This window comes from Lissotriton helveticus, chromosome 4_1, assembly GCF_964261635.1.
Source record: "Lissotriton helveticus chromosome 4_1, aLisHel1.1, whole genome shotgun sequence".
Taxonomy (NCBI): Eukaryota; Metazoa; Chordata; class Amphibia; order Caudata; family Salamandridae; genus Lissotriton; species Lissotriton helveticus.
The window spans coordinates 1,269,676,809-1,269,748,897 of NC_136063.1; positions in this window are offsets into that span (position 1 = coordinate 1,269,676,809).

Below are 72,089 nucleotides of genomic sequence, written 5' to 3' on the forward strand. Positions count from 1 at the left end.
ACTATCAAGCATTTCTTTATGTTGAGGAGGGATGCTGGGAGCGCAGCAACATTAAAAAATACATTAAGTCTCATGGATCATTGAATCCATGACCACAAGAGAGCTACCATACATTTTTAAATCACTTCGAGCTGGAGATCTATAATCTCCAACTTGAGTACAGGTAGTTGGTTCTATAACTGCACTATGTGGCTGGAAAAATGCAAAACAAAAGACTGAAATACGTATTTAGTTAAAAAATATATATATGTTGTGGCAATTCCTATTATTAAACATCACATTGTGTTTATTTAGAATATATACATTTGAGTTAGGTATTTGTGACCTTTTGACAAAGACAAAAGGTTTGCTATATATAAGTTGATTTGCTAATCCCTTGATAAAACTAATAGTCCAGTTGCTTTTTATATTGTGATGTTCTGACCCTTTGACAAAGCCAGTAGGTCTGCATACTTAAAATGTCACCATTTATTGACAAAATCAGCAGGTTTGCCTTCTCTGAAAATGACAACCTTTATGCTGTTACAAGACATAGTCACCTGTGCATGCTCAAGGGCATGCAGCCAAAGACAATGCATGACGGGAGTTGGATGTCAGCGTGGGTTTAGGACAAGGCCTGGCCACAGGGCTGGTCCTGCGCCCATTCCCACTCCACACTTGGCAATGGACATCTTACTTTTTTTTTAAAACATAGAAATTCACTGGAAAAATTCAAAGGTTAACCCCTTCCATGCTGCCGTCGGCCATTGGCCGACGGCAGCACTACCTGCCCAGTGCTGCTGTCGGCCAATGGCCGATGCGGCCCCACCCAATTTGCGGAAATGCCGCACTTCCGCAAAATCGCAGGTGCATGGAACGGGTTAAAGTGAAATTAAAGTTAGGTATTGTAATAATATGTTACTTTATATTTTAAAAAAGATAGAAATTAACTGAAAAAATCAAAGGTTAAAGGAACGTTATAGTTAGGTGAAAATATCAGTTAAAACATGCTGTTTTAAATTAACAAATCCATTAAAATTAATCAAATAACTCTAACTCATGCCCAACTGTAACTATATCTCATGCCCTCACTGTGAGAAGTTGGCCTGGTATATGATGTTCACTATCCTAGTGAGCACCTTGCACCAGTCCAAACAACCCTTATGGTGATGGTTGTAAAGTCAACCTTATAGACATGCTATCCTAGAGGTAGGGTGGACAGAACAGTCTTAGGCTAAAAGACTCTTGAGGGCGTGTAAAGCCAGCTGTTTTACCATATGTAACCCCTTGAATACCAAATGAAAGGACACCACACAGGATATATATAAAATATATATGTATTTATTCACTAACACACTCCTCTGAACTCTTTATGAGATCTGAGGCATAAGCACATAACAAGTTACTCTTAGAAATACTTTAAATAGCACAATTTACAGTTAGGCCCTAGGGGCACGTAAAACCATATACTAAGTAAGTGGTATAAGAACCACGACTCGGGAAAAGGAAAGGCCTAGGGCCTAGAGAATAGCTGGGGCTACGCTATCTGAACCTTAGGTTAGGAGTAGGAGGCCCACAGGCGGCGCGTGCAGTGTCAGCACACTCACGCGAGAGTCAATAGAAAGTCAATAGGAACTTAAAAAGGTAAGTAACGAAGATTTAGGACACTTCCGGTCTAAATAGGAAGATACAACTAACAAAACTAGACACTAGGATAGTCAATCCCTACAGGAGCGCCGAAGTACTCGCGTTACCTCACCCACGGGCTGCGGGTGCATAGGTGTCAAAGTGTGTCGGGTTTTCTCGTTGATTCCTATGGAGCCTTGGAAGAAGATGCTGCAGGCGACCAGGAGGAAGATGTCTGGGTGGATCCAAGGGTGGATCGGAGTTGAAGAAGACCTGAAAGCAGAGGGGACAGAGTCTAGGTCACTAGCCAGTGACCGGGTGGAGCCAGGAAGGAACCAGACGTCGTCGAGGAGCAATCAGGTGCTGTTGTGAAGCTTGTCTTTGTAGCCACGCGGACCAGAAGGCATGGAGGATGACCAGGTGCTGGAGAGGAGCTGTCCCAAGAAGGTTCTCGCAGATGGAGGGGTCGACTTCAAGATCAGAGCCAACAAGCCTAAGCAAAGTCAACCCACGCAGGATATACAAAAGGCTTCTGGTGCAGACCAGGATGGTCTGAGGTACTTCACCTCTTCAGGGAAGCAAGGGCCAGTCTGGAGCAACCAGACCAGCAATGGATTTTCAACAGGATTATCGTCACAGAGCTACTAGCCAACTGGCCAGCAACCGGGACAACGCATCGAGCATAACACAAGCAGAAGGGCCCCACGCAGATCTCGTGGAGTGTGGAGGGCTGGTCATCGGTGCAGGTGGAGCTCGGTGTCGGGGTGTCTCAGTCCCCAGGGCACAGCTTCGAGGATGCCTCAGGAGCTGCGCTGTTAGCAAGTTGAAGACTTTCCACGTTGCCTGGTTCCACGGGTTCCGACGCCTTCAACGGGGCTCAGCTGTGCTGGAGTCGTGCAGTGGAGTCAGAGAGGTCCGTGAGCCGAGGTCTTGTCAGGTTCTGTGCTCGGGTTCCCGCGGGAATGGGGACAAAGCAAGCCGTCGAGTTGCTGGATGGTGCCTGGTTGCCCAGGGTGGTCACTTCTTGGCCACAAGGGAGATTCTTCAGTCTTCAGCTCAGGTGAATGTCGAAGGATCCAGAGTTTCGTTTCAAGTCGATTCCAGGATTAATCTAATCTCCTGGGGTGCAGCTCCTACCTTTATACAACTAAAAGGGGCTTGATTACTTTCTAGGTCCCTCCTATGGGTGGGACCAGGAAGGGGGGTGGTTACACCCCCTTTCCTTTGTCCAGTTTCGCGCCAGAGCTGGGGCTGGAGTGCCCCAGCACCGGTTTGAACTGGACTATGCATGGAGCACCTAGTGTGCCCCAGGCAGTGTCTCATTCTATTCAGCCCTCCCTGTCCCAATACACAAAGTCCTGTCTGGGGTGGTGCTCGCACCTCTCCAGGCAGGAAACCTATTGTCCACACCTCCGTGACTGGAAGGACTCCCAGCAGCAGGAGGTCAGACTTATGTCTGTGGCAGCAGTGTCCATTTTGTGACGCTGGGGCTCTGGTTAACTTTAACCGGGATAGTCAGCAACAACATGTCTTGTCCCTCTGGAAGGGTGGAGTGCTACCCCCGTCGCCAGAATCGGCGAGGGGGTAGCATTCCAAAGCGTATGACACCTTACACGACATGTTTAGATAAAGCCAAACCAAAGATAGCATTCAACCGCGAGGATTATAATGCATTTAAGAGTATATGGTAAGGCGATATCATAGAACAGCTATAAGGACATAGTTACGCAAGCTGCAGACAGGCTCAGCTCATGCTAGAGCACCATCTCACACATAACCAAGCACTCTGCCTCCAGGATTGTTAAGGCCTGCCATAGGAGTGACTTATAGGTTACTGTGTGTCTATATTTAGGAAGAGGTGTGGCGCCGCAGCTAGGGCGACTGACTCCGGAATCTGGGGATCACGGTTCGATCCCTGGCACCGGCGGCAGATTAGCCCAGCACCATGTGACTCTGGGCAATAGCTTGCTTAATCTTTCCGTCGGCCCCCAGCGCCTAGAGACCCTTGCGGGTGAATGTGCGCTTTACAAATGTAGATTTATTATTATTATTATTATTATTATTATTATTATTATTATTATTATTTAAGGGTAGATATAGGAATACTTTACCTAAGCAAGGGGTGATTACACGACCTTGCCCCAGCTGAGTGATCAGCCAGTTTTGTCAGTTTGAGTGGCCAGCCAGACAGGGAGCTCACATCATCTGCTGCCACAAACTTCGCTCGGCTACCACCAACACTCTAAACTCGCTGCTATGGCAAGATATTCAAAACAGGGACACATCTCACGCAAGATCCTACCTGCAGGAAGCCCTGGGGGCCACCCATCTCACTGCGATTTGGGACATGCAACTTGGGCATAACCCATTCAAAAAACTAGTCTGGAAAACTGTCAAAACTCTATCCTTACTAGAGGATAAGGCCAAATTCGCCAAAAGAAAACATGCCTGGATGACAATAAATTCGTATAAATCGCTGACACCACAACCATACTTCAGTCAGGGTTATCCTAAGACCACAAACCTGAAGTTCTTGAAAATACAGACTAGGGGTCTTGCCCTGCAGTGAGCATCTTCCACCATGGCTCAGGAGTAACGGCCACGAGGTTTGTCCGTTTTGCAACAAAGATAAGGGCGACATACACCATCTGACCTGTCTCTGCGAAGAGCTATAGCCAGCCCACCAACAGCTCTTAAAGGACCAGCTCAAGCAGCTAGGGACTTGCACGAGAAGGCAAGCGGTGCTCGCCTGCCTGAACCCTTTGAATACTAAACTAAACTGTGGATATGTTAAGTTCCTTGCAATGATCGAGCAAAAACTGTCAAAACAAAAACTTTCGATCATTGACATAGGCAACAAGTAGGCGGCCTACAGGATTTAAGGGAACACGCTGCCTCGCCCTAAGATAAATGTTCCTGGTCAATCAGACTGGGTTCTTTAGTGCATGCTTATTACTGACGATTACAATGTACACATTTTATGATATTTTAAAGTATTTTTTCTACTGTTTCGTTTTTGCACTGGTTTTAATTAACTATGCTTAATAAACTTAAACTGAAACTGAAACTGAGTGGCCAGCCAGGGGAGGCATAATACATGCTGCAGCCCCTGGTAGGCCTTGGTTACACCTATGCCCTGAGTACCTATGGTACACTTCTATAGGGGCTGATAAGGTGAACCAGTTCCCAATTGTGGATGTACCGGGAGCACCTGGTGTGAATTTCGAGAGAGTGCATCTGGGCTGTGGGTCTGATTAGCAGGCCCACAGCCACATATAAGTCAAAAACCAGTAAAGCAAAAGCAAAAAGTGGGGGTGACCATAGGAAGCAGACCCTACTCTTCTACACAACCCCCCCCCCCAAACTTAGGGACATTAAACTAACCTTGACCAGTTGAGTCTTCATGTTCTAAGTGGAAATATCTGAAGAGTCCATCTGCATGGACCACTTAAGAAGTTTGGGATTTTCACCCTTCTTCTGATTTAACCATAGGAGGGGCTTGTGGTCTGTCTGAATCTTGAAGTGAGTGCCAAACAAGTATGGCCTCAGCTTCTTCAGGGCCCAAACCACAGCAAAGGCCTCCCTCTCTATAGCTGACCAACGTTTCTCTCTAGGGGTCAGCCTTCTGCTTATGAAAGCAATGGGCTGGTCTTGACCATCTATATTCAGTTGAGAAAGTGTAGCTCCCACACCCAATTCAGAAGCATCTGTTTTGACTATGAACTCTTTGGAGTAATCTGGACTTTTCAGAATAGGTGCAGTACACATGGCCTGCTTCAGGTCATCAAATGCCTTTTGACAGCTAACTGTCCACTGAACTTTCTTTGGCATCTTTTTGGAAGTTAAATCATTCAGTGGTGTCACAATGGACCCATAGTTTTTCACAAACTTCCTGTAGTACCCAGACAGGCCCAAAAAATCTCTGACCTGTGTCTGGTTTAGTGTAGTTCCTATATTCCCAATAGGCTCTGCGCATTGGAATAATATAAACAGCAGTGTAGACGTAGGACTGAGGTCGACTAGGTCTCTACTAACTATATTAGACTTAATAAGTTTTGCCAGCTAGCTCAGAGGTCACTAGAAACTTTCTCGAATAAACAAGGATGAGTTTAACTTCCCTGGATAGACAAGAAGGGATTAGCTTCTGCCAACCATAAACATGACAACTTTGCTCCCTCAGAATAAGAGTGTATCTCTAGAGTCTTGTGAAAACAATAGACAGCTATTTTACTCAGTCAATCGTGCATACTTAGTTTCACCAGAGTGCAGAGAAATAGAGAGACGGGCGTTTTCAATAAAAGGTGTTATTTATTGAGCAGTCTTCTTTTTCATGAAAGAGAAATGAATTGCCACAATTGCAATACTTAACATAAAGTAAAGTGTGTACAGTAAAAGGAGTATTATGAAATAATACTGTAAAAGCATTGATATGGTTTCTTAGCCATATGATACTTTAAAATGGATAAAATATATACATACATAAATACATTGACTAACATACTCAACTGGTGCTTCTAATCTACGCCTACCCCGGTGTACCTGACGTAAGCCTAATACGTGGGAAGGAGTAAGTAGAAGTTTAAGTTAAGTTGGTTTTTGCCAAGGAATCTGAATCAGGAATTCTCTCAAGGGTTTAGTCAGCTACGTACCTGGGTAATAGAAAGCAGGAGGTCTGGTATCTCTCTCTCAGGACTCGATATCCCAGCAACCCGCAAGGGCGGCTGAAAACACCAGAGCTGGATTTTCTCGGCTGGAGAAAAAAACAGCGTCTTTCTCAGTGCATCAAAAGGGAGGGGCGGCGTCCGTGGGCTCTCGCATCAGCTGGGCTCTTGCGCAAGTAGATAGCCGCTCTGCTCCAAACCACCGTGTGTTTGCTTAAGGCAACTGTTGGTATATTTATACCTGAAAGGTGCCGGGTTTGACGTAAGGTTGGACATAAGACGTCAATAAAAGATGTCACAAAGAACTGGCCGTTCTTTCAGTGTTCGCAGGAGTTCTATGACAAATCAAAACAAAAGCATGGGGAATTCCCAGGTTGCTGGAGGTTTGGTTTGTTTAAAGAACGCGTTGTACTTTCTAGGAGTCTAGGGGAGTAGCTTTGCCGTATTTGGACTGCATGGGCTATTAATAAATATGGATATGATTCTTATGCCTTTATAAGGATATTATTTATTATAGCCATATAAGGGCATAAATCGGGAATATCGAATTAGGGTCCTAGATAGAAACACAACACCCACTCCACGAATTAATGTCCATCATTACTAAAAACTAAGCAATATTAAACATATCGATGCATGTGTGTTTTCCAACCCACCCCAAAATACATAAATCACATTTGAAATGGTATATGGTAAATACACGAAAATGAGTATTGGTACTGTATGCTTATTAAGCAGTGTCATCATTCAGTTAAATTCATATATATATCAGCTGAATGAAATGCGAAAATTACACATGAAATGGCTCTGAATACAGAAAAGAAGGTCAAGACCATTCCATCACATATTTATACAAATGCTGTACATGTGCTAGAGGCTGAGGTAAAATATTGTCTCTAGAGTTCCTAATATAGAAGCTCTGTTCTCTAAGAATAGTTCTACTTTAAGCAGAGTACTTTGTGCCAGAAAAAGGGTAAATATTTTGGAAGGGAAAAAAACATAATTTCGCTCTCAGGTGGAAAAATAGTTCCAATTGTTTTCAGTAGCTGTGTTTATCAAAACTGAAGGCCGAATTCAGAGTTCAGGGAACGCTGTGTGCTCATTGTTTTAAAAAAGTTATTCTTTCTGTTCAGGAGAGAACATCATATCAGACAGAACTTGCAAAAAATTGGTCTACGACATCAGGTGAAAGTTCGACCAAGTTTGAAAATGCTGTAACAGTGCATGTGTGAGAATGATTGCTATTATCGATGTCAGGATCAGCAATGCTCACAGAAGGTTGTACCTGTTTGGTGCTGCTTTCCTCTTGTACTTCACCGCCACCTACTCATAGTGGTGAACTCTCAACGAATGCTGTCATCAGAATAGGTAGCCGCTGGGGACAACACGATGGATGAGTCGTTACCGGACCTAGCAAGGTATCTGTATCCATTGGTACTGCTGATGGTAGTGTAAGACAGACGTCCAATACGCATTCTTCTCCGCATAGCATACATCGAAGCACAGGTAAGATGCAATCTTGCCAGATTGGTCTGAATGAAAGAAACCAAGTTGTACTTAGATCTCTTAGCCGTGCAAATCCAAGCACTTTAGTGATGCGGTCCCGGTAGCGTATAGCTAGGATCGTTTCTCCCATCGTTGCTGGAGTCTTGTCTGTGGCTTGGCTTGCCATATCGGAGCAGAAGAATCAAAAATAAAATTCCTGCTACGAGTCCCAAAAGAAGAGGCAGGCCGCCAAAAAATGAATGCACAAAATTCGGGATAATGCCCAGAACTGTTTCAAAGGGTGCTAACAGTCCCGAAAAAATCATCTTAAATACATGTGCGATGCCACTGGTATCAGACATGTTTAAGATTTGACCTAACATTTCTACGAAATGCACGGGCCAATTTGTTGATAATAGGGAATGTATCTCTGCTGCTGTCCTTGCAACTTGCAGATCATATGTTTCCTTGGACGAGGTCAAAGGCACAGTTGTCTGTAAAAGAATAGACTTCAGTCTGCTTAAAGTATCAATTCGAATAGAAGAGATATTCAAATAAGGCCATATTGCCGCCTCCATGTCTGGATTGCTGTTTGGATACAATACTTGCATACAGCAAGTGACCATGGAACTAATGCTCACGAGATAGGTTTTTCCTGGCACCATGCCACAACAGCTGTGGTCACTTATTAGAACATAACTGCCGTTGGAAAGCTGTCTGAAAAATGGCTCTATCTGAGTTGTAGGAGTGCCGTGCAGGTGACATGAAAGGTTATTCGAAGACCCTTCGCAGGCTCCATGCAAGTTAACACCTTGACACAGAAGTGTACCACTTAGTGATTTTTTACAATTATTTCCACTAAGAAATACCTCCTTTTTCTTTTCACTATAACATGTGTGTGTATAAGGTAATTTCCATGTTGACTTGATGTATCCTTTACCCAACCTTTCATACTGGCCCGCTGGTATATACTCTTGGCAATATTTAAACTGGAAAGTTGTTATCGGAATTGTAATAATTCCGTGTATTATACATTCAATGACAGGTCTTTCTGACATTGTCAATGGTAATCTCTCAAGTTTTTCAATGCTCAGAATCGTATAGTCTGCTCCTTTTTGTGCCAAATTGATTTGTTTATCAGTAAGGTTAAAGATAGAGAATAATGACGTTGTGTTGATTAAACGCCATGGCACGTAGCCTGAACGCAGATTTTGCAACGTCCAGCCAAGCTGTACAATAGAACGTAATTGAGACTGACCATGTTGTAACATTAGTAAGTCCTGCTCTATTATATCAATAGCAGATGATATGATACTGTCCACTGAATATATTCTGGAGAACAGAGTCGTTAATCCATTGTCCACAACAGAAAGTGATTTTTCCAAATTAATACGATCAATTTCTCGTATTTTTTCTGCTGTTTCAATTTGTGTTTTTTTTCAAGCCTCGTTGTATGCAGCGTATATACCGGCCGCTATGAAATGTTTTTGACGCTGTTTGCGTGGTCCCAGTATGAAATCACGCAAGTCAGCACCGTCTTTAAGTAAATTCAAGTGTTGCTTAATTTCAGCCAGTGTGGATTTCTGTAGCCATTCCCTACACTGTATGTTGTAACTATCCCTGGATGTTGTCTCTGGGAATATCTAGGGTCTGGCCTGGTCTGTTTAAACCCCTGTGTTTTGTTCAGGAATCTATCTTGACAGTTATTTGTGTCTGTGGGCCAGATCAACCATTTTTTCCAATCAGTATGTGTGCTGTTTTGGTGTAAAATATGGGATAAGTCTATCTCCACATCTGTAGTGCTATTACTATCAGGTATGGGCTTCGGAATAGACGGTTTGTTTAAGTCTTTAATCTTGGCTAGGCCAAGACAGGTTGTCTGTTGAATGGTGTCATTCAAGAATATTATTTGTTCTGGGATCATGCAGGCTCTAAATAATGCTTCTAGGCCTTGGACCTGCCATTCTTTTGTACCCCAGATGGTTTTTGTTTCAATGTTGTTTTTCCAAAATTCAAAACCAAATGTAGTCATTTTTTCATAAAATGTTTCAGAATAAATCAATTTAGTATTTGTCAACATTGTTTTCATTCCTGTCTTATTTAACATTTTGAAATAAAACGTTTCTGCATTACTTGTGTTAAACCCTGAGAAGTATGGGAATTTCTCATAAAATGTTTTCGAGCTGCCTTTAGGCGGTGTTGCACAATGTTCCCATTGGTTATAATTAAAAACATTTCTAGGCTGTGCAGATTTATGCAAATAGTGATGACCAAAGTGATTATAGCAGTACATTTCTTCATAATTTGATGAACCCTGTAAATAATCATGTTCTGTAAATTTTGCTGACATTACTAAATCTGACATCATATTATTAATATTTTCAAAGTCCCAATCATCAGAGAAAGTACTTGGTTTTACAAAGTCACTTAATGAAACCTTAAACTGGTGTGGATATTTCAAGAGCTCAATCGGGCCATAAATTTCATAATCCGTTTTGTCCCATGCTACCCCACCGGGTATTGGATTGGCTATGATGTTCACTGATGATAGTTCTCTTTTCTCGATGTGAGATGACTTGTGAGGCTTTAGGACCAAGTTGATGTTCTGACTTGCTGTGTCCATTGTACTGTATTTTCCTTCAATGAATTTTCCCAAACAAAGAACCATGATGAGGCAAAGCAGGAGGAAAAGTACACCTAACACAATCCAAAATTCAATCCATGGAGAAATCAGATAGGTTTCTTTGAGTTGGTGAAAGAGTTCAGTTACTTTGTCTTTGAAAGTTTTTGTTGCTGGCGTTTCTTCATGTTCACTTGGATCATCAGAAAAGTCATCGAAATTGATGAAGTAGCCAGATGCAGTTCTGTCAATTGTTGGAATTGCTTCAGGATTTTCATTTGCTTTAGCATTTTTCTTTGTTTCACTAGCATAGTCTGAGGCTACATCGTTGTAGACTGGTGTTTCTTGACAAACTGTTGCAATTTGGGTTTCAAGAGGCACAAGTTCCATGACTTTGTTGCATAGTCCTTTTTTATTCACTGCAGGTTTATCAAAAGTGATTAGTCTTTCAGTTTGAACCTCTTGGATTGTAGCAAATTTTGGTATTCTGCTATTTCTTGGGAGTCCACTGGGCCTACTACTTATTATTGGCCACATGATTGTGGTGTTACCAGGTCGATGGATACAACTCGGTTCTCCTTTTTACCAGCAAGGGGCGGTAGTACAACTGATCTTGTTCCGCTGACAGCTAAGAAAGGGCTTGCTGGGACAGGTGGTTTTTCTTCAGTGGCTGTTCGCTGTTGTTTTAACTTTATGTTACTCAGGTTTCTTCTTGTTTCATTTAAGTCCTGCAAAACAGCCAAACGGTCTTTGATGTCAAGGCATTTTTCTTCTACCACTGAAGTGTGACTATCAAGATCCTAAATATACATTCTAGTACCGAACAATAGTTCGAACGGAGTGAGACCTTTTAGAGAATTTCTTGGCAGATTATTAAGACTACGTTGGACACTTGTTAAGTGTTTGACCCACCCATCACCCGAACCTAATACCCTCGCCGTTATAGATTGCTTTATGTCATGGTTTTTTCTTTCCACTACCGCGTTTCCCTCAGGATGGAATGGAGAAGAGTACCGCAATGCAATGCCCATGCTGGTCATGGCCTCTTTGTAAGCTCGAGAGCTAAACGCAGGACCCTGGTCAGAATGTAGCATGCCAATTGCGTATATGCCGATAAAGACTCGCAAATCTTTTATAACAGTTCTGGCGTCAGCCGAGTGCTGGTGTCTGCATTTTAAGTGAATCTAGTCTTAATATTTATGGGGACGTATTTCTCCTGCTGGATTTCTGCGTATAGATAGGTTGATGCTTTCTAAAAAAGGGGTCCTGGCAATACTCCGGTCGGTTCATGACTGCGATCTCTGTTGCAGTCTGGACAATCCTTTGCAAGTTTGTAATGTTGCAAGTTCATCCCCGGCCACCAGTATTCTGATTGTAATTCTTTTAGAGATTTCACGATCTCTTGGTGCCTTAGACCCAATCCCATATGTGCGTCTGCTATTAAAAAGACTCTCCGGTTCGTGTTTGGAATTACTCTATCCCCCACTCCAGGGATTTGAGCAAAAGGAACGGAGTTTGCATCAATTATGTATGTATAACTGAGTGGATAGTTCAGAGGTAATGCTGCATAGTCGCCCTTTAAAGACGCTTTTACCGCCAGCATTGTTTCTCCGTCTATGTATTTTTTAGAACGCTTTTTTGTGGCTACGGAAGCCGGTAGGACCGCTTCCGCTGTAGCTCTGGGAGCCAATGAATTCCCTGCAACGTGAACGCCATCACGTTGATGACTCAGTATATGTATCACGTGAGTCTTTCGTAGTTCTTTCTGCAAAAGAACTACTTGTTCCCACAGCTTTTTATGCTTTATTGTGGCACCTGTGTCATCTTTGTAATCGTTTTGAACCCAGTTCTGCAAGTTATTATTGTAAGACTTGACGCAGTAATGCGAATCGCACACTATTAGTGTGGGGAATTCGCGATCGGCATTTTCAAGCGCCATCTTTAAAGATCTTATTTCAGCTCGCTGAGCTGAACAGTTTCTGAGTGGTTCAGTTTTGATAATTAATGGTCTGAATTTACCAAAGCGCCAGCGACCTTTAACAATCGTGCACGCTGCGTTGTAGGATTTTTTCTCGACATCGTAGTATTGTGCAAATCTGTCCATGTAGATTACACATGCGTACTGTTCGAGAGGATATTCTTCTTCATATTCTAGATTTTCTAGTTTTTTCATTTTAGGGTCAAAATAGTATTTCAAGTCTTCTGCAGCAAGAGAATTTTCCCATTGTATCCATTTTGGATCTAATGCCACAGCAGTCAAATTGCGTGGCCTTGTTAATGCCTCATGGGCTGATTCTGCTGTTAAAAGAGTTATCCTTCTTCCTTGGGCTTGGGCTCTTTCTTTTGCTACAGCAGTTTGAACCGCTATTAGAATTTTTTCAGTAGAACTGAATTTCATTTCAGCTTGTGTGTACAAATGTGATTTGTAAGCTATTGGTACCGTTTCTCCCTCATTAGAGGTTAGGTACGTGAATCCACACCTTCCTGGGAAGACTCGGATTACAAGGTTGCGTACGTTTTCGCGAGTTTGTAATTTTGTTTTAGCTAACGTGTCTGTTTGCAATGATCTTAAAATTTCTGTGTGTTTCTGAGTCCAATCGATTGGTTTGAAATCAGGTTTTATTAATTCATAGAGAGGTTTAACTGTCTCTGCATAATTTAGAATGTATGTTCTTCCGAAATTCAGGAAACCTAGTATTGATTGTAAGTTCTTCAGCGTTTTAGGTGCTTGGAGTACAGCACACTTCTCTAAGAAGTTATCTGCTGGGCTTTTGCCTTCACTTGATAATTCATATCCTAAAAATAGGACAGTTAGATGGGCAATTCTTGACTTTTTAAAGATGAATTTGTAACCCTCAGCTGCGAACCCAAGTATTATGGTGTTCACTCTTTTCAAGTGAGTCTCCAGGTCATCATCTGTGAGATAGATGTCATCGACATAAGATAATGCCTCATCATCATATATTTGTAGTAACTCTATTACTCTTGCTGAGAATAATCCTGGGCTATTCTTGAATCCCTGTGGGAGAAAGCGGTTAAATACCTACTTTCAGGTGCAATGTTTTGACAAAAGAATCCATTAGAGATATCTAATGTTGTTTTATATTTTTGCGCACGATGTTATTCATTAGTGCTGCACTGTGTGAGTTTTGTACTGCAAATGTTTTGCAACAGGAGTTTAAGTGTCTATAGTCCAAAACTAGATGATATGAATCGTCTGGCTTGCAGACAGGAAACAAAGGATTGTTCATTTGTGAGGTGCATGCTTCAATCACCCCCTGATATTCAAGTTGATCTAAGATCTCCCTGACTTGTTTTTTAGCTTCTTGTTTAACTGGGTACTGCCTTTGTGCAGTGGATTGACTTTTTAACTGGATTTTATGGTGAGGAGAATTCTCATCCCATCCTACATGATTTTTGTATAATGCAGAAGCTTGGGCCACTGCCCATTTTCTTGCATATATGGATTTTTTATGAATTGGAATATGATTTGAGAAGGCAGGCATAATCATTTCTTCGCCATGAGGGCACTCCCTGACGAACTCTGGTGGCCAGTCTTTCTCAGCTAACAGGATGTCATAGCCTTTCGAAAGGTTATCCCAAAAGAGACCTCTTACTTTCCTAGTCTTGTCCCCCTCTATACGCAGTGTTATTTCGTATATTTTATGAGGTTTGCTAACTCTGGTATCTGCAGTTTCCACCTGAATGTATTCATTCGTGTCCACTGACTCCAGAAGATTCATCAAGATCTTGCGGGCTATTGTCACTTCTGCTGCGCTGTCTAGCATTGTCTGGGCCCACTCTCCGTTTTTCAGTTGTGTCCTCAGTATCCTCGGCATGTTTTATTATTTTAATACTAGCTACCTTCTTTCTTGGAAATTGTAATTTTTTACTTTGATGAGCAGTTTCTTTGTCTTTGGACTTGACGTGCTCTTCCTTGTGTTCTGACCATCCTCTTCTTTCCGATTTCTGTGAGGAAGTCTGAAAAGATCGAGAGGGACGTGTATCAATATCTTGATATCTATCAGGTTTTCTCAATTTATCCCTATCTCTAAGGTTGTATCTTTTCTCAGAGGGCTCCCTCTGGGGAGACTTGTTTCCTTGGTCCGGAGATCTTTCTCTCCGTTGAGGAGACCTTCCTCTGGACTGGAATCGTTTTTCTTTGGGAGTGGATTGTTTATTACCATCCCAACTCTTTTTTGGAGTATTTAGATTATTTTTAATAAATGTTTTTTCAGGATTTTCAGTTAGTTGGGGTTTTACTGGTTTCCCACCAGACTATCTCTTCCTAGTTCTTCATAGGATTTTTCTATGATTCTGGCAAGTTCAAAAGGTTGTTCTGCTATATCTGTTTCTTTCAATTTCTGGCGGGTCACCACAGACGCTGCTTCTCCTTTTATGTTGGCTAATAATATAGCCGAGACCTGCTTGAAGTCTTTCAGCAATTTCATACCCAGAGTTAAAGCAGATTCTGGACCGTATTCATTTTGAATCTGTCTTAGCACATCTGGTATTACCGCCATAGACGGAACACCATGTGTTTTTGTGTAAATGGAAGCAAAGACTGTGCCCCAAGTGTCACAGTCCTCCACATGTGGTGCGATCCCCACTGGAAGACAGATAGTCAGAATTCTGTGTTTCTCAGTAGGTGTAGTATCAGGAAATACTGCCTCTATTTGAGTGATTTTTTGTGCTAACCAGAATGGAATTTGTTTCCGTTTTGCGGGTGTTTTACCAAGACATGATTGTATGTTCTGTGGTGTTATTTTGTTTGTGTTCCCCTGATGAGGGGTCAGCTGTGGAATGTTAATTGCTGGTTGGACTGTTGAAGTCCGCATTACATATTGGACCAATTGTCTATGTATTTTAATTAATAGTTTTAGCTGAGCTAAAAGTTCCGGTCTGACATTTTATCAATGTCTGGATGTGGTGTGTAGCTGGCTAGAACCGGCCACGTTGCTCCTGGTCTACCTAGTGGACCGAGCCTTGTGATGTGATTTTTATGTTTTAGTGCGCCTTTAAACCAGAGAAGGTGCTCTTGGTAATTACAACCTCCTCGAAAGGAGTGTTTTCATCCGGTTCCTCTATTTTGTAATAGTGGAATTCTTTTGTTACAGCATTTGCTGCTGGAAAGTGTATCCATGAATAGAATACCTCTGTCTGCCGATATTCATGGGCCTCTACCACGAATATGACTGTACCACCTCGTGATGATAGTCCATTTTCTATAAGTTTAATAGTTATAGTTCTTCTTATATTTGCCGGGATGATAATTGCATCCGGGTCATTCTGTTGGATAGTTGTGTCATCTAACAACAGTTGAGACGCTGTAGCATCTCTTTCTTCGTCACCTTCCGGCATTTTACTGACAGAAAGTTTTTTGTTGCAGATCAAGTTTCAAGGGAAACAAAGATTAGGTGCACAATATTTTGGAACACTGTATCCTTCAACGCTGACTAAACCAAGAACTATACATAGGAATCTCTTCCTACTAAGTTAACCTTTTACCCACTCCAGACATCTTTTGGAGTATTTACAGGAAAAAGGGTCTGTGTGAAAAAGCACGACTGAGTTACTTTAGTGTCTTGCGTTAGATTATCGCCTTATCAAACGTTGGGCGCCATGTAGTGTAGTTCCTATCAGCCTGATTCATGTACGGGCCGTTTTGCGTGGCCCTAATAGCGAATCATAGCGACTCGCTATTGAGGACACGCAAAACGGCATTCATGTAGGAATTGCTAAATCAATAGCGATTCCTACATGTTCTCTATTTGCGAGTAGCAATTTGCTACTCGCAAAAAAAGGAATAACTCCCCATTCATTCCTATGGGCCAAAAGGCCCATAGGAATGAATGGGGAGTATCCCTCATTTGCGAGTAGCAATTTGCTACTCGCAAATCAGATAGTGATTTTAAGGGTGCCAGGGGTGTCCAAAGGACACCCTGTAGCACCCCTAAAATGCACATTTGAACAGGTGTTGCGCACACACATGTCCAAAGGACATGTGTGTGTGCAACATGCAACTTAGAAAAATGCTTTTAAAAGCATTTTTCTGAGTTTTTGCTATTTACCGAGAGGTCTGACCTCTCGGTAAATAGCGGCCCAAAAGTGCTAAATCGCAATTTTTTATTGTGTCATGAATAGCATTTGAGGAATCTCTATTAGAGATTCCTTAAATGCCATTCCTCGCAAATATGCGAATTCTTAAATAGCGATTTTTGCATTTGGGATGATGAATACCATATGCAAAAATCGCACTCGCAAAGGGCCAGATTCTCAGAATCTGGCCCTTTTGCGAGCGCTTTTAGCTACATGAATCAGGCTGTAAATTCCCAATAGGCTCTGCGCTTTGGAATAATATAAACAGCAGTGTAGACATAGGACTGAGGTGGACTAGGTCTCTACTGACTATATTAGACTTAATTAGTTTTGCCAGCTAGCTCAGAGGTCACTAGAAACTTTCTCGCATAAACAAGGAGGAGTTTAACTTCCCTGGATAGACAAGAAGGGATTAGCTTCTGACAACCATAAACATGACAACTTTGCTCCCTCAGAATAAGAGTGTATCTCTAGAGTCGTGTGAAAACAATAGACAGCTATTTTACTCAGTCACTCGTGCATACTTAGTTTCACCAGAGTGCAGAGAAATAGAGAGACGGGCGTTTTCATTAAAAGGTGTCATTTATTGAGCAGTTTTCTTTCTCATGCAAGAGAAATGAATTGCCACAATTGCAATAATTAACATAAAGTAAAGTGCGTACAGTAAAAGGAGTATTATGAAATAATACTGTAAAAGCATTGATATGATTTCTAAGCCATATGATACTTTAAAATGGATAAAATATATACATACATAAATACATTGACTAACGTACTCAACTGGTGCTTCTAATCTATGCCTAACCCGGTGTACCTGACCTAAGCCTAATACGTGGGAAGGAGTAAGTAAGTAGAAGTTTAAGTTATGTTGGTTTTTGCCAAGGAATCTGAATCAGGAATTCTCTCAAGGGTTTAGTCAGCTACGTACCTGGGTAATAGAAAGCAGGAGGTCTGTTATCTCTCTCTCAGGACTCGATATCCCAGCAACCCGCAAGGGCGGCTGGAAACACCGTAGCTGGATTTTCTCGGCTGGAGAAAAAGACAGCGTCTTTCTCAGTGCGTCAAAAGGGAGGGGCGGCATCCGTGGGCTCTCGCATCAGCTGGGCTCTCGCGCAAGTAGATAGCCGCTCTGCTCCAAACCACCGTGTGTTTGCTTAAGGCAACTGTTGGTATATTTATACCTGAAAGTTGCCGGGTTTGACGTAAGGTTGGACATAAGACGTCAATAAAAGATGTCACTAAGAACTGGCCGTTCTTTCAGTGTTCGCAGGAGTTCTAGGACAAATCAAAACAAAAGCATGGGGAATTCCCAGGTTGCTGGAGGTTTGGTTTGTTTAAAAAACGCGTTGTACTTTCTAGGAGTCTAGGGGAGTAGCCTTGCCGTATTTGGACTGCATGGGCTATTACTAAATATGGATATGATTCTCATGCCTTTATAAGGATATTATTTATTATAGCCATATAAGGGCATACATCGGGAATATCGAATTAGGGTCCTAGATAGAAACACAACACTGGGTGATTGGAGGAGTCCAGTCTCTGATGGTCTGGATCTTGCTCTCCAGTGGTTGAACCTGACCCCCACCTACCAGGTGGCCCAGGCACACAACCTTGCTCTGCCCTATCTGGCACTTTGTGGCCTTGATAGTGAGGGCTGCCTTTTGCAGGGCCTCTAAAACATTCCTCAAGTGGACCAGGTGATCCTCCCAGGTGGAGCTAAAGACAGCAATATCATCAAGATAAGCTGCACAATAGTCATCCAGTCCTGTGAGAACTTGATTCACCAGCCTTTGGAAAGTGGCAGGTGCATTCTTCAAACCAAAGGGCATTACCACAAATTGATAATGTCCTCCTGGGGTCGAAAATGCTGTCTTGGCTTTTGCATCCTCAGCTAACCTGATTTGCCAGTAGCCTGCTGTCAGGTCAAATGTGCTCAAGAACTTGGCAGAAGCCAATCTATCAATGAGCTCATCTGCCCTGGGGATGGGGTGGGCATCTGTCCTAGTGACAGCATTGAGACCTCTGTAGTCCACACAAAACCTCATCTCTCTCTTACCATCTTGGGTGTGAGGTTTTGGCACCAGGACTACTGGACTGGCCCAAGGGCTCTCTGAGGGCTCAATAACTCCCAGCTCCAACATCTTTTGGACCTCTGTCCTAATGCAGTCCCTGACATGGTCAGGTTGCCTGTAGATTTTACTCTTGACAGGCAGACTGTCACCAGTGTCCACCTCATGGGTGCACCAGCTTGTCTGACTTGGGGTCAGGGAAAACAGATGTCTGAAGGACTGAAGAACTTGTCTGCAGTCCTGTTGCTGATGTTCAGAGAGACTGTCAGCAAAGACTACACCATCTACTGACCCATCATCAGGGTTCTGAGTAAGCAGGTCTGGGAGAGGGTCACTCTCCTCTTCCTGCCCCTGATCTGTAGCCATGAGCAAGCCCATGTCTGCCCTGTCGACAAATGCTTTTAGTCTGTTGACATGAAGCACCCTGTGGGGGCTTCTGGGAGTCCCAAGGTCCACCAAATAGGTGACATCTCCCTTCTGTTCAACTACTGCATGGGGTCCAGACCATTTGTCCTGGAGTGCTGCTGGGGCCACTGGCTCCAACACCCACACTTTCTGTCCTGGCTGGTACACAGTCAGCACAGCCTTTTGGTCATGCCAAGATTTCTGAAGTTCTTGGCTGGCCTCAAGGTTTTTGGAAGCCTGGGGGGACGGAGCTTGCCGGCAACCAAAATGGCTGAGTAAGCCCGAGGCTCCGCTAAGTGGTTTTGGAATATCCTACATAATCCTGCACTAGCCAGCGGTTCGATAATGGAGGAACGGCCCCCTGCATTGGTGATGATAAGAGGCACACGGAGATACCCACCCGGTATTACTCCGATCCTGTGAACCCGTTGGTGGAGAGTGTGACGAAGGGCGGATGCGGTAGGCCGGACAGCCGGGACCTGGAGTGAGGACACGTGGCAGTACGTGCGGCTGGTTAGCTCCGCCCACCCCGGGAGACGCACAGACTGGTCATCTCGGACCTGGGCGACCGCTGGAGACCCGCCGGCGATGCCAAAAACGAAAGCCCCTTCTGTAATGCGGACGCAGACTTACAGCACATATCTTGCCTGGTTCGAGGGTGAGGCCTGAATGCGAGGTGGCGACGGCCTTCACTGAACTGAGACGCCTTTTCCACGCACGAGACGGATGGGCCCTGGGGCTGCGAAGCGGGGCGCTGGCAGTCTCACAAGCGGAAAAGGCTGGTGATTAGACTTCGCGGTTTGGAGACAAAGCGGGCAGACCAAAAGAGCGGATTGGAAACCCACACTGGTGCGGTGCTGGATTGCTCCGGGAGAATGAGGGGACCATACAGCGGCATAGCGACAGGGAGCTGCTCATCTGGGAGATCGCCCTGAGTAATCGAGATCGTGAGTAGAACGATTGAAGGCTGCGAAGGGGATGCAGCGTAAGACAGCCTGTGAGTCTGTGTTCCTTGGAAAGTTCTAGTAGGAGCATTCGCCTGTGTATCGCAGTTGGCCATATGCATTGTTGAAATTAGCCTGCACGTCGTGGGAGGGAAGATACGCAGTCACCGTGCTGAGTGCCTTTGTGGCGTACAGCGGAGACCTTTGCAGAGCCCAAGGCGCATTTCAGAGGCAGGAGCCAGTACGGGGACGGTGGCGAGTGGCGGAGCGCACCAAGGGGGAGAAGATTATGCACGGCTGGTAGATACATGGACCTAGCACATCGTGGAATCGCAAGAGCCAATCTCAAGCAGTAACGCAGAGAGCCGCATGCAGATGTGAGTGTCTTACAGGATGGGTAGGGGAGATAAGACACAAACGAAGCTCTCCTTCGGGCAATGTCGTGCAAAGTCACAGGAAACCGTGAACGTAGATAAGGATACCATGCAGACAGAGGGCGATGTGGTGGACAGCGCTGACATTAAGGTGATGCTCTTGGCTATGGAGAAGGGCCTACAAACAAGTATGTCTGCCTTGGGCTCCAAGATTGATGCCCTGACTTACAGGATGGACAGGATGGCGGAACAAATTGATAAACATGCAGAGAGGCTAGACATGTCTGAAAGGAGATTGGCGGAGGTTGAAGAAGCGCAAATGGAACTAGACACAGACCACAAGAAGGTTGAAAAGCTGATGCAAGCCCTGAAGGACAAGACTGAGGACTTGGAGGCCCGTTCCCAGCGCTGTAACCTTAGAATCACGGGCATTCCTGAGACGACGCAGACGGGCAACATGGAGAGATTAGTTGAAAAACAGTTGACCACCCTGTTGGGGGAAGAGTCATTCTCTCAAGTCTTTGTCGTGGAGAGGGCTCATCGCTCCCTGGGTCCGCGCCCGCGTCCGGGTACCCCACCTCGCCCCATAATAGCTAAACTTCTCAATTACAGGGACAGAGATAACGCGCTGCGTCTGGCCAGAGAGAAGAAGACTCTACAGTATGAGGGCTCGGACATTTCGCTATACCCAGACTTCACTGCCAGGGTGCAGGAGGCTCGTAAGCACTTTGCTCCCTATAAGAGACAACTCAAGGAACTGGGTCTGAACTACGCGATGCTGTATCCAGCAAAATTGAGAGTTAATAGGCAGGGCCATTCACACCTGTTCACGGACCCCCGGGCCTTGCAAAAAGCCCTGAAGGACTGGGGGAGGGACCATCGCAAAGGCACTACTGAGCGGCGAGGAGAAGCAGAAGAGAGTAGTCATCTCGATGATCAGGAGTGAATGGTCTAGGACACTTTGACATTTGTAGAGGTGAGGTGTGGGGTTGGCGATACCCGGGAAGTTGAACAAACAGGGCCGGGTGTACAAGCTGGGTCCTGACTGATCTAAGGGGCCTGTCGCGCAGGGAGGGATTACCTAATTTAGCATGGATAAGCCAAGTGACTATGGGTGACACTTGGCCTGAGGGGCATTTCAGAGGTGCCAGACTTTGATGACTGTTATGAGACACTAAGATGGCCACAATGACTTCTTTGAGGCGGGGAGATTTCCAGGATATGAAGCCAGTGCAACCTTTCTAAGTAGAGGTTGCAGCGTGGCTGTTAAGCCCCCTATGGGTTAGCTGGTGCAAGACATAAACCACGGCGGGAGAACAGCGGGGCGACAGCGACTTAGCGCTACCTGGCGCTGATTGCTGGTGGCATGGCAACCTCGGCCCCCGCGCACAATGCTCTCAATTGACTTGTTGGAGTCGACTAAGTTGAGGGACGGGACTGAGGTTGGGTGGGGAGGACTAGGTTTCGGCAAGGCCAGGTTGGGGGGGGTCTGCTGTGGGAGGAGGGCGGGATGGTTTTGTTGTTGTCATTTGCATGAGGGGGGAGGGAGGGACTGTTCTTACACTGTTTACGCAAACTGCCTGCCCAGGTTCTGGATGGTTACCTAATATTTGAGCTGCACAAGTATGACACAGATGGTTGATACACCTGACTTGACTACCGGTGATTCGCCTGTTCTGATCCGCGCCCTCACGTGGAATGTGCGCGGCCTTAACGATTACTGCAAGTTTAGGAAGGTGCTGAGCTATCTGCAGCGACATCAGGTGACGCACCTACCACTTAATAGTAGAATGTTGCTTAGTAGGGGCTAGCGGGCAATATAACGGCTGCGGGATTCACATCTCACTCTAGGGGCGTGCTGACCTGGGTCAACCCAAAATCGAAATTAACACTGAAACTGCTGAAAGCTGATCCCGAAGGGCGCTTTGTGATTTCACGTTGCGTGGGACTGGGGCACGAACTGTTGATTATCAATGTATATGGCCCGAATTATGACTCCCCGGATTTTTTTTCGACAAGTGGCCTCAGTTACACGCTCTTACACTGCTGCGCACATATTGTGGGGGGTAGACCTAAATTTGGTGCTTGACCCAGCGCTTGATAGTTCTGCAGGCCCGCAGCGTAAGCCCACAGCCGCAGCGCAGGCGCTACAATTAGAGATTACCACTTTAGACTTAGAAGATGTATGGAGAATTAGGCACAAGGTCCAGGGTGGTTACACTCACTCCTCGGCCTACCATGACATACACACCAGAATTGATTACTCGCTGGCGTCTTCATCCATTGCGTCCCGGATCAGAGCCTGCACGGTCGTTCCTCGAATGTTGTAGGATTACTCCTCTCTTCTGCTGGTATTGGAGTCTATTAAGAAATTGATTCCCCCGTTTACATGGCGCTTTCCACCTCACTCACTGCTTGACCCGTTGTTTAGGGGAGAACTGGCGGAGGAGATTGACGTCTTTTTTCAGGCAAACATAGGTTCAGTGGACAACTTTCACACGGTGTGGGAGTCCTTTAAAGTATACATTCGGGGTATAGTGATGTCAAAACATTTGAGTGTTCTTAAATCCATAAGGCAGAGGCTGTTATCATTAGAGAAACAGCTGGCGTCCCTAGAGAAGAGACAACGGGACTCGCCTGATGTAACGGTAGCTGACGAAATTTAAACCCTGATCACTGAATATAACGAAGAAGCGGACAGAGAAGTTCAACACATGGGGAAATATGCTACTGCACGCACGTATGGGGAGGGTGAATGGCCCAGCTCGCTCTTAGCTAGAATAATAAAAGGCAACAGAGGGAAGTCTCTGATCTTGGAGTTAAAGGCTTCAGACGGACGAACCGTAACCGAAGAGTCTGAAATTGTCGATGAATTTAGGGCTACTACTCTGCTCTCTACTCCTCTAGAGGTGGGGATACCACTGACGAAGCTGCTGACTATTTAGAACACATAGACCTGCCAATGTTGACCAACACGCACCGTGAATTCCTGATGCAGCCCATAGAGAAGGACGAAATAATTGAGGCTCTGACGGGCATGCGCTCTGGTAGCGCACTAGGTGCCGATGGTCTCACGGTAGGCTTTTATAAAGCCTTTCAAAACAAACTGATTCCTCACTTAGCTAAGCTGTTTGATGACATATGTGTGGATGGCGTAATGCCCCCATCGATGAGGGAAGCTCTCATTGTTACCATACTCAAACCAGGGAAAGAACCGAACGAGTGTAGCTCATACAGGCCGCTTTCTCTAATAAATGTAGACGCCAAGATATACGCTAAGGTGTTGGTGACCCATCTTGCCCTCCTGGCCCCTGGGCTGGTCGCGCCGGAGCAGGCAGGTTTCATCCCTGGCAGAAACTTGACGTACAACATACGGACTGTGCTGGGTACTATACAACATGTTAAGCAAGACAAGAAGGCTGTGGCGGTTTTCCTGGATATGGAGAAGGCCTTCGATTCTGTAGAGTGGCCGTTCATGACCCAGATGCTGCGGCGACTGGGCGTAGGTGAGCCGTTTCTCCAAATGCTTGGGGCCCTGTACCACAGTCCGATGGCACGAATACGGTTGGGCGATCGGGTGTCTGACTCCTTCCAGATAAGCAGGGGAACACGGCAGGGATGCCCCCTGTCGCCGCTGCTCTATGCACTGGTGGCTGAGCCACTTGAATGTGCCTTGCGTGAATATCATGGCCACGAAGGTATCAACTTCTCGACCTACAAGATTGTAGTCTCGACGTACGCAGGCGACACACTGATGTATGTTCGCGAACCAGAGCGCAACCTGTCCTCAATACTTAGAGAAGTGGTCCGGTTTGGGGCACTATCGGGCTTGAAGATTAACTGGTCGAAGTCAGTTGCCTTCCCGCTCACTCCGGTGACGGGGCAGTTCGAAATGGAATTCCCATTACTGTGGTCTATAGATCCGGTTCGGTATTTAGGAGTGAGGATACACGCGGACCCCGAGATCCTCCTCAGAGAAAACTACGGGGCCGCCTACAGCAAGCTGGAGGATGACGTAGATGCCTGGTGCAAGCTCCCGCTTTCCCTCATGGGACGCATAGCCATCATGAAAATGGTGGTCCTACCAAGATTCCTCTTTCTGTTTAGTGCTATCCCGATGGTGTTATCAAAGGCCTTCTTTCAGACTATGACACAGCTTATGGTTAAGCTTGCGTGGGCTGGCAAACAACCCCGAGTGCGATGGGCTCTCCTGACACTGCCATATAGTGTGGGCAGGCTGGGAGCTCCGGACCTAGAACTTTATTACAGAGTGGCGCAGGCAGCTCACCTCTACACCTGGATACATGGAGACACGCTCATACCACATCTCCGTGTGGAACAGCTAATCGCCGAGCCACTGCCTCTTCCGGCCATGGTTTGCAGACCGGCGGACCGCAGGACAGGAATACTGGACTCTGTGACAGCCACGAACCATGCTTGGCACTCCCTGTTACAGGCACAGGGGGGAGTACTGCTCTACTCGCCTAGAATGCCAATAGACTGGGCAATCTGGCTTCAGCCGCTGAGAGAGCGCAGTGTAACTCAGGCGTTGCACAGCTTGGGCATCAACAAGATGGGCGATCTCTTCTTGGACGGTGCAGTCAAAACGTGGGAACAGGTGGTGCTGGGTAATGTCGATATCTTGTTGCTGCAACGCTTTCAGTATCACAGAGTCCGCAGCGCCCTTTTGGACTGGGCCCTGACCTGACGGAACCGCCGGAAGTTCCGTAACTCACATATGTTATCAAAGCGGAGTCTCCTTGCAAGCTCATAACCAATCTATTTAAGACGGAGCAACAGCTCATGAAAGCCAGGACGGCCTGGCAAAAGGATTTGCAGGTCACTATTGATGATGACATGTGGCGGTATTGCTGCACGAACACAAAGAAGATATCACTAAATGGTAAGCACAGACTGATCAACTTCAAGTTTCTCCAGAGTGTCTATTACACTCCAGAGGGGCTACACAGATATGGCCTCCGGCAAACGGCCAAATGTGAAAGGTGCCATATGCAGATTGCTGATTTTTTGCACCTCGCATGGACTTGCCATGGGGTACGTAATTACTGGGACGGCGTTTATGCTGAGTTAAATGGAATTCTAGGTCTTGATCTGTCGCCAGACCCGGCACTGGCGCTTATGGGCTGTTCCAAAACACTGCCGGTGGCAGTGAGACGCCTTACAGATATGGGAATGTTAATTGCTTGGCGAGTGCTGGCACTCTGTTGGATGAGGGGGCCTCTTCCCACAGTGAAGCGATGGGCACATGATATCCTGTACGCAATCTGAGCATTATAGTGAGCTATTACCGCCGACCAGTCGACCAAAGAACTTTTGGGGTCTTTATCAAGCACGCCTGAGAACAGGGGATTCGGAAGCTGCGGGGGAAGAAAGGGCTGACAGAGAGAATGCACGGTCAGGCGCAGCTAGCCCTACAGCAACGGAATAGCATTTGATTCTATGAGGTAGGCATAGAGGGCAGTCATGAGGGGTGGGAGAACAAAGGGAGGATGGCTTATAGCGAACCCGCAATGGCACGACAGCATGATGGCTAGCCCTGAAGATAGGGGGCGTAATGAGAGAACTGCGACATGATATGCGAGGCCAACACACCAGCTGAGGGAGAGAGACACATTTCCCGACGACTGAGGATAGTAGAATGGTCTAGATTTAGGTGTATATAGCAGATAGGGCCCTTGGGCCTGGGGGCGGGATATTTGTGTGCGTAGGGGAAAGGGGGGAGTTCTTTAATAGCTGTATTTTGACATATTGGGACCTGGTTTAGGTTATAGAGCTTATTGAAATAGAAGAGTTGGACAGTGACAGGGTGTCGACCTGTGTATAGCATAGCTCACATACGGAGACACGATGCAACTCTAATTTTGTTTTTCAAAATTTGTTTGAAATGCATCGTGTGCTATAACTGCTTTGCCGCCGGACCCCCGGGTTGTCGGCTGAATGGCTGTGTTATCCTAAATACGATTGACTGGCTATCCTGATCTTTATGGCGGCCGGCCTCCGGGTTGTAGGCCATGAGCTGTGTATGACAGTTACCGTAAACAATAAAGGTCATATTAGATTTTTTTTTTTTTAAAGGTTTTTGGAAGCCTTCTCCATATATTCAGCCATCCTGGAGCGGAGACCAAGTACATAGTCCACTATGTCAAGTGTAGGCTTTTTGAGAGGTAACTCCCATCCTTCCTTCACAAGACATAGGTCCTTTTCTGTGAATCCCTTCCTTGGAAATGCCACATTCATAGGCCTCTTACAGGGTGACCAAACAAAAGCTCAAAAGGGCTGTAGCCAACCCCCTTTTGTGGGACCTCTCTCTAAGCAAACAGAAGGCAGGGTAAAAGGATGTCCCATCTTCGCCTCAGCTTTTCAGGTAACCCTTATATCATCCCTTTGAGGGTCTTTTTGAATCTCTACACAAGCCCATTACACTGTGGGTGATAGGGGTGGTGAACTTATAGTTGACACCACACTCCTTCCACATTGCAGTTAAATATCCTGACATGAAGTTTGCACCTCTGTCAGAGACAACCTCCTTTGGAAACCCCACTCTGGAGACAACCCCAAGTAGGGCCCTTGCGACAACAGGAGCTGTTGTGGTCCTCAGGGGAATAGCTTCTGGATATCTGGTGGCATGATCCACTACCACCAGTATACATCTGTGCCCAGATGCTGTTTGGGGGTCCATTGGTCCTACTATGTCTATCCCCACTCTCTCAAAGGGTATCCCCACCACAGGTAGTGGTATGAGGGGGGCCTTTGTTGTGCCACCTGATTTGCCACTGGCTTGGCAGGTAACACAGGAGCGTCTAAACTCCTTGGTATCTTTTGACATATGGGGCCAGTGAAAGTGAGGGACAAGCCTGTCCCAAGTCTTGTTCTGGCCCAAGTGTCCTGCTAGGGGAATATCATGGGCCAAGGTAAGAAGCAAGCCCCTAAATTGCAGAGGTATAACCAACCTCCTGGAAGCACCAGGCTTGGGGTCTCTAGCCTCTGAATAAAGGAGCTCATCATCCCAATATACTTTATGGGTACCTTGAGCATTCCCAGCAGCCTCAGCAGCAGCCTGCTGTCTGTGGGGTTCAAGAGAGGAACAATCTAATTGAGCCTGCCTCAGGTCTGCCCTTGAGGGTCCACCTGTCCCAAGAAACTCAACCTGATCAGGCTCAAGCTCTTCTAGGACAGTTCCCTCTTGGATCTCAGAATCATCCTCCTGGGAGGGCTGATCCTCAACCTGAGGCAGGGGGGAAGGCACTGCCTTAACCCTCTTGCTCTTTCTCTTGGGTAATGTCTGGTCTATTGTTTCAAGATCCAGCACTTGTTCAGGTAAGCACTTTTTGGGTTGTGACCTGGTCACAGCAAGGACATGTGCTGATATTCCCAGCATTTCTGCATGGGTCCTATACTCCACCTCAGACCAAACTGAGGTTTCAAGATCATTACTTAACAGACACTCTACTGGAAGGTCTGAACTCACAACAACTCTTTTGAGGCCAGTTACCCCTCCCCAGGAGAAGTTAATAACTGCCATACTATGGGAGGTAGTGGCATTGCTAGCGTTGGTCACTAGGTAGGTTTCACCTAGTATGATCTGGTCAGGGTTCACAAAGTTAGGTGTCACCATAGTGACACTGACACATATGTCCCTGTAGGCCTGAGCCATCTTGTCATTAATAAAAGGTGCCTGTCTGTACTTGCTCAGATTACTGAGACTTACAGTAGAGGACATTGCTATGTCCCCATCACAGACATGAACAGCCTGAGTTGGTACTCTGACTAGGCCAGAGTCCACCTCAGTTCCCAGGGTTAACCCTACTACACCCTTTTGCTGGGAACCACCACTAACAGCTGGACTAGGGGGAACGGTTGCCTTAGGGGCAATGGTGGTTGGTGCTGTGCCCTTCTTGGTGCACTCACTAAACCAGTGAGCAACTGACTTACAGTATCCACCCCAGGGCTTCTTTGGACCTTCTTGTTTCTGTTTGTTCTTTTTGGAGCCACCCTCCCCCTGTGCCTTTTGGGGGCCTGGTGAAGACTTCTGTTTTTTTTGTCTCTGCTCGTTACCCTTCTGGTCTGCCTTTTTCTGATCACCCCCTTGGTTCTGGTTTTTCTGCTTGATCCTGGTCGGACCCATTTATCTGCCTTCTTTCCCAATTCTTGGAGAGAGGTCAGATCAGAGTCAATCAGGTACTGATGTAATAGCTGGTTTTGACAGTTGCTAAGGATTTGCTCTCTCATGATCAAATTATACAATCCTGTATAGTCGCTAACTTGACTTCCCAATAACCAGCCTTCCAGAGCCTTAGTGGCACAATCAACAAAATCAGTCCAGTCCTGAGTCTGTGTCTTCTGGGTATCTCTGAACATCAACCTATACTGTTCAGTGGTTAGGCCAAACCCATCAATCAGAGCACTCTTCAGGACAGAGTAGTTGTTAGCATCCCCATCACTAACTGTGAGGAGCTTATCTCTACCTTTTTCAGAAAAGGAGAGCCATTAGATTGCTGCCCACTGACTTAGGGGTACCTGCTGTACTTTGCAGGCCCTCTCCAAAGCAGTAATCCACTTGTGGATGTCATCCCCTGCTTTATAGGGGGGCAAAATCTTGCTTAGGTGTCTACTTTCATAGGACCTATTTTGTCCTTAGGGATATTGCTGCCACCAGTGGGTTCTAACCCACTCTCTCTATGCTCTCTAGCACGAGCAAGCTTCTCTTTGGCCAGGGCAACCTCAAGTTCATGCCTCTCAATCCTAAGAGCAGCTTCTTTCATCTTTGCCTCATGTTCCCTTCTCTGAGGGGAGGTCATTCCTCTCTGAGCAGGGCCATGAGAGCCATTTGAAGCCTGAGAGTAGAGAGAGTCCCTGGAGTGGGATCTCCCTCTTCTCTGCCTCTGGTTAAGCCCACTTGGAGGTCTGTATGAGGGCTGCCCATACTGACTCCCATGTATGCTTAAGTTAGCCTGGCTAAGTCTTCTGACTGGGACCTGGCTGTTTGTCTCAGGATCAGAATCATCTTCTTCTACCCCCTCTTCTTCTTCTGGTACAGGAGTATCAGTATTATCATCAGAAGACGGAAAGACTTCATCTGCACTACCTGTGTCACCTGTCGTAGGTGGCAGTTGAGCATCATACTCTTCTAAGAGCTCAACCAGGAACTTGAGGGTAGGGTATGAACCCTGTTTTAGCCTTCTAGAAGTACACAATTGTCTCAATTCTTGGAAGGCTAAGGCTTCATATCTTGAAGCAGTCCTCAAAGGATCTACTTCTTCAGGCAGAGAACCACTGGGGTTCACTGGATGAGACATGGTTTCTAGTGAGGTGGGGTGTTGCACCTACCTACACTATTTGTTTTCCTACAGAACTTTTCTAGGAGTTGTAGTCAGGGTGTGCTAGGCCCAGGCTCTAAAACAGCTAACTTCGGTAGAACTTAAGTATACTAAGACTTGTTTTTATATGTACCTATAGGTACCTATGTGATCTTTCAAATGATATCTCAAGATTACAAGTGGTAAAACAACAGCAAGCTCTAATCCCAACCGCTGAACACCAATGTGAGAAGTTGGACTGGTATATGATGTACACTATCCTAGTGAGCACCTTGCACCAGTCCAAACAACCCTTATGGTGATGGTTGTAAAGTCAACCTTATAGACCAGCTATCCTAGAAGTAGCGTGGACAGAACAGTCTTAGGCTAAAAGACTCTTGAGGGTGTGTAAAGCCAGCTGTTTTACCATATGTAACCCCTTGAATAACAAATGAAAGGACACCACACAGGATATATATAAAATATATATGTATTTATTCACTAACACACTCCTCTGAACTTTTTATGAGATCAGAGGCATAAGCACATAACAAGTTACTCTTAGAAATACTTTAAATAGCACAATTTACAGTTAGGCCCTAGAGGCGCGTAAAACCATATACTAAGTAAGTGGTATAAGAACCACGACTCGGGAAAAGGAAAGACCTAGGGCCTAGAGAATCGCTGGGGCTACGCTATCTGAACATTAGGTTAGGAGTAGGAGGCCCACAGGCGGCGCGTGCAGTGTCAGTACACTCACGCGAGAGTCAATAGAAAGTCAATAGGAACTTAAAAAGGTAAGTAACGAAGATTTAGGACACTTCCGGTCTAAATAGGAAGATACAACTAACAAAACTAGACACTAGGATAGTCAATCCCTACAGGAGCACCGAAGTACTTGCGTTAACTCACCCACGGGCTGCGGGTGCATAGGTGTCAAAGTGTGTCGGGTTTTCTCGTTGATTCCTATGGAGCCTTGGAAGAAGATTCTGCAGGCGACCAGGAGGAAGATGTCTGGGTGGATCCAAGGGTGGATCGGAGTTGAAGAAGACCTGAAAGCAGAGGGGACAGAGTCTAGGTCACTAGCCACTGACCAGGTGGAACGAGGAAGTAACCAGACGTCGACGAGTAGCAATCAGGTGCTGTCGTGAAGCTTGTCTTTGCAGCCACGCGGACCAGGAGGCGTCGAGGACGACCAGGTGCTGGAGAGGAGCTGTCCCACGAAGGTTCTCGCAGATGGAGGGGTCGACTTCAAGATCAGAGCCAACAAGCCTAAGCAAAGGCAACCCACGCAGGACACACAAAAGGCTTCTGGTGCAGACCAGGAGGGTCTGAGGTACTTCACCTCTTCAGGGAAGCAAGGGCCATTCTGGAGCAACCGGACCAGCGATGGATTTTCAACAGGATCGTCATCACAGGGCTACTAGCCAACTGGCCAGCAACCGGGACAATGCGTCGAGCAGAACACAAGCAGAAGGGCCCCACGCAGATCTCGTGGCGTGTGGAGGGCTGGTCTTCGGTGCAGGTGGAGCTTGGTGTCGGGGTGTCTCAGTCCCCATGGCACAGCTTCGAGGATGCCTCAGGAGCTGTGCTGTTATCAAGTTGAAGACTTTCCAAGTCGAAAACCAGTAAAGCAAAAGCAAAAAGTGGGGGTGACCATAGGAAGCAGACCCTACTCTCCTACACTCACCATGCTCTGCTAATTGTCTCCCATATTACATCACTCCTGATATGTTCTATGACATAGTTGATAACTGCACCCAGGCTCTTTTTCCAACCCCCCGCTGGCAGCCAACCCTGCATCCCGCATGAATTTTGGACGTGCGTAGTATAAGGTTGACTGCAGGGCCCAGTCTATAGCCAAGCCCTGCAACCAATCACTTGTAAGCAGCCAGCCTCATGCCACGTATGGCCTTCTGGCATGCGCCACACGATGTTTGTCTCACAGGTCATGACTACACTCAGGTAGAGTTACTGACTTTTCCAAAATGTTACAACACGAAAATATACAAATTTAACCTATCATCATACGTCTCCAAAAATCACCAATATTCTTTATCTAGTGTACATTTGAATAATTCACATAATGCAATGTTTAATAACAGTGATTATTATAAAAATGTTTAATAAAAGTGTATTAAAAAAGTACCATGTCTGTGAGTCTTTCTTTTGACATAGTTTTTATTATTGCAATTTGTGGGCTGAACATGGTAATACAAAAGACTCAGATGTACTGATATTTTTTTGTTTTTAGAATGTCTCTGAGTTTTTTAAACATTTTTTAGTCAACAAAATGCAAATATTATTTTAACTTAAGGGCCCTTTTCAATGAGGTACTAATACTTTATTAAAATTTAGAACTATAAATTATTAGTTGGAGCTTTTTCAGTGTAACCCCGCGACTAGCAATGTTTACTGATTATGCAGCCTGAGTACTGCTCTTGATGCTCTTTTATTATGGTTTTTAATGATTCTACTGGCTTTATAGTTTTTAAAAAATGTTATGTGCAGTGTATCTATGTAATCTTTTATTGGCAGCATTTGCCGAATAAAGATTATAAAGAAATAGAAAAGTAATTGAGCTGGCCCTGGGGATTACAGGCTCTGATAGGATGGTGTGTGCCCAACTCCCCTTATTCCACAGAATACCCACCAGGGAATGGGGACCCCGGGCCTTCCAGGAGGCTCAGGGAGGGGGCCATGCACCCTTCTCCCAAAAAAGACCCTTTTGTGGCACCCCCGGGCTCTGACCCACTCTGAGGGGTGGTTCTTCATCACTTTTTAAAAAATATTACTGTGGATTTGGGGATCCTCCATGAATTCATGACAAAAGTTTCAAAAACATTGTTGACCCCAAGCCTACGCGTTCGGGGTATCCCTACCATGCCCGCCTATTGTTTATGCTTTTTTCCTTGCTTGGACTTGGGACTGAGTCCCAAGTCTTATGATGGATGCTGCCACATCCTCATAGATGTGATGACAGCCAATCAGATCTCACCATGAGATTTCTCGGCGGGCAGATACTCTGTGGCCTGATATATACCAAGGGTTTGAGCATAAATTGCTCAAAAACTAGTGAACGATTCACACCAAATCACAAAAAGCACTCTATCTGTACCAAGATCTAACTTCTGCCAGAGTTGGTGTAAATCTGTTCACCGGTTTGAGCTGTAGCTGTGTCTAAAGTACGTATAGAAAAATGAATGAGAAAAACGTGTTTTTGCCTGATGAATCACCACAAAGCTTCCCATGCACAAACTAGACAAAAAAGAGCAGTTTTAAAAAAAAGTTGTATGGAGATTCATCAAACAGTGCCAAAGTTATTAGCAACGCATTATTTCAGTTCATCACCTGATCGGTATTAAGACCTTCACTGTTATACTATAAATTGTTGAGGTTGGAATTTTCCTTAGATGCCCTGTTATAACTCTGACATCTGGTTGAGATTTACTGCATCATGTACTTTGTTGTGACTCTCATGTTGGGCCGTGGGTGAAAGTTAACTGCAGTGGTCCGGGCAGTCTGTCTTCACTTTTCATACCGTCGGATGTTGCCCACTGGGGCGGTATAACAGTGAAGGTCTTAATACCGATAAGGTGATGAACTGAAATAAGGAAATGCTTATTATTTGTGTGACAGAAAATTGTCGTTGGAAATACTTATTACTTGGTAACTGTGATTCCCATGCTAAAAAGCCACTCTAAAATGGCGATGAATTTGCAGTGTTGAATGGAGCACTCTCTTGTCCCATGACTCTTTTCATCCTTTTGAATATGTTAAAACTAAGTGAAAGTTTCATGGTCAACGTAGTGACCAATGTTCGTGTGTGCACTGAAACGTGTTGGCGTATTGTCTTTGCCTACACTAGCAGAATAAAAACGTTTGCCTTGCACCGGAGTGCCCTGGAGTCCTTGTTGAGAGGAGGAGCCCTAAAAACTTTATATATGTACATATATATGTACATATTACCTACTGGCGGTCGCCAGTAGGTATATATAGTTAGGACCTAGTTACCATAGGAAATTGCGAACATTCTATTGGGAATAGCTTTGGCCCCGATTGAGGGATCTGCCTGTAATTTCCCTTAAATTTGCCTCGCTGCGCTCCGCTCCTTCCCTGAAAGTTTCGGGGGGATTCGTCAAGCGGGGGCCGAGAAAAAGGGGGGTCCCAAAACGTGTTTTGCCATGTTAATTTCCATAGGGACATTCTGACAAGGCTACAGGTCGAACGGCTGAACGGAATTACACCAGATTTGGCAAAATGGTAGGGACTGGTATGCAGCAGTGCCTTTTGTATGTTTGGTGTAAATCCCTCCAGTAGTTTTTGAGAAAATTGAATGTGAAATTGAGTCCAATGCAATTTTCCATAGGACCTTTAGACACAGCTACAGCCCGAACGGCTGAATGGAATTACTGCAAACTTGGCAAAATGGTAGAGCCTGGTATGCCGAAGTGCCTTTTGTATATTTGGTGAAAATCCCTTCAGTAATTGTTGAGAAAATCGACTTTTTTCAAATTATATATCTATAGGCGGGACACGGTGCGCTCACTGGCTTGCACCGTCCTTGCACTGTCCTTGCACGTGCGCGGACCTTAGCGTGCGCGCGCGGAATTCTGATTGGCTGTTGGACATCTGTCAACATTCCATTCAGTCGAAATGAGGAAGTGTTGTCCGCCATCTTGTTTTTGTTGCAGATGATAGTGGTTGTAAACAGAAGTGTAATAGTTGACAAGGAGGCAGGGTAGAGATTCCTGAGCCCCCTAGGTTTTGTCATGGTGTCTGTAAAGGACCCCGAAGGTTGAAAAAAATTTTATACATTTTTTTACAAAATCGCGGGGTCCACGCACCGTGCGCGGACCGCGGCTCAAAAAGACAAAAAAGAAATACATTAAAATAACAAGTTTCAGTGTTTAGATGTTGGTTGAGTGCAACATTGAGTAATGACTCTTTCACCTTTGGGTTTAGGTAGGTGTTTTGTGGAGCGTTAGTATGGTAATTGGTAGAGAGCATTGGGGGTAGGTTGAAGATTATGTGAGTTTGAATGTGTTGATAATTTGAACCAATTAAAATGTTACTTTGGTTTAGATTTTGTGTGTGATGAAATGTGATTGGCTGGGTATTTGAATATGTAGGAAAAATGAGAGGGAAACACAGCCATTTTGAGATTTTAGTGTTTGAGGTATACTTCTGAGGTGTGAGATTGAGACAGAATTTACTGTACAACAGTTTTCTAGAAGGTGAGTTGTTAATTTGTAAGGAGAACTCTGTTGTTCACTTTAAGTTAATAGGAAAAATGTTTTCTGTTAGTTATTTAATGTTTTTCTGTTATACTTATGGATTGAGTAGGGCAACAACAGATGCAGTGCTTTATATTTCTAATTCTTGCTTGATACTATACACTGTCCAGGGAATCACGGCCATTTTGTGACTATAGTGTCTGAGGTACTTTTGTGTGGACATTTTGGTGTTCAATTTCTGGTGTGAGATTTACACAGTAGTAACTCTTCTTATAGAATTTAATAGTTTTTCTCTGCCCTATCTCACTCTTACCCTGCAACATCTCACTGTCTTTCTCTTTCTTTTAATAGTACACTTACATCAATAACGGTTGAAAATGAAGAGTCATTTGACATCGTTATAGACATTTTTGTGACTGTTATTGAGGATGTTCCTGTTGATGAGAGTAATCCTGAAGGAGAGCTTTATGATGGAGGAGATGGCATGGACAATTTCTGTGATGAATCCTTGGATTCAGATTTAATGGAAGCTTTGGAGTTCATTGAGTTTGAGGATTCTTTTTGGGAGATTTTAAATATTGACATTGCTGATGATGCAATCTTAGACGATCATTTAAATTTTGGAAATTCCCAACAATAAATTTAAATTTAGTAAATAAATATTGTATGAGAATGTATACTTAACTAAATGTAATTTATGAGGTAGTAGCAAACTGATCATTTTCTGTGTTACATAGTAAGTTTACTCATAAATACTTCTGTTTTTCCCCAAAATTTTCTTAAATGTGTATTTGACATCTCTTCTTCATGTCCTGCATCCTTTCTCTCACTGTCTGTCTCTGATGCAGAAGATTGCAACATAAGTAAGTTTAAAGAACAGCAAGTGTGTCTCACCAGAGCAGGAAATCATGCAGTAAGCGCTGTTTCTCTTTCTTTTAATAGTACACTAACATAAAATGATGAATGAAAATGAGGAGCCTACCAACATCTTCTTTGAAATAACAGCAACGTTTATTGAGGCAACTTATTCTGAGGTGTATATTGATCCTGGCCTGGCCCCCACTCCAAAACAGCATGCCAGGAACCTAGGAATTATCATGGACGATGCCTTATCCATGAAGGATCACGTTCGATCCCTTTGTGGCAAGGGCTTTGCCATTCTAAAACTCCTTGCCAGGATATTCCCATGGATACCCCTGGATTGCAGACGCTCAGTCACACAGGCCCTATTGGTCAGTCGCCTGGACTATGGCAATGCGCTATTTGTAGGGATGAACGAACATCTGTTCTCCCACCTACAGGTTTTGCAAAATAGGGCAAACTAGACTCTGCATCGGAATGCTTAAAGAGACTCCATTGGCTACCGATGCGTCAGAGGGCCGCCTTTAAATTGCTTAGCCACGCCCACAGGGCTCTACATAAGACTGGCCCCACAATTCTTCAAGGGAAGATCGAATTTTATGTCCCCACTAAGAACCTGCGCTCATGTCAATCTGCTTTGGCCAAGACCAAACGCATCTACAAAGTTAGAACAGGTGGTCGCTCCTTTTCCTACTTGGCAGCAAAAAGGTGGAATGAGCTCCCCACTGACCTGAGACATACCACAAACTATCTTCAGTTTCGAAAAAAACTGAAAACCCACCTTTTCCCTAAACTTTAGCATCTTAGCATCCGCCATCAGTAGATACTATTTGGTATAAGCGCCGTGATATCCTTTGGGATGAGTGTTGCGCTCTATAAAAACCGCAAATAAATAAAATAAATAAATAAATCCTATAGATGAAACAAATCATGAAGAACATGAAGGAGATTCCATGGCAGATTTTTTTGATGAGACACTATATATGGAATTAATGGAATGTGTAGACGTTGTCGAGTTTGACGAATCATTTTCAGACACTTTGATGGATGAAATTTCTGATGAAGAAATCCTACAAGTTCTTTTAGATTTTGAAAATTCTGATAAATACATTTTAATTTAGTAAAGAAAAATTGTTTTGAAAATTATACTTATTTAAATGTAATTTATGAGGTAGTAGCAAAGTGATACAATTTTGTGTTCTTCATGTCCTGTATCCTTTCTGTCACTGACTGTCTCTGATGCACTAGTTTACAACATAAGTAAGTATATAGAACAGCAAGTGTGTTTCACCAGAGTAGGAACTCATGACCCCCTACGCCAATTCTGACCACACATTGAGAAAGGAAGGAATCATGTGAACAAATCTGTTTCTGCTTTCCTGAAAGACTATAGTATGGATTCAATATACCACAATAACTTGCATTACAACATACAAGGTATCTACAGAGGAGATGATGTCCATTTCCATTTAGTTTTTTTGGTTTTTTTTTAAATTCCAATAGGTCCGCGCACCGTGAGTGCTCGGTAAATGCACGGTGCGCGAACCCTATCGCCGCCATTTTGTGGTTTCAGAAGAGAGTGAAAAATATAACTTAAAAACGTGGGAAGGGGGTAGGGTAGAGTGTCCCTGACCCTTTATGCCTTCTCAGGGGGTCGTTCAAGGACTCCTAAGGTTAAAAATAATGTTTTTTTGTTTTAAAAATAACAGAAAACACGATAGGTCCGCGCACGGGGAGGGCTCGGTGAGTGCTCGGTGCGCGGACCTCGGTAAAAATTAATACAAAAAATAAAGTTAAAAATTATATTTGAGTGTTTACATGTTAGTTGGCTCTAAAAAGAGCCGTTGTGTTCATTGTGGTTTTTTTGGTACCTACAAGTAAGTACCAATGCAGAGTCTGATGTTACAGAGATAGACTCTGTTCCCTTCATCAGTGAAATGTACACCATCTGTCCTATAGATGCCTTGCATGTTGTAACGCAAGTTGTTGTGGTATATACAACCCATTCCATAGTCTCTCATGTATGCAGAAACAGATTTATTTAAATGTTTCCTTGCTTTCTCAATCTGTGGACAAAATTGATTGGACCAATTCCAATTTTGTCTTTGGCATATATTGGAATAGACAAAGGCAGTTAGAGGAAAATGTGACATCAATTGTCCAAAGATGTCCTTCAATAGCATTTCCAGACCAACCCCAGTCAAAGTGCATAAGTCATTTGCACCACAGTGCACAATTATACGGTCAGGATGTGGGAGATGCATGAATGATTTCACCAATGGTATCAATTGGTGACATCTCAATCCTCTTTGGCCAATCCATAAAATATCCACATTTGGTAAATCAAGGTTTACAATTCCTCTGTTTGTTGCATACCTTTTAGACCAGAATACAAAACTGTGTCCTACAAACCATACTGAAGGCATCTTCAAGGCAGGTCTGGTTGTACTCAGATGAGGGCTGTAAATGAAATGGCAGTTGGAAAGCTTGCATTGTAGATAAAAAAGAGGAGGACATTCACTGCACTTGAAGCTTAAGAAATGATTGGTGCTTTCTGAAAATGGAAAAGAGCATATTAGGGTGCATAGTTTTGTTTTTTAAAAGAAGCAATTCTATTGGTTCAGAAAAGGTCATTGAAAGGAACATTGCACATGATTAGCTGTTATTTTGAAAGCTCTAATAACCTTGGTGGATTCATTTGCAACAAAGTATAATGAACTTTTAAACTCTGTTCTTCCTTAGGTGGGAGTTAACATGGTGACAGGTTGAATGAGCACTAGGGGGGTGGGTGAATATTATGTGAGTTTGAAATTGTGGGAATGTAGAACCAATTGAAATGTTAGTTTAGTTTTGAAATAGTGTGGGAAGAGATTTCATTGGTTAAGACCTGAAATATGTGTGAAGAATGAGTGGTAAAGTGTGCCATTTCTGGTTTCAGTGTCTGAGGTGCATTTCAGAGATTCTGCTTAAAAAAATCTGCTGTGTGTTTGACACTGTTCTATATTTTCAAAAGCGATTTTAAAGGTGAGTAATATAGAGAGAATGCTGTTTGTAGTATTGGGAAGCATGACAAGCATATTGGGCTTCATTCCTGTTGTATTTTGAAAATGAGTCAGGTTTCTGCATTGTAGTGTAGTGTTCATTTAAATGGGTTGTGCTCTGTGTGTAAAATGATTTACCATGCTAAATGTTTTATGATAACATGTGTGGCTTAAAGATTTTTTACAAGGATCACAGTGAGTGTCTGTGTGAATTAAGGAATTATTTTTTTACCTTTTTCCATAATGTTAGCTGTGTGTGCTTACAGTTTGTATTTTTTAGTTTATAAGGTAGACTTCTTTTTAAATTGTTTTTTATGCTTGGATTCAATGCTGGTATAGAGATAGTGTAATGGTTTCATTGGACTTGTAAATATGCTCCTTTTTTTAGAAGCACCTTGTGCAACCTTTAACATGGGTGGAAGCAGTGAATGTATGGAGAGGGATAGGAATGGCAGATAGAAAACCATATGAAATGGTGTACGAGATGCATAAAGGATTTCACTAATGGCATCAATTGAGATGGAGTATAAGATAAAGAGGGGCATATTTACAAGCCCCTTGTGCAATGTTTGACATGGGTGCCAGCAGAAAATGCATGCAGAGTAAGAAAATTGGCACACAGACAAGAATATGAAATGCCGTGAGAGATGCTTAAAGGGTTTTTCTAATGGCATAAATTGAGATAGAATATACAAAAAAAATAGGCATATTTACAAGCCCCTTGCGCAATGTTTGACATTAATACTGGTATAGAGATAGTGTAATGGCTTCATTGGCATATTTACAAGCCCCTTGCGCAATGTTTAACATTAATGCTGGTATAGAGATAGTGTAATGGTTTCATTGGCATATTTACAAGCCGCTTGCGCAATGTTTGACATTAATCCTGGTATAGAGATAGTGTAATAGTTTCATTGGCATATTTACAAGCCCCTTGCGCAATGTTTGACATTAATGCTGGTATAGAGATAGTGTAATGTTTTCATTGGCATATTTACAAGCCGCTTGTGCAGTGTTTGACATTAATGCTGGTATAGAGATAGTGTAATGGTTTCATTGGCATATTTACAAGCCTCTTGCGCAATGTATGACATTAATGCTGGTATAGAGATAGTGTAATGGTTTCATTGGCATATTTAAAAGCCCCTTACGCAATGTTTAACATTAATGCTGGTATAGAGATAGTGTAATGGTTTCATTGGCATATTTGCAACCCCCTTGTGCAATGTTTGATATGGGTGCCAGCAGAAAATGCATGCAGAGTAATAAAATTGGCACACAGACAAGAATATGAAATGCTTTGAGAGATCTGTAAAGGATTTTACTAATGGCATAAATTGAGATGGAATATACAAAAAAGAGAGGCATATTTACAAGCCCCTTGCGCAATGTTTGACATGGGTGCTAGCAGAAAATGCATGCAGAGTAATAAAATTGGCACACAGACAAGAATATGAAATGCTTTGAGAGATCTGTAAAGGATTTTACTAATGGCATAAATTGAGATAGAATATACAAAAAAGAGAGGCATATTTACAAGCCCCGTGCGCAATGTTTGACATGGGTGCAAGCAGAAAATGCATGCAGAGTAATACAATTGGCACACAGACAAGAATATGAAATGCCATGAGAGATGCATAAAGGGTTTTACTAATGGCATAAATTGAGATAGAATATACAAAAAAGAGAGGCATATTTACAAGTCCCTTGCGCAAGGTTTGACATGGGTGCAAGCAGAAAATGCATGCAGAGTAATAAAATTGGCACACTGATAAGAATATGAAATGCTGTGAGAGATGCGTAAAGTATTTTACTAATGGCATAAATTGAGATAGAATATACAAAAAAGAGAGGCATATTTACAAGCCCCTTGTGCAATGTTTAACATTAATGCTGGTATAGAGATAGTGCAATGGTTTCATTGGCATATTTACAAACCCCTTGCATAATGCATATTCTTGTCTGTGTGCCAATTGTATTACTCTGCATGCATTTTCTGCTTGCACCCATGTCAAACATTGCGCAAGGGGCTTGTAAATATGCCTCTCTTTTTTGTATATTCTATCTCAATTTATGCCATTAGTAAAAACCTTTACGCATCCTTCAAGGCATTTCATATTCTTGTCTGTGTGCCAATTTTATCACTCTGCATGCATTTACTGCTTGTACCCATGTTAAACATTGTGCAAGGGGCTTGTAAATATGCCCCTCTTTATCTTATATTCCATCTCAATTGATGCCATTAGTGAAATCCTTTATGCATCTTCCACACCCTTTTCATATTGTTTTCTATCTGCTATTCCTATACCTCTCCATATATTCACTGCTTGCACCCATGTTAAAGGTTGCGCAAGGCGCTAGTAAAAAGGAGCATATTTACAAGCCAAATTAAACTATTAGCACTATCTCTGTACCAGCATTGAATTCAAGCATGAGAAACACTTTAAAAAGAAGTGTACCCTGTAAGCTAAAAGATACAAATTGTGAGTACACACAGCTAACATTATGGAAAAAAATGAAAATATAGGGGCATATTACCAACGATTAGCGATATTTAACGCTAACGAGGCTTAGCAACGAATTTTTTAACGCTAAGCTTCGCCGGAAATTATCGCAGAGATAACTTGCTATTAGCAAGGTTTATCTCAGAAGTGATAAAAATCCTCACGCTAACTGCCAAATGAGAGATTATCACTGGAAAACCAACGATAATCTCTCGAAGTTTGGAGTTAGCTTGATGATAGGGGCTCACAAACTTAGCCATGATATCCACCTTCCATAGGATATCATGGCTAAGTCAGGAAAATACCAGGTGTAAAAAAAGCAGTGCTAACCGCAGTTAGCACTGCTTTTTTTTATCACTAACCGGGTTAGCGAAATCCTTGATAATAGGAGAAATGTCGCTTAGCAACATTTCTCCTATTATTTTTCTCTGGAACGCCCCCTTTGCATCTCATTAGAGATGCAAGGGGAAGCGTAGAGAAAAAGGGTGCTAGCATGCGAATTTACGTGTTAGCACCCTGTTGCTGATAGGGAGATAATTTTATCTCCGCTTTCTTGGCTTTTAAAGCAAAAATCCCTTGATAATATGCCCAATAATTCCTTAATTCACATACACACTCAGTGTGTTCCTTGTCAAAAAACTTAAAGCCAGACATTTCAACAAAAAACATTTAGTATGGTAAATCGTTTTAGACACAGAAAGTGAGATGAGACACACACACAAACAGACAGATGGTGTAGGCAGAGATTAAGATGACACACACATATAAACAGAGAGATGGTGGAAGGAGAGAGTGAGATGAGGCATGCAAAGAGGGAGATGGTGCAGGCAGAGAGTGAAATGAGACACACAAAGAGAGATGTGAACTAGTGTTTATATTGTTTAGTTAATGCAATTGCTATGTGCTATGTTGGTAGTGGTCTATAATATGTCATATTTTTCTTTTCAACAGATTGTAAATATCTACAGAGTCATAATAGATTATGCCTACCAAGAACCGCAAAGAAAGACTCTATAAGCAAGCTTTATCAATCAAGAGGACTCAATTAGAAGATTCATCCAGAAGACAATCTTCAGAGAAAAGAAAAAATGTTCCTGGTAATGCACCTGTGCTTCCTGTTGCTTCAGAAGAAGTGCTGGGAGTAGAGCCCTGCTCCTCTGATGATCTTTTTATTACAGCTTTACTCCAATTGTTTGGGTGTATATTCCGGACATGGCATTCCATGCTATAAGTTCCAAAGCTGTACTGTTTCTGTGGATTCCCTCTTGAAAGTACTGTGTGACAGATTTTACATGTGACAAAAGGCGCATTTACCTTTTTCTCTCTTTCTGGGTTTTTAAAAAATGTCTGTACTATGGACTCTCTCTGTGTTCTAAGGGTTTTAGGAACAAACTCTTCTGAAGATGAAGTAGAAGAATCCTCAAGTTCCTTGTGTTCAGAATGCTCTTGTCCAAAGGCTATTAGTTTCTGGCAACGAATGCATTGCATCATCAAATTGTTAAGTTCAGGTTGGATATTTGCAACCATTGATGCTTGCATTGGTGGTGCTGTTGCTTCAGGAGAAGTGCTGGGAGCAGAGCCCTGCTCCTCTGATCTTTTCATTACAGCTTTACTCCAATTGTTTGGTTGTATATTTCGGACATGGTGTTCCATGCTATAAGTTCCAAAGCTGTACTTCTTCTGTGGATTCCCTCTTGAAAGTACTGTGTCACAGATTTTACATGTGACAAAAGGCACATTTACCTTTTTCTATTTTTCTGGGTATTTAAAAAATTTCCGTTCTATGGACTCTCTCTCTGTTCTAGGGGTTTCTCAGGTTCCTGTTGTTCAGCCATTTCAGTAGATTTTTCAAGAGCAAAGTGCTGATGAAAAAAGGTGTTGCTTCCTCGAAAGCCAAAGATGAATGATGAAGATGGGAGGGGTCTTTCAAGAATTAGAGTAGGAAGTATTATAAACCAATAAAATCTTTTGTTATAAGGTCACATGGTTGGAGGTAAGCTTACGGAGTGTTTACGGAGCGTTTACGGAGTGCTCACGTAAGCTTATGTTGCGTTTACGTTTTATTTACGGAGCGCTTACGTCATCTTATGATGTGCTTACGTGGTATGCACCCTTGTGACATTTATAATTGTTTAAATAAAGTTATATATGTTGTTTAAAAGTTTAAAATAAACATGTTCTTTATTATCTCAGTTAATATGTTCCTTTATATTGTATAATGAATATGTAGATATAATGATTTAGCACCCTCGTGATATTTATAATTGTTTAAATAAAGTTATATATGTTGTTTAAAAGTTTAAAATAAACATGTTCTTTATTATCCCAGGTAATGTGTTCCTTTATATTGTTCAATGAATACGTAGATATAACGATTTAAAGTTTATAAAACTTTCGGAGGTAAATAATGAATTCCTGTGTACATGCATATCTGTGCATGTACATTTGTGCCATGTGGCACACATACATGTCGTAAGACCATGTATGTGTGTGACATGGCACACAAGTCAGAATCAGGGGTGCAACAGGCTGTCAAAGTGACAACCTGTCCCCCTTGTCAATTCGGTAATTTTACCGATTCGGTATTTACTGATTCGGTAATTGCCATTGATTCCTATTGGCCTCAAGACTTATAGGAATCAATGGCAATTACCAAATCGGTAAATACCGATTCGGTAAAATGACTGAATTATACAGATTCGGTAATTTCAAAAGAGAAATTACCTACATCTAAATTACCTACTCTTAAATATTGAAGTGGTATGATTTGGTATTTATGAGTAAGTAAATCGAGATTACGTACATCTGGCCCATTGAGTTGTAACATATTTATATACATATGTAACATTTCAGTGCTTTGGAAGTAGTACAGTATACTATAGGTAAACACCTTATAGGTTTATGCTGTACCACATCCTTATAGTTTTGCACTTTGACATTCAGTATGACAAACTTTTACATAGAAATTTAGTTCTTTTTTTAACCAGTAGAGGTAGTTGTAAAAAGAACTGTTTGGTGCGCACCCTTACAAGATTTGTAATTGCTTAAATAAAGTGATATATGTTTTTTAAAAGTTGCTTAAATAAAGTTATATATGTTGTTTAAAAGTTGCTTAACTAAAGTTATATATGTTGTTTAAAAATTTAAATAAACATGTTCTTTATTATTCCAGATAATGTGTACTTTTATATTGTACAATGAATATGTAGATATAACGATAACACTTTCGGGGGTAAATAATGAATTGCTGTGTACATGCACATCTGTGCATGTACATTTGTGCCATTGGCACACATACATGTCGTAAGACCATGTATGTATGTGACATGGCACACAAGTCAGAATCAGGGGTGCAACCAGCTGTCAAAGTGACAACCTGTCCCCCTTGACAATTCGGTAATTTTACCGAATCGGTATTTACTGATTCAGTAATTGCCATTGATTCCTATTGGCCTCAAGGCCCATACGAATCAATGGCAATTACCGAATCGGTAAATACCGATTCGGTAAAATGACTGAATTAAACAGATTCAGTAATTTCAAAAGAGAAATTACCTACATCCCATGTACCTACTCTTAAATATTGAAGTGGTATGATTTGGGACGCGATGTAGGTAGGCATTTACTGGTCGGTAACGGCTGAATTTGGCCGTTACCGGCTGGTAAATGCCTTTTCCTATGTAGGAGGCATTTATTTACAGATTTGGTAATTTTACCGATTCTGTATTTACCAAATCGGTAAAATTACCGAATCCGTAAATACAGACTCGGTAAAAATACCAAATCTGTAAATTCTAATGTAGGTAGCACTGTTGATCGTGCTAGAGGCATCTAAGAATTCATTATTTACCACTCAATACAATTGGGTGGTAAATAAGGAATTCCTGTGTACATGCACATCTGTGCATGTACACCTGTGCCATGTGGCACACATACATTCCTTAAGGGCATGTATGTGTGTCACATTGCACACAAGCCAAAAACAGGGGTGCTACAGGGTGTCAAAGTGACACCCTGTTCCCCCTGGCAGGATTCGGTATTTACTGATTCGGTAATTACCGAATCGGTATTTGCCATTGATTCCTATGGGCTTCAAGGCCCATAGGAATCAATGGCAAATACAGATTCGGTAATTATCGAATCGGTAATTACCGAATTTCACCGAATCGGTAATTAATTCGGTAAAAATACCTGCATCCCCATTGCCAGTTCTTAAATACGGAAATGGTATGATTCGGTATTTAAGAAGTGGTATTCTGGGATTACCTACATCGGGCCCTTGGTATTCATGAGTAGGTAAATCGAGATTACGTACATCTGGCCCATTGAGTTGTAACATATTTATATACATATGTTACATTTCAGTGCTTTGGAAGTAGTACAGTATACTTACTATAGGTAAACACCTTATAGGTTTATGCTGTACCACATCCTTATAGTTTTGCACTTTGACATTCACTATGACAAACTTTTACATACAAACATAGAAATGTAGTTCTTTTTTTAACCAGTAGAGGTAGTTCTAAAAAGAACTGGTTTTTTTTGTTGTTTTTGTTTTGCTTGAAAAACGATGTAAAGAAATAAACTTTTTAAGGCAGATAATTGTTCAACCGGAACAAACTATGAAAAATAAAGAAAAAAATTATGGGATGCACCTGTGCCTCCTGTTTTTTTGCAGGATAACTTGAATGGACTCTTGTCCAAAGGCTATTAGTTTCTGGCAACGAATGCATTGCATCATCAAATCCTTAAGTTCTGGTTGGATAATTGCAATCGTTGATGCTTGCATTGGTGGTGCTGTTGATTGAGAAGAAGTGCTGGGAGCAGAGCCCTGCTCCTCTGATGATCTTTTCATTACAGCTTTACACCAATTGTTTGGGTGTATATTCTTGACATGGCGTTCCATGCTATAAGTTCCAAAGCTGTACTTCTTCTGTGGATCCCCTCTGGAAAGTACTGTGTCACAGATTTTACATGTGACAAAAGGAGCATTTACCTTTTTCTGTCCATCTGGGAATTGAAAACATTTCCAAACTATGGACTCTTTCGGTGATCTAGGGGTTTCAGGAACAAACTCATCTGAAGATGAACTGGAAGAATTCTCAAGTTCCTGGTGTTTAGAATGCTCAGGTTCCGCATGTTCTGAATGCTCAGGTTGCTGCTGTTCAGACATTTCAATAGATTTTTCAGGAGCAAAGTGCTGATGAAAAAAGGTGTTTCTTCCTCGAAAGCCAAAGTAGAATGATGAAGATGGGAGGGGTCTTTCCAGAATTGGAGTAGGAAGTATTATAAACCAATAGAATCTTTTGTTCTGAGGTCACATGGTTGGACGTAAGCTTACGAAGCGTTTACGGAGCATTTACGGAGCACTTACATCTTCTTACGATGCGCTTACGTAGTACGCACCCTCGCGAGCTTTATAATTGCTTTAATAAAGTTATATATGGTCTTTAAAAGTTTAAATTAACATGTTCTTTATTATCCCAGATAATGTGTACCTTTACATTGTGCAATGAATACGTAGATATAACGATTTAAAGTTTATAAAACTTTCGGGGGTAAGAGCTCGAAGCTTTTACGTTGCGCGGACGGAGCTCCTACGTTGCGTGCACGTGCGACACACCCTCGCGAGATTTGTTACTACTTTAAAAAGTAATATACTGTTGTTAAAAGTTTTAAAAAAACATTTTCTACATTAAAGCAAATATTGTCTACCTTTAAAATCAACGTTAAAAACGTAGATATTATGTTTTAGAAATTTTTAAAAATTTGTCGGGGTAAGAGCTCAGAGCGTTTACGGTGTGCTTTCGGAGCGCTCACAGTGCGCGGACCCTGTAATCTTATAAAAAAAAACTTGAAAATAAAAATATATATATTCACTGAAAAAACTATAGGTTTGAAGCCTTACATAGTTAGGTATTAGCAATTAAAAAACCTTGCAAATTCACTGAAAAAACCATAGGTTTCAGGTCATATATAGTTAGGTATTAGCATTTAAAAAACCTTGGAAATTCACTGAAAAAACCATAGGTTTCAGGTCATATATAGTTAGGTATTAGCATTTAAAAAACCATTGAAATTGCTCCGATATAGGTAGTTGGACTAACTATATTTCGCGCACCCGCAATCCACTGCTGATGATGTCACATATTACATCATTCATGACATGGTCAGTGACAGCACTGATGACATCACTGATGACATCTCAAATGACATCACTGATGACATCACTGATGACATCTCAATTGACATCACTGATGACATCATTCATGTGATAATACGATGCACCTCCTCACACTCTAATCTAACCTTTGATACACCCAGTCTTAAATACAAACTACCATTTTTGAAACCATTGACACACCAATACCAGTTACTACATACGCACTCACTGATTCCTAGGTCAATACACACATCCACTCATTCACCCATACAATCACTCAAACATACAGTCACTCATCAATACAATACTATCATATGAACTTATACACCTATAGAGACACTCACACACTGCCACTCATCCATGGAGTTACTCACACACCTAGTCAGTCATGCAAAGAATCAATCACACTCCCATTTCCTCATCTATACAGTTATACACACAACACCTTACTTATTCAAACATATACTAACACATACTTACTCTCTTAAACAATCAATGATACAAGTACACATTGATCCATACAGCCACTTGCATAATCACTGGCTCTCATGTATAGTCATTTATATATACCAACTCTCACATGCACTGTGTTTTACATATGTACTTACTTGGACATGTAGCACTGAGATATACATTCACTCACCAACACACCAATGCACACAGTAAACCGCCCATACAGCTGTTTCCATATGCACTCTTGAACTCATACACCTAGTGAATCAACTGCTCACACATCTATGCACAGAGTCACACACCTCCCAGTCACCCACACACACACTCAGTCTCACATACAAATACTTGGGCAACCAATCAATGACCCATATAGCCACTCATATAGCTACTGATCAACACATACAGGATCTTACACAACAGACATACTGATGCACACATTCAGACAGTTTAGTCACTAACCCATGCATTCAGTAAGATACATTTAATCACTCACTCATACAGTCAGTCATACGCCTACTAAATCCTTCATCCAGACACTTATACATCTACTCATTCTTCAATATGTAAAACATATTTAAACTTTACAGAAACACACAGTCACTGGATGATGTCATCAGTGATGTCATCAGTGATGTCATTTGAGATGTCATCAGTGATGTCACTGACCATGTCATGAATGATGTAATATGTGCCATCATCAGCAGTGGATTGCAGGTGCACGAAATATAGTTAGTCCAACTAACTATATAGGAGCAATTTCAATAGTTTTTTAAATGCAAATACCTAACTATATATGACCTGAAACCTATGTTTTTTTCAGTGAATATATATATATATATATATATATATTGTAGCTCTTGCTTGATCCGAAGTACTAGGAATCACTCGAACTACATCAAAGGCTCCAAGCAACAGCCTTTATTCAAAAGGTATGGAAAACATGCTTCGGCAGGATCCTTTTAGCAGTCACACGCCAGCCTGACGCGTTTCGATAATTCTCCTCAGAGGCTTGTGGCGGATGAAGTGCACTGCCTTACTTCCCGTTTTTCTCCTCTCATGGCGCACACCTGTTTTGGTACTGCGCTGCGGATTATGGGAATTGTAGTGCCGTTTAAATGTGCAATGTTCTGCTGGCTTCGTTTCAAGGCCCTGGATGGGCCCCCGCCTCCGATGTTTTCCTAAATCCTGTGTGATGTAGCTCCGAAAATGGGCTGGCAGGATGACAGTCCACACGGCTCCCAAGTTACCAGGATGGTGCATTCCTGACGGCTCGGCTGCCGTTTTAACATTGTAGCTCTTGCTTGATCCGAAGTACTAGGAATCACTCGAACTACATCAAAGGCTCCAAGCAACAGCCTTTATTCAAAAGGTATGGAAAACATGCTTCGGCAGGATCCTTTTAGCAGTCACACGCCAGCCTGACGCGTTTCGATAATTCTCCTCAGAGGCTTGTGGCGGATGAAGTGCACTGCCTTACTTCCCGTTTTTCTCCTCTCATGGCGCACACCTGTTTTGGTACTGCGCTGCGGATTATGGGAATTGTAGTGCCGTTTAAATGTGCAATGTTCTGCTGGCTTCGTTTCAAGGCCCTGGATGGGCCCCCGCCTCCGATGTTTTCCTAAATCCTGTGTGATGTAGCTCCGAAAATGGGCTGGCAGGATGACAGTCCACACGGCTCCTAAGTTACCAGGATGGTGCATTCCTGACGGCTCGGCTGCCGTTTTAACATTGTAGCTCTTGCTTGATCCGAAGTACTAGGAATCACTCGAACTACATCAAAGGCTCCAAGCAACAGCCTTTATTCAAAAGGTATGGAAAACATGCTTCGGCAGGATCCTTTTAGCAGTCACACGCCAGCCTGACGCGTTTCGATAATTCTCCTCAGAGGCTTGTGGCGGATGAAGTGCACTGCCTTACTTCCCGTTTTTCTCCTCTCATGGAGAGGCGGGCCTCACTCACCGGCCGTGCAAAAGCCGGTAATACATATAAACTCCAGGTAGCACCTCTTGAGTAAGGCCACAGGAAGCATTCTTAAGTTCCGCCGCTCTAAAATGGACCCGTCCTGACGCCGACAAGAACTGCAGAACATGGGAGGAAGCGATGTCTGCGGGAGTTCAGGGCTGCCGCTTTCATGTTGTTCCACATCAACACCCACAAAGCAAGGCAGGCACCATGCTGAAACTTTGCATCAACCCACTGGGGCTTTTATTGTGGATTATTTTGCAAGTGCACACGCACCCACTGTGGAGTATTGGATGTGCAGACTACAACATCCAGAAGGCTGTGCATGCAGCCACGCCCACGGAGGCGGAGGTTGGAACTTATTTTGCCTGCACATCAATGCGTGGATGCACTCGTTTCAAACCGCCACTGAAGAAAGGACGGGAGTCCTGAAACGCGTCTGGCGAGGATAGCTGCTGCTAGTTTCATGATCGTGACCTTCTGGCAGGGTATTGATTAATAAAGTGTTGGAACTTAAGAATGCTTCCTGTGGCTTTACTCAAGAGGTGCTACCTGGAGTTTTTATGTATTACCGGCTTTTGCACGGCCGGTGAGTGAGGCCCGCCGCTCTAAAACGGACCCGTCCTGACGCCGACAAGAGCTGCAGAACATGGGAGGAAGCGATGTCTGCGGGAGTTCAGGGCTGCCGCTTTCATGTTGTTCCACATCAACACCCACAAAGCAAGGCAGGCACCATGCTGAAACTTTGCATCAACCCACTGGGGCTTTTATTGTGGATTATTTTGCGAGTGCACACGCACCCACTGTGGAGTATTGGATGTGCAGACTACAACATCCAGAAGGCTGTGCATGCAGCCACGCCCACGGAGGCGGAGGTTGGAACTTATTTTGCCTGCACATCAATGCGTGGATGCACTCGTTTCAAACCGCCACTGAAGAAAGGACGGGAGTCCTGAAACGCGTCTGGCGAGGATAGCTGCTGCTAGTTTCATGATCGTGACCTGCTGGCAGGGTATTGATTAATAAAGTGTTGGAACTTAAGAATGCTTCCTGTGGCTTTACTCAAGAGGTGCTACCTGGAGTTTTTATGTATTACCGGCTTTTGCACGGCCGGTGAGTGAGGCCCGCCGCTCTAAAACGGACCCGTCCTGACGCCGACAAGAGCTGCAGAACATGGGAGGAAGCGATGTCTGCGGGAGTTCAGGGCTGCCGCTTTCATGTTGTTCCACATCAACACCCACAAAGCAAGGCAGGCACCATGCTGAAACTTTGCATCAACCCACTGGGGCTTTTATTGTGGATTATTTTGCGAGTGCACACGCACCCACTGTGGAGTATTGGATGTGCAGACTACAACATCCAGAAGGCTGTGCATGCAGCCACGCCCACGGAGGCGGAGGTTGGAACTTATTTTGCCTGCACATCAATGCGTGGATGCACTCGTTTCAAACCGCCACTGAAGAAAGGACGGGAGTCCTGAAACGCGTCTGGCGAGGATAGCTGCTGCTAGTTTCATGATCGTGACCTGCTGGCAGGGTATTGATTAATAAAGTGTTGGAACTTAAGAATGCTTCCTGTGGCTTTACTCAAGAGGTGCTACCTGGAGTTTTTATGTATTACCGGCTTTTGCACGGCCGGTGAGTGAGGCCCGCCGCTCTAAAACGGACCCGTCCTGACGCCGACAAGAGCTGCAGAACATGGGAGGAAGCGATGTCTGCGGGAGTTCAGGGCTGCCGCTTTCATGTTGTTCCACATCAACACCCACAAAGCAAAGCAGGCACCATGCTGAAACTTTGCATCAACCCACTGGGTCTTTTATTGTGGATTATTTTGTGAGTGCACACGCACCCACTGTGGAGTATTGGATGTGCAGACTACAACATCCAGAAGGCTGTGCATGCAGCCACGCCCACGGAGGCGGAGGTTGGAACTTATTTTGCCTGCACATCAATGCGTGGATGCACTCGTTTCAAACCGCCACTGAAGAAAGGACGGGAGTCCTGAAACGCGTCTGGCGAGGATAGCTGCTGCTAGTTTCATGATCGTGACCTGCTGGCAGGGTATTGATTAATAAAGTGTTGGAACTTAAGAATGCTTCCTGTGGCTTTACTCAAGAGGTGCTACCTGGAGTTTTTATGTATTACCGGCTTTTGCACGGCCGGTGAGTGAGGCCCGCCGCACTAAAACGGACCCGTGCTGACGCCGACAAGAGCTGCAGAACATGGGAGGAAGCGATGTCTGCGGGAGTTCAGGGCTGCCGCTTTCATGTTGTTCCACATCAACACCCACAAAGCAAGGCAGGCACCATGCTGAAACTTTGCATCAACCCACTGGGGCTTTTATTGTGGATTATTTTGCGAGTGCACACGCACCCACTGTGGAGTATTGGATGTGCAGACTACAACATCCAGAAGGCTGTGCATGCAGCCACGCCCACTGAGGTGGAGGTTGGTACTTATTTTGCCTGCACATCAATGCGTGGATGCACTCGTTTCAAACCGCCACTGAAGAAAGGACGGGAGTCCTGAAACGCGTCTGGCGAGGATAGCTGCTGCTAGTTTCATGATCATGACCTGCTGGCAGGGTATTGATTAATAAAGTGTTGGAACGTAAGAATGCTTCCTGTGGCTTTACTCAAGAGGTGCTACCTGGAGTTTTTATGTATTACCGGCTTTTGCACGGCCGGTGAGTGAGGCCCGCCGCTCTAAAATGGACCCGTCCTGACGCCGACAAGAGCTGCAGAACATGGGAGGAAGCGATGTCTGCGGGAGTTCAGGGCTGCCGCTTTCATGTTGTTCCACATCAACACCCACAAAGCAAGGCAGGCACCATGCTGAAACTTTGCATCAACCCACTGGGGCTTTTATTGTGGATTATTTCACGAGTGCACACGCACCCACTGTGGAGTATTGGATGTGCAGACTACAACATCCAGAAGGCTGTGCATGCAGCCACGCCCACGGAGGCGGAGGTTGGAACTTATTTTGCCTGCACATCAATGCGTGGATGCACTCGTTTCAAACCGCCACTGAAGAAAGGACAGAAGTCCTGAAACGCGTCTGGCGAGGATAGCTGCTGCTAGTTTCATGATCGTGACCTGCTGGCAGGGTATTGATTAATAAAGTGTTGGAACTTAAGAATGCTTCCTGTGGCTTTACTCAAGAGGTGCTACCTGGAGTTTTTATGTATTACCGGCTTTTGCACGGCCGGTGAGTGAGGCCCGCCGCTCTAAAACGGACCCGTCCTGATGCCGACAAGAGCTGCAGAACATGGGAGGAAGCGATGTCTGCGGGAGTTCAGGGCTGCCGCTTTCATGTTGTTCCACATCAACACCCACAAAGCAAGGCAGGCACCATGCTGAAACTTTGCATCAACCCACTGGGGCTTTTATTGTGGATTATTTTGCGAGTGCACACGCACCCACTGTGGAGTATTGGATGTGCAGACTACAACATCCAGAAGGCTGTGCATGCAGCCACGCCCACGGAGGCGGAGGTTGGAACTTATTTTGCCTGCACATCAATGCGTGGATGCACTCGTTTCAAACCGCCACTGAAGAAAGGACGGGAGTCCTGAAACGCATCTGGCGAGGATAGCTGCTGCTAGTTTCATGATCGTGACCTGCTGGCAGGGTATTGATTAATAAAGTGTTGGAACTTAAGAATGCTTCCTGTGGCTTTACTCAAGAGGTGCTACCTGGAGTTTTTATGTATTACCGGCTTTTGCACGGCCGGTGAGTGAGGCCCGCCGCTCTAAAACGGACCCGTCCTGACGCCGACAAGAGCTGCAGAACATGGGAGGAAGCGATGTCTGCGGGAGTTCAGGGCTGCCGCTTTCATGTTGTTCCACATCAACACCCACAAAGCAAGGCAGGCACCATGCTGAAACTTTGCATCAACCCACTGGGGCTTTTATTGTGGATTATTTTGCGAGTGCACACGCACCCACTGTGGAGTATTGGATGTGCAGACCACAACATCCAGAAGGCTGTGCATGCAGCCACGCCCACGGAGGCGGAGGTTGGAACTTATTTTGCCTGCACATCAATGCGTGGATGCACTCGTTTCAAACCGCCACTGAAGAAAGGACGGGAGTCCTGAAACGCGTCTGGCGAGGATAGCTGCTGCTAGTTTCATGATCGTGACCTGCTGGCAGGGTATTGATTAATAAAGTGTTGGAACTTAAGAATGCTTCCTGTGGCTTTACTCAAGAGGTGCTACCTGGAGTTTTTATGTATTACCGGCTTTTGCACGGCCGGTGAGTGAGGCCCGCCGCTCTAAAACGGACCCGTCCTGACGCCGACAAGAGCTGCAGAACATGGGAGGAAGCGATGTCTGCGGGAGTTCAGGGCTGCCGCTTTCATGTTGTTCCACATCAACACCCACAAAGCAAGGCAGGCACCATGCTGAAACTTTACATCAACCCACTGGGGCTTTTATTGTGGATTATTTTGCGAGTGCACACGCACCCACTGTGGAGTATTGGATGTGCAGACTACAACATCCAGAAGGCTGTGCATGCAGCCACGCCCACGGAGGCGGAGGTTGGAACTTATTTTGCCTGCACATCAATGCGTGGATGCACTCGTTTCAAACCGCCACTGAAGAAAGGACGGGAGTCCTGAAACGCGTCTGGCGAGGATAGCTGCTGCTAGTTTCATGATCGTGACCTGCTGGCAGGGTATTGATTAATAAAGTGTTGGAACTTAAGAATGCTTCCTGTGGCTTTACTCAAGAGGTGCTACCTGGAGTTTTTATGTATTACCGGCTTTTGCACGGCCGGTGAGTGAGGCCCGCCGCTCTAAAACGGACCCGTCCTGACGCCGACAAGAGCTGCAGAACATGGGAGGAAGCGATGTCTGCGGGAGTTCAGGGCTGCCGCTTTCATGTTGTTCCACATCAACACCCACAAAGCAAGGCAGGCACCATGCTGAAACTTTGCATCAACCCACTGGGGCTTTTATTGTGGATTATTTTGCGAGTGCACACGCACCCACTGTGGAGTATTGGATGTGCAGACTACAACATCCAGAAGGCTGTGCATGCAGCCACGCCCACGGAGGCGGAGGTTGGAACTTATTTTGCCTGCACATCAATGCGTGGATGCACTCGTTTCAAACCGCCACTGAAGAAAGGACGGGAGTCCTGAAACGCGTCTGGCGAGGATAGCTGCTGCTAGTTTCATGATCGTGACCTGCTGGCAGGGTATTGATTAATAAAGTGTTGGAACTTAAGAATGCTTCCTGTGGCTTTACTCAAGAGGTGCTACCTGGAGTTTTTATGTATTACCGGCTTTTGCACGGCCGGTGAGTGAGGCCCGCCGCTCTAAAACGGACCCGTCCTGACGCCGACAAGAGCTGCAGAACATGGGAGGAAGCGATGTCTGCGGGAGTTCAGGGCTGCCGCTTTCATGTTGTTCCACATCAACACCCACAAAGCAAGGCAGGCACCATGCTGAAACTTTGCATCAACCCACTGGGGCTTTTATTGTGGATTATTTTGCGAGTGCACACGCACCCACTGTGGAGTATTGGATGTGCAGACTACAACATCCAGAAGGCTGTGCATGCAGCCACGCCCACGGAGGCGGAGGTTGGAACTTATTTTGCCTGCACATCAATGCGTGGATGCACTCGTTTCAAACCGCCACTGAAGAAAGGACGGGAGTCCTGAAACGCGTCTGGCGAGGATAGCTGCTGCTAGTTTCATGATCGTGACCTGCTGGCAGGGTATTGATTAATAAAGTGTTGGAACTTAAGAATGCTTCCTGTGGCTTTACTCAAGAGGTGCTACCTGGAGTTTTTATGTATTACCGGCTTTTGCACGGCCGGTGAGTGAGGCCCGCCGCTCTAAAACGGACCCGTCCTGACGCCGACAAGAGCTGCAGAACATGGGAGGAAGCGATGTCTGCGGGAGTTCAGGGCTGCCGCTTTCATGTTGTTCCACATCAACACCCACAAAGCAAGGCAGGCACCATGCTGAAACTTTGCATCAACCCACTGGGGCTTTTATTGTGGATTATTTTGCGAGTGCACACGCACCCACTGTGGAGTATTGGATGTGCAGACTACAACATCCAGAAGGCTGTGCATGCAGCCACGCCCACGGAGGCGGAGGTTGGAACTTATTTTGCCTGCACATCAATGCGTGGATGCACTCGTTTCAAACCGCCACTGAAGAAAGGACGGGAGTCCTGAAACGCGTCTGGCGAGGATAGCTGCTGCTAGTTTCATGATCGTGACCTGCTGGCAGGGTATTGATTAATAAAGTGTTGGAACTTAAGAATGCTTCCTGTGGCTTTACTCAAGAGGTGCTACCTGGAGTTTTTATATATAAATATATATAAATATATATATATATATATATATATATATATATATATATATATATATATATATATATATATATACACACACACAAAAAAGAAGCAGGGAACTCTGGATAGCTCCCATGTTTAGTTGGAGAGCAGCTCCTGTATCGTGCATCCTCAACACGAGCAACACTCTAAATTTTCTCACCTCAAATGTCTGCTTTACTGTCAAAATCTTTAAGCATAGGATTAGCACAATGCCAACCATGCTGAGATAGAAAGGTACAAAGTCTTTTGCCATTTCTACAGCAAAGTTTTTAAGTATAGGATTAGCACAGTGCCATCCATACCGAGCTGTAAAATGAAAAAAGCTTTTTACCACTCCAGGCACAGTTTTACAGCTTTGAATTGATAAAATACCAACCAAGCCAACTGAAATGAATAAAAGCAACCTAACACATGTTTTGCTATTACTTCAGCTCTTTAGAGAGGTTTAGCTTTGTCCATAAACAAGGGAGCACCCAGAATAAGTCAAAACAATACCCTTTCAGGCATAGAGTGATGCATAAATTATGCAAATAAGAAACAGAGAACTCTGGGTAGTTTCCAAGTTCAGGTGGAGAGCAGCTCCTGTAAAGAGCACTCTCAACACCAGTGGCACTCTTATTTGCTCACCTCAAATGTCTGCTTTTCTATCAAAATCTTTGAGCATTGAATTAGCACAGTGCTATTCATGATGAGATAGAAAGGGACAAAGTATTTTGCCATTTCTACAGAAGGTGTTTTTTTACATATTACATATATATATATATTCACTCAAAAAAACAAGATTGCAGGAACATTATGGTTAGAAAAAGAATTTAAAAAATTGAGAAATTCACTGAAAAAAACAAAGGTTACAGGACGTTATAGTTAGGCTTAGATTTCACTCAATGTGATTTGAGATGTCATTAGTGATGTCATCAATAATGTCACTGACCATGTCATGAGTGTTTACATATGTGAGGTCATAAGCAGTGCATTTCGGAATGTAAGTTATAGTTAGCTCAGGTAACTATAACTGCTGAATTTCCATGGTTTTGTATGAGTGAAATCTGAGCCTATCTATAACATGCTTGTAACCTTTGTTTTTTCAGTGAATTTCCATGTTTTTTGTATTACCGCTATGTTTGCCTCATGGCCTGGTGGCACCCAACCAACTGTGGTCGGCCAGCCCCGTATGCACATGGCCTATGGCTGTGTGCAGTGGGGGGGGGGTCATAGGGCCTGACCTCCAGCTAGGCCCTCCGGCCACCTTTGCTGCAGGTGGCAAACCCTCTGTGGATCCCCAACCCGTATTCATTTATTTATTTATTTTATTGTTTCCACTGGTACTGCATTGTAAGCTCCCCCTGTGAAACAATCACAGTACAGCAGTACCATGTGATGAAACTTATGTGGAGGTTCCTGCGGAAGTACTGTGGTACCTCCTGGGAGGGCCAAGCTGGGTCCAATGGGAGTACTGACGTATCCACCTCACAAAACATTTTTGAAAATGTTTTGGGCTCCTTGAGGGGCTCCTCTGGGTCCCCGCCCACAAGTGCCAGATGTTATGGGTTTCCCACCCTTCTCCCTCATTCTGTTTTTTTGTAAGAAATTCAGGTCATGGTCCTGTAATATCAGCCACAAAATATTTATTTTGTATGTGGCCAGCAGTGGCAGCTCCTCCGGTAAGGCGGAAGAGCATCGCCCCACTGCTTTGCAGCCGTGAAATTTAGGAAAAATAAAATGATAAAAACTTGATGTTATCATTTTATTTTTCCCTGCTGCAGCAGCTTTGAGGGAGCAGGGCAGAGTGCCCACCACTCCTCCCCCTGCTCACAGAGCAGGGGGGGGAGTGGTGGGCATACTAAGGGGCATATTTACAAGGATTTAGCACCACTGTAGTGTCAATTTGTTTATGTTAAAGCTGCTTTTATTATATTGCCATATTTACAAGTTGTCACAAAGCTTAGCTAGCTGCATTTTTTAAGCGTTAAAGTACATTTTTCACAGCACCACTTCGCTTAGAGTGACTTACTGAAAATGAAATGCATACAAGTCGTTCCCAGGAAAAAACCTCCACAAAACGCACAACGCGATATATACAAGGACTTCATTGTATGTCGCTAAAATAGAAAAACTACAACTAAGTCACACTAGGTGCAGTTTCTTACCTCTAGGAATTACCTGGTCTTAAAAATGACGCTAACATACTTGTATAGTAAGGAACCTTTCTGCTCTGCCCTGCGTCAAACGAAACTTGCAGGAATGAGCCATACCTATAAGATACAGTGCATTCCTGCCCTTTTCCCCAGCGCAGCGCACAATGGATTGCCATGCCCCAACGAAGGCCCTATGGCACTACGGTGCCAGGGTGCCTGCATTGTGGGCTATTTGATTTTGTGCAGTAAGGGGCACCTTCCTGCACAAAATCAATCAATCAGTGGTTTATATTGTGCAGCTACTCACCCATGAGGGTCTCAAGGCACTGAGGGGGAGGGGGCTGCTGATCTGTCTGGGTGCGCAGGTTCAGTTAAAGAGCCATGTCTTGAGGTCCTTCCTGAGTTGGGTCAATGACGCAGATTGCCTGAGGTGGATGGGCAGGGTGTTCCAGGTCTTGGTTGCGAGGCAGGAAAAGGATGCTCCTCTGGTTCTGGTCTTGTCGATCTGAGGGGTGGAAGCCAGGGTGAGTTGGGCGGAGCAGAGTTGTGTGGCAGGTGTGTGGAATGCGAGGCGGTGGTCCAGATATTCTGGTCCTGCGTAGTGGAGAGCTTTGTAGGCTGTGTGAAAAGTTTGAAGGTGATTCTCCTGTTGGTTGGGAACCAGTGGAGTTGTCAGAGGTGCTGTGTTATGTCACTGCAGCAGGGATGTCGAGGAACAGTCTGGCTGAGGTGTTTTGGATGTTCTGTAGTTTCCCGAGCTGCTCGTGGGTGACGCCGGCATAAAGCGCTTTGCCGGAGTCCAGTCTGCTGGTGGTGAGTGCATGGGTGACCGCCTTTCTGGATTCTGTGGGATTCCATCTAAATGTTTTTCAAAGCATGCAGAGTGTGTGGAAGCAGGATGAGGATACTGCGTTGATTTGGTAGTTCATTGTGAGCAAGGAGTCTAGTATGATGCCAAGGTTGTGTGCATGGTCCATGGCGGTGAGAGGGGTTCCTAGTGCGGCGTGCCACCAGGAGTCATCCCAGGCTGAGGGGGTGGGTCCCAGGATGAGTACTTTGGTCTTGTCCGAGTTGAGCCTGAGGCAGCTATCTTTCATCCAGGTGGCAACTGCCTTCATTCCACTGAGCAAGTTGATTCTGGTGGCTGTGGGTTTGTTGGTGAGCGAGAGGATCAGCTTGGTGTCATCTGCATAGGAGACGATGTTAAGTCTGTGGTTGCGAGGGGGGCCATGTAGACATTGAAGAGGGTTGCGCTCAGGGAGGAGCCCTGGGGCACTCTGCAGCTGACCTCTGTAGGTACTGAGAGGAACGAGGATAGTCTGAGTCACTGTGTTTGGGCAGTTAGGAAGTAGTGGATCCTATCCGGTGCTTTGTTGCGGATGCCAGCATCGTGGAGTGTCATGATTTGGATGCGGTGGGAGACAGTGTCGCAGGCAGCCGAGATGTCCCATGGGATTAGGGCTGTGGTGAGGGCTATGGTTTTGCCCTGGTTGAGGAGGAGCGGATGTCGTCAGTAGCGGCGAAGAGTGAGGTCTCCGTGCTGTGGTTGTTTTGGAAGCTGGATTTGGAGGTTTCCAGGATGTGGTTCTCTTTGATGAACTTGGAGGCGTTGGCTGTTAATGGCCTTCTCGATGAGCTTGGCTGGAAAGGAAAGGAGGGAGATGGGTCTGAAGTTCTAGAGGTCTGTCAGGTCGATTGCAGTTTCTTCGCCAGGGGATTGATCTCAGCATGTTTCCAGTCATTGGGAAAGGTGGTGGTTTCAATGGAGCAGATGACGGTGAGGCGAAGCTGGTGAGCTATGGAGGTGGCTGCTCTATGGAAGATGTGGTATGGGCAGGGATCCGTTGGGGCTCCTGAGTGGATGCTTTTCATAGTCTTGAGTGTGTTGTCTGTGGTGAGTGGAGTCCAGTTGAGCATGATCTGTTGGGTGCAGAATGATTGCGTGTGGTGGTGGCGGGCATAGTGGCAAGGTCTTAGGTGTCACAGCTGTTGTATACTTGCCTGATTTTGTGGTGGAAGAAGGTGCCAAGTTTGTTGCAGAGGTCTAGGGAGGGTGGGATGTCTGTGGTCCCGCTGTTGAGCCTGTCGAAGAGGCCTTTTCTGTTGTGTGCATTGGTGTTGATTCTGTCTGGAAGGCAGTTTTCTTTCTTGGTTTGAGGAGAAGATGGTGTGCGTGGACAGCAGATTTGAAGGTTGCGTGCGTTTCTGGGGTGTTGTTGTTCCTCCATCTCTTCTCAAGTTGTCTGCAGGTGCCTCTTGACACGTGGAGGGTGATAGTGAACAAGCTGGCTTTATTCGAGTGTTGCTTGCCTGGTGTCTTCTTGAGGGGTGCCAGAGTGTCGAAGCAGTTGGAGATCCATTGGTGAAGGTTGTGCGCTGCAGTGTTGGTGTCTGTTGGTGTGGGTGGGCGTCTGTGAGTGGTTGTGCTGAGGAAGTCGGCAAGACATTCTTCTGTGGCCTTGTTCCAGCTCCGATGGAGGGGTGATGAGGGTGGTAGTGTGTGGTGGGCATGGCGAAGGCAAGCTGTACACAGTGGTGGTCAATCAGTCCAGAGGGTTTGGTGGTGTGGCTGCAGGTGAAGTTCCGGCTAGTGGACAAAATGGGGTCGAGCGTGTGTCCGGCTGTGTGGGTTGGTGCAGTGACTAGCTGCTTGAGTGCGATGTTGGCGAGGTTCTCCAGTAGGGATGGGGTGCTCTGGTCATTGGGGTTGTCCTGGTGGAAATTGAGGTCTCAAAGTAGGATGTAATAGGTGCATGCGAGAGCCTAGGGTGTGATGAGGTCTGCGATGGCTTCGGTGAAGGGTGGGCGGGGTTTGCCTCACCCATGTGTTATGTTATGTTATGTTATGTTAAAAATGCTCTTTTATAGTGCACGGCTACCCCTAGGGGTGTCCCGGCGCTTTGACAAAGAGCCCTCACTCTAAAAGAAACATAACACATCGGAGACAGAAAAAAGTAGAAAAAAGTTACTGTGAGAAAAGCCAGGTTTTTAATCCTTTCCTAAAATACATCAGGTCCTCGGCTTTCCTGAGCAAGGCAGGCATATTATTCCAGCCTTGAGAAGCTAGAAGGCGAAAAGAACGTCCTCCGATTCTAGTCCGGCGAATGGGAGGAATCAGGGCTTTGGATAAAGTCGCGGAGCGTAACGTCCTACGAGGCACATAGAAAGCCAAGCGCTTCTGTAGATATTTAGGGCCAATCCGATGAAGGGCCTTGAAGGCAAAGGTAAGCGCCTTGAAGACAATCCTCTTAGCGACTGGGAGCCAGTGCAGTTTTTTTAACAACTCTGTGGCTCCGGCCCTACGCTGGAGACCAAAAATGGCTCTAGCCGCAAAATTTTGCACAATCTGCAGTCGCGTCAGAAGATATTTCGGTAGGCCAAGATAGAGAACATTCGCGTAATCTAAACGCGAGCCTATCAAGGCCTGCACAATGATCTTTCTGTGCTTCAACGACAACAGAGGAAGGAATTTTCGTAACATTTTCATAAGGCCGAAACATTTGCCGGTCAGCCCAATAATCTGCGGGCCGAAGGCAAGGCCATCATCAATCACAAAGCCCAGATTTTTGGCTTTGGAAGAGGCAGCATCCGGCGGAGACATGTCTGTAGGCCACCAGGCCTTCCAGCCAGGATCAGGTGGACATGCAGAAAAAAGCAATTCCGACTTGTCGGGGTTGCATTTTAGGCTGTGTCGCTGGAACCAGGTAAAAACGGCACCTAGACAGTCTCTAATCCGCGGGCCATCAAAATCCTTACCCTTTTCAGATGTAAAGAGCAGCTGGGTGTCATCAGCATAGGTTATGATCTGGGCACCAAAAGATTCCGCAACCGCCGCCAGAGGGGCCATATAGATGTTAAAAAGCGCAGGGCTTAAAATAGAGCCCTGCGGCACCCCCACCTCCAGCGGCAGCATTTCAGCAGAAAACAGAGGTGCATAGACAACTTGCCGGCGGCCGGTCAGAAATGACTTAAACCAGTTCAACACCGTCCCACGAAAACCGATCTCCTGCAGTCTTAAAAGGAGACCTTCATGGGGGACGGTGTCAAAAGCCGCCGACAAATCCAGCATAACTAAAATGGCCTTTCCTCCAGTATCCAAGACTTCCCTGATGGCATCGGTGACCTCGAGAAGGGTGGTCTCTGTGCTAAAATTCGTGCGAAAGCCTGATTGGGAGTCATGAAGTATGTTATTACTCTCAATAAAATTGGTAATGGAGCTATGCACGTACTTCTCGGTCATCTTGGCCAGAGCAGGGAGGAGAGAGATAGGCCTGAAGTTAGCATGGATAAGAGGATCAAGGGTGGTCTTCTTGATCAGTGGAAGAATCAATGCATGCTTCCACGTTTGAGGGACAACACCCATGCTCAGTGAAGCATTGAGTAAAGGATTGAGCACCGCATTTAAAGCCGGAGCTACTTTCCCCAAACATTTCGCCGGACAAGGGTCAAGCGGGGAACCGGACTTAAGCCGGGACAGAAGGTCAAGAGAAACCGTGGGGGACATTACCGGAAATTCCGATAGAAATGGGCCTTCCTCCAATATAGATGTTTCCAGGCTGGATATAGCACCCGGCACAGACATGGAGCAAGGACGGTGAAAGGAATCGTAAATAGCTTTAATTTTGTCCACAAAGAAATCCGATAACTGGTTGATCCAGACTTCAGTGTGCACATGAGAGGGAGCACCAGTAGAGGGGGAAATAAACTCCTTGACTATCCTGAATATCTCTTTACTGGTGCTCTCTGCATCATCTATTCTGCGCTCAAGGTAGACTTTTTTCCTGCTAAAATGTGCCTGTGGTATAGCTTGATGGTCTCTCTGTAGCTAGCCTTGAGATGAGGGTCATAATGGCGTCTCCAGGCCCTTTTGGCTTTCTTGCATTCTTGCTGCATCGCGCCCAAGGATGAGGTAAACCACGGGGCCGATGCACGCCTGACGGCAGACTTAGCCGGCTTCTCTGGGGCTAACTCCTCAAAAATAGCAGTCATCCACTTATGCACTAATTCAAGATTTTCCTCCAAGCTACCAGAAGATAGACAAGGATGGCGACAAAGCACATCAGACACCATTTCAGCGGAGACCTGATGAAAAGCTCATGTACTTCTTCTCTGGTCCTTCGGTGCTCTCGGGGCAGTCGCAGGAATGAGAGGTATGATAAACTTTATTAAAAAATGATCAGACCACACAACGGGTAGTGGCGTGGATACACTAATCGTCCTTGTGGAGAAAACTTGATCTATGGTGTGGCCCTTATTATGAGTTGGCCACATCATATAAGGAGTCAGCCCCAAAGACGAAGTAATGTCCCACAGCTTAAGGGCGTCTGGATCGATGTTATTGTCCATATGGATGTTCAGATCACCCAATAAAATACAATGGTCTGATTTAAGGCAGGGTACAGAAAGTGCTGCCTGTAAGTCATCAAAGAAGGGGCCCGAAGGACCAGGTGCTCTGTATAGTAAGATCCCGACGACCGTTTGGTGAGGGGACAGCATAAGAGTGAAACCAAGGGCCTCGCAGTTAGGAATGTTGTCAATCGGGAAGGTGGTGCAGGTGAAGAGTTTATTAACAACCAGGGCGACCCCCCCTCCTCTACCTATCACCCTATCCTTCCTAAGTATGGTATATTCGGGAGGGATAGCATTGGCTAGATCAGGACCTGAGCCTTCTCCGAGCCATGTCTCCGTAAGGAACAGACAAGGTGGTTTGGACTCCATTAGTAGGTTCCAGATATCAAGGGAGTGTTTTCCTAGAGACCTCGTGTTAAGAAGAAGGCACTCATTTAGAGTAGGTGAGACAGCCGGCTGGATAATATTATCGCTCAAAAGACGCCAGCCACAACCCACACAACCTCTCTTAAGAACACGCCCTCCCGGAAAAATATGATGACAAGACGAGGAATACCTACGTAGAGCCAAAAGCTCAGAAGAAGAGTAAGAAAGCATTCCAGCGGCGAGGCACCACCTACCTAAAGAACACTAAGAAGAGCCAGAGACCGCCTCCAAGCGCCTCCGAGACGCTGACGAGCGCAGACGGGCAGGACTCTGGCACGACTCAGGCGCAGCGAAGGCGCACCCGCTGCGCGAACCGCTGCGCGGTTAAGGGCAGGTTTAAATAGGGCCCCCACGTGTGAGCCGCCACCACTAGGACACACAAGATGGCGCCCAAAAAGCGTCAAGAACCCCTCCCAAGATGGCGCCCGATCTTGAAAAACGAAACTGCGCCCCCAGAACCGGACCCGCCAAAGCAGCGGTGAAAAATGCTTTTATGTGCAGGTAAGGGGTCAGCTATCACAATTAAGAACAAGGACTAAGCAAAGCAAAATAAATAAAATAGTCAAAAAGGGAGATTTAAAATATCACAGCGCGCTACCCACACAGCGCTAAGAAGCGGTGCCGAGCTGCCACGCAGAGCAAGTTATTCTTTGTCAAGGCCGAGCAGCAAGATGCGCCGCCTTAAATAGGGCCCCCACGTGTGAGCCGCCACCACTAGGACACACAAGATGGCGCCCAAAAAGCGTCAAGAACCCCTCCCAAGATGGCACCCGATCTTGAAAAACGAAACTGCGCCCCCAGAACCGGACCCGCAAAAGCAGCGGGGAAAAATGCTTTTATGTGCAGGTAAGGGGCCAGCTATCACAATTTTGCACCACACATGGAATGAGCTGAAATGCACGAGAACTAAATACATGTCTCCTAGTCTTGTCTGTCTAAGATCACATCACAGAGCTATCAAAAATGACACAGCCTCAGACATGTGAATCTGGTGCCCGGACCAAAAGCGATGGATGTTGTGGTGGAATGTCCAGCCCAACATCAATTGCCCACCCCTTTGCTGTGGCAGACTGCTGTGGTAAGGCAAATATGAACAAGGTAGTGCAAATCAAGGTTAACTGCCTTAATGCAACCCTGTAAATATGGAGATTTTTTTAACATCACAAGTACATAAACAATATGATGTCCCATTGATGTTTGTGCCATGTATGCATGCCCCCAAATCTCTGTGTATCAAACCCATGACAGTGGTATACACTTTACTGGAATGAGGTAAGTACTTGTCACATATGTAAATCACACATACAGCATTGTCTAGTATGGTGCAGCATGCATCTGTGAAGATTTGCATGTTGAAAGCCCAGACATATTTTGAACCAAAGTGATCTGACCAATGAAAGCCACATACACAAAATATGTAACATGCCATAGCCAAAGACTGTTGTCAGGCATGCAACAGCTAAAAGAAATATTACAAATACAGGTCAAATACCACTTAGCTTTATTTTTTTAACCGCTTTACATGTTAGAGTGAAGTTTTCATAGCCGAAATAAAGAAACCCCCAAAGTACATGAGTTGTCAATGGCAATTCAACTGTTAACCGTTTGCAGCACAAAAATTCAAACAAACTACACTAGACTGCCTCTTCCAGTCTGCAATGCTGCCTTTCCATTGCTCACCAGTTTCTGCTTAGTTTCATGCTAGGCATCATGCCAGCACTTCTAGCAGTCAATCACTGTCCTCTTGACTTCTGCGATGGAGTTCACCTTGTTGAAAATGGTGTGCCATATAGCATTTGTGGTCCTCAATGACACTTTGGAGCTGACAAAAGGCTGGTGTTTATGCTCCGTCACCCCCGCAATCAGGATCTCATTCTCCTCCTGACTATATCTGTGTTTTCTCTTCCTCTTCCTCTGGGACTCTGGCTGGTCATCCTGGCTGTTTGGGGGCAGGGGGTTTGGTGTTGTTGTCCTGTGCTGAACTTGGTCATGGCTACTCCATTCTGCATTCAGGTCATTTAAAAAAAAAAACATTTTGTCCTTAGTGGCGTGTTTGTAAGCTCTTTTTGCCGCTAGGTGCTGAAAAGTGACGTTGGGCTGACTAGCGTGAACTTTTTTACCGCTATTTGGCTGGCTGGCACTTTTCTCACACTAACGTGAATTTTTTTATTGCCTTGATGCTAGAGTTATTGTCAATTTTTGCAGCCGCTAGCTAATCCTCGGATAGAAATTTGAGCCATTTTTCCTCTGAGATATGTGACAAGATTGCCTCATGGTGTGGGCAAATTATTCACCTTTTTCCAGAATCGGGTGCTATTGTTGTAATTTGCATCGTGTAGAAGCTTTGCCCAAGTTTCGTCTTCTTGCTCTTTATTGATTTCCCATTTCAATTTTTTCAGTAGGATCCGTCGGTTTCGCAGGAGTGTGCGGGCGTTTAGGTCACCTGGATGTCTTCTCAGAGATCTTAGGGTGCTAATTATTGTTTTCTTGAGTATTTTTAATTGGTCCCTTTGTGCTTTTGAGATCCTGTTTCTCAGGCCGAGTGGCCGGCCAGGATCTGTTTTGATGGTGGTGTGCCCCAGAGGCTTAAAAGCTTTGCGGTGAAAGATTCCCAATGTGTTATTCGGTCAGTCGTGCCTGTTACTTTTGACTGAAAAAGATCAATTGCTGTTTTTGACAGAGACTCCGTGGTTGACGCTGCACATTTGGTTCTCCTTAGGTGTGAGGTAAGAATTGGCACCAATACTAATTCTTGATGAAAGTTGCGGAGGCTAGGAGTACGATCTTTTGTGGTTGGTGGTTGCTGTCCCCCTTGTTCCCCATTCTGAACCCTTGAATGCAGGGCAACAGTGAGAAGCTTACAAACGTGTAGTCTATTGTTGAACATGATGAAGCAGTGTAGAGTAAGGGAGTGGGGGGGAGAGTCCTCAGGGAATCTGCCATTAAGAGCCCTGAAGTTTAGATGTTCTAAGTCTTCCAAGAGGTGGTTTTCCTTGCGGCTCTTACTTACAATTAGCAGAGCACGTTGTGGCCGGATGTTGCAGAGTGAAGTGAGAATGCTGGTCTCTTCCCCCCCGATATGCCATAAGAGGTATTGCTTTAAGTCCCCGGTCAAGATGAAATATGGGGTTTCCATCTCAGTTATATAGGTAGATACTTTAGCTATTAGGTTTTCTGGGTCTTGGGTTTTCCGTTTTGGGTTGATGTAGGTGTTGACTAAAACCACCTCATCTTGCCCTCCATAAAGAGAGACGGTGATTTTCACTACAGAGGTAACCGGTGCAGGGGAGTTGACCAGTACCGCTGAAGTAACTCTTGTTGTGGAGACGTAGGTTGCCAACCCTCCCGAGTGATGTCGAAATTTGCTGCTCATTGTGGCCGGTGTGGAGAAACACATGGAACCTTGGATGTGCTGCGGTAAAGTGAGCCTTGCTTCCTGCAACATAATTAAGTCGAAAAGTTTGAGATATTGCAGGAAGTCCTGATCCATGATTTTTGTTGACAGACCATTGATGTTCCACAAGCATAGACGGAGTGGGTTGGCGTCTGCTCCGGCTCTAAATTCGTTTTGTGTTGGTCGTCATTGCCTTCCTACAGAAGTGGCTATTGTTTGAGTGATTGACCTGAAGTCAGGAGATCTGCTCTGTGGGGCAGGTACTGCCCGGGATCTGTTTTGTCTGTCCGTCATCGAATTGGCCCCCACTGAGGTGATTGGCCAAGCATCCCTCTGAGCACTGAAACTGGACCCCCATGTAGTTTTGTAAGTGCTGGCCTCGAAATCGTGGCCAAAAAAGGCGACAGATATTCTTGAATGAGATACAGTGTAATATCTATCCCCTAAGCTTTGAAGGTGCACTGTTCAGCTGGAACTTTCTTGGTGACTGTTATTGGTTTCCATATGGCCTTGGTGGCCTCTGGTATCGAGGAGTTTGCAGGACGAATACATTCTATAGAGAGTAGGTCAGTTGAACTCAGATTAGTGAGAGTTGGAATTGCTTGCAGCAACCTTAGAATATTCCCCCTGTTCAGGGAGTCCCGGTGTCCTTTTGATGTAAACATGGGGTAAAGGAGAGTGGCGTGGGTGGCCTCCTTCATATCATTCAGCAGAAGCGTTTTCTGTTGATGGTCTTTGATGGGCGCTAGAGTTCCAGGATGACGCCTGATGTGGGATGCTGCATTTGACTGGGTTTCCCTACTCTTGCTCAGCAAACTTGAAGTAGTTTCCTTGGCTCTATCTCAAGTATTATTGGCCCAGAGCTTGCCTGTTTAGGGGAGTGCAGTCTTTTCTGTTCAGGCTCATCTGCATGGTACTCTTTGTGGTCTGCATGGTGCCTTCCAGAAGTGGGGTCGGACGGTGGGGCCAAGTTTCCTGTGTTATGCTATGCTGCCCAGGACTGCCAACTTTAGCTTTTTGGAAATTCAGTGCCGATCCCCTTGCTTTTTTCCTTTTATGACTATGGGCTCTTTAGGGCTGCTTTCAGCAACACTAAGCTAAACCCCTCCATTGCTGTGGACTGTCAGGGTTGCTCTGGGATTGTGAGAAGAGACGGAAGCCCCCCGTTTTGAACTGAGCGATTAAGCCTCTATTGGCTTCTTTCCTGGGAGCCTTCTTAATTTGAGATAAAGCTATATTCCCATTACTGTTGTCTCTTTTCTTTAAAATGCGCTCCAGTTCTGGGTTTTGTAAGAGGGGGGACCTCCTTGATCAGTTTGATTATTCAGCTGGTGGTCTTTAATGTGAGTATTGATTGAGTCAGGCTTAGAGACCAGTTGTGTGCGTTGTCGGAAAAAAATGTGGTAAAAAAAGTTGTTGGATTCTCAATGCTTTTCTGATTGCGCCCTTTCCTTCTCTGTTGGCATCGCTGTTTGGCGTTTAGCTTCAAGGCTTGCGTTCCTTCTTGGGGCTCTGTTGTTGAGACTTTGTCTCCCTTGCATCCCAGCAGATTCCTTGGTGTCAGGTCCTAACTGCTGATTACGATGGTGCAGCTTTCCTCTGTTCAGAATTGCCTGCTGCCCATCGAGCAGCCCTAATACCGTAGAGCTGCCACTTGGCAGCTTGATTTCCGGTCCAGTTGTTGCAGTCCTTATCTCCCATTAGCAAGTTGTTTAGCATTGTGGGGAGAGTAGAGAGTTTGTCAACTATGTAGCCGCAACCACAGTTAAGTTGAGCTTTAGATTGAGCCCTTTTGATTAAACCGTTAAGGACCCCCAGTTTCTCATCAATGCCTGCAGTAAACAGAGTCAGAGTGTTTAAAAGTGAGAACTGGATGTCCATCTTTTTAGACTGATATTGGAGAGCCTCGATGGCCAGTTGTATGGTGTTTAAGAGGGAAGCCCAGGTGCTGCTGGCTTGCTCTTTAGGGTTCATCCCCGTCTTGACTTTGTCTTTGAATTCCTCCCTAGCAGTTCGGCTTGGGCTTTGGGAGTGCAGTTGAGGATCCTTGACTGGAGTAGCTCTGTGTTGCTGATCAGGTGAGTAAGCAGCAAGCATTTCTTCCCATTCTTATGTGGTCAAATAAGATAGGGTTGCCTTCCCCCATCTTGATGAATCGGGTCAGCGGACCGTCCTGTTTCTTCAGATGGCCTAAGCGGGAGAGATGGTGGTGCCCTGAGTTGTGGGGGTGGTGACGCTGGAGTTGATGCAATTGTGCCTACAGGCCGTAGCAATGCTGCAGGAGTAGTATTCCTGCATGTCAATAGTTGGCTGAGACTGCTTTCAAGACCTTGTTCTACATGTGGGTCCCTCTCAGAACGTGTCGAGCCTATGGCGCTGTCCTCCTTTTGTATCAGGTTGGGGCTGATCTCTGGGGCGCATTCTAAAGTACATACTGAAGTACATTCTAGTTGATTAGACTCTGTATTCCTTTTGTGGCAGAATACCTCTTGACTGAGTTCACGTAGGCTATCTGCCTTTGGTGGTAAACGCATGTGAAGTACTGGCCCCCCTCCATAGCTAGAGGTGAAGCCTGTTCCAGAACTGATTCTGATTCCGATCCTGTCCAGTTAATTGCCCAGGGCTTGTTTTGACCTTGTGTACTAGTGCTTGTACTTGTTGCAAATTGATCAAGCTCCGGGTTCCTTGATGCTTTGCGAGACTGGGAGGGAGCTAATTTTAGTTCGCTAAGCTGAGTGTAATTTTGTAATGTTTGGAGTCCCCGACTGGCTGTGGCAAGAAAAGTGAGAAGGGCTGTGGTTACTGCAAGACTCTTGGGCCCTTGGCCCCATTGAAAATATGGGTATACTTGTCATTGGGTTGTTGATTGATGGTAGGCTTGTCAGCTCCTTGGCACTTAAACAAGCCATATCTTGAGATAATGCAGTTGATGGAGTCAACTGGATTTGTAGGGGAAGCAAAGGAGACTGCAGAATTTTAATAGTAGCGTTACTCGAGTAGATGGCGGACCCTGCATCAGTGAGAAAACTGAATTTTGTATAGATTTTCAGCTGAGTTGGGTCAGATATACCACTTGGTGGGCCCTGTCTTTTGGTGCAGGTTCTGTTGAGATAAGTGCAGGACCGGCGCTTGGCTGAGCAGGGTGGCATGATTTTTGTCTTTTTCCTATCTTCGCCCCTGGCCTCGGGGAAATAGTAATTCTGGCTTTGCCCAACCTCATCTGCGCCCCCGCAGGTGGACTGGTGGTAGGGCTAGAAGTATTGGACGCAGGCTCTGGGCCTGATGTTTATTGATTTGGTTAGAAAAAGTTGTGTAGATTGGCGTCCAGGGCCCGGGGTCAGTTTGCCTTCAAATGTGCAGTCAAGCATCCGTGCCACCTCTAAGCAAAGTATCTGACACGAAGTTGTGGGGAGGCAGCAGTCAGGAAAGTCTCAAGAGAGGCTAAAAGCCTGTGCTATATCAACAGAAGACTATATGCCTGCTCCAGCCTCGGCAAGTATCAGCTGCTTAAAAAAACATACGGTTCCCTGGTGGCCCTCAGGACTGCAATCCTCCAGCTGAAGCTGGAATGTCCAGCTGATGTGACGGCAGGACTTTTAAGATTTGATTTGGATTGAGCAGAAAGAGAAAGTGGGAGGAGAAAGGGCTTCTCGCACCTGAGGGAGATATGAGATGTGAGGAGTGACGGGCGGGCGAGCAGGAGCTCTCAAGATCACCGCAAGCAGCACCTAGCCTGGCCGGGCCACTTCAGCTGAAGATCCGGGCTCACACTCTAGGACGGTGAGTACGCTGCTGCACTTGGTTCCCTACCTGCCCCCCTTAGTCCTTTAATCCTTGGGTCTTCTGGTACTTGGAATTGGACGTGTTGGACGCCTTCCTCCTCAACCGGTACTCAGCCGTTCCGCTCAGTCGGTCCGGACCGTGAAACACTGTTCTTGTTTCAACTTCCGCTGAGCGCAAAGTCTAAAAGGAGCACTCCCCTCTACATTAAGTGCTTCTATGATTGCTAGTTTCTCTTCAGCAACACACCAGAAGCTCCTTCCCCACATGAGTTACTTGTTGGTTTTCCTCACTCCTTTGTATGTGTCCTCCTTTGTTCTTGTCTCTTTGTGTGCCGATTGCTCCATTGCCAGTCACTTCAACTGTTACAGAGGTTTTCCAAGCTGGTTCTTTGGCTAAATTTCAACTCAAATGATAACCTGTCTCCAGCCTCTGGCAAAATCATGGATTCAAACCTTTTAAGTACTTTGGGGCATATTATCAAGAAACAACGTTATAATAATCGCCGTTTTAGAGGCAGGAAACTGCCGCTAAAGCGGCGATAATGGGCTTGATAATATGCCATTGAGAATTCCAATAGAAGCCCATATTCTGGTGTTAACATGGGCTTCTATTGGAATTCTCTACGGCATATTATCAAGCCCATTATCGCCGTTGTAGCGACAGTTTCCTGCTGCTAAAGCGGCGATAATTTTAACGCCGTTCATTGATAATATGCCCCCATTTGACTACCTTTGCCTCAGTAGCTCAGCTCTCTCTGTGCTTCACCTCACAAGGGATTCTAAATAAAAAGGCCCGCCATACACACATCTGAACACCTTACCTGCGAGAAGCAAGCTCAAAAAGTA